Source organism: Mytilus edulis, chromosome 14, assembly GCF_963676685.1.
Source record: "Mytilus edulis chromosome 14, xbMytEdul2.2, whole genome shotgun sequence".
In the NCBI taxonomy this organism is placed as follows: domain Eukaryota; kingdom Metazoa; phylum Mollusca; class Bivalvia; order Mytilida; family Mytilidae; genus Mytilus; species Mytilus edulis.
Window position 1 is genome coordinate 28,640,823 of NC_092357.1, and position 72,089 is coordinate 28,712,911.

General features: G+C 32.5%; 3 protein-coding genes across 3 annotated transcripts; all 3 read left to right on the plus strand.

The window, feature by feature from the left end:
* Window positions 1-8,676: 8,676 nt before the first annotated feature.
* LOC139503249 (uncharacterized) lies at window positions 8,677-23,463 on the plus strand. The gene is made up of 4 exons (XM_071293009.1): window positions 8,677-8,761; window positions 10,168-10,514; window positions 19,960-20,347; window positions 21,888-23,463. The coding sequence occupies exons 1-4, from the start codon at window positions 8,677-8,679 to the stop codon at window positions 22,253-22,255; spliced, it is 1,188 nt and encodes a 395-aa protein (XP_071149110.1). The 3' UTR covers window positions 22,256-23,463.
* Window positions 23,464-28,027: 4,564 nt separating this feature from the next.
* LOC139502796 (uncharacterized) lies at window positions 28,028-35,628 on the plus strand. The gene is made up of 3 exons (XM_071292378.1): window positions 28,028-28,546; window positions 30,646-30,750; window positions 34,904-35,628. Exons 1-3 carry the CDS (start codon window positions 28,273-28,275, stop codon window positions 35,260-35,262), a joined length of 738 nt encoding a protein of 245 aa, XP_071148479.1. The 5' UTR covers window positions 28,028-28,272; the 3' UTR covers window positions 35,263-35,628.
* Window positions 35,629-62,135: 26,507 nt separating this feature from the next.
* Window positions 62,136-67,993, plus strand: LOC139503558 (uncharacterized). Its single transcript, XM_071293359.1, has 3 exons — window positions 62,136-62,376; window positions 65,311-65,421; window positions 67,552-67,993. Exons 1-3 carry the CDS (start codon window positions 62,175-62,177, stop codon window positions 67,908-67,910), a joined length of 672 nt encoding a protein of 223 aa, XP_071149460.1. The 5' UTR covers window positions 62,136-62,174; the 3' UTR covers window positions 67,911-67,993.
* Window positions 67,994-72,089: the final 4,096 nt, after the last annotated feature.

Genomic DNA, 72,089 nt, shown 5'->3' on the forward strand with positions numbered 1-72,089 from the left:
TATTTTGTACTTCTTAAAAAAGGGGGATACTGATTGCGTAAGTCAAAATAAAGCACGTGTTCGACTTGTTAAACTGTTTTCTTTGTAACTGGATTAATTTATTAATTTATTTAATCTAAATGATCATAATCATTTGCTGAAACTTAGTTGATTACTTCGACAAATGGATCGTCTATCCTCAGATAGTATTCTCCTGTTTGGTTTGTTGATCTACCTGTACAAGCTCAGGTACAAGTAATTAGCGATCTTAATCCGGATATCCCTCAGGCGTTAGAACTGTATTTGATTATAACATAAAAAGCCTAAGGGTTATGCAATTACATGCATTTGATTATAATTGATAAAAAAAATGGCGTCGGGCTACAAAAAACGATGAAGTTTTGAACGATGGCGGAAGACAATTTAACGATGGCGCAAGACAATTTAACGATGGCGCGAGTCATTTGACGATGGCGCAAGACATTTGAACGATGGCGGGGCTCCATCGTTAAACAGGCCATGGAGATTCCTGGCCGGTCATATGACACCTGCCAGTACAGTCCTTCCATACACCGAATATACTAGACCTATTGCTTAGAGTATCTGAGATATGGACTTGATCACCAAAACTTAACCTTGTTTACTGATTCATAAAATGAGGTCGAGGTCAAGTGAAAACTGTCTAACGGCTATGAGGAACTTACAAGGTATGCACATACCAAATATAGTTATCCTACTACTTATAATAAGAGAGAACTTAACATTACAAAATTTTTTAACTTTTTATTCAAGAAGTCACTGAACCATGAAAATGAGGTCAAGGACATTAGACATGTGACTGACGGAAACTTCGTATCATGAGGCCTCCATATACAAAGTATAAAGCATCCAGGTCTTCTACCTTCTAAAATATAAAGCTTTTAAAAAGTAAGCTAACACCGCCGCCGCCGCCGGATCACTATCCCTATGTCGAGCTTACTGCAACTAAAGCCGCAGGCTCGACAAAAATTAAGCATATGCTCTTTTAACTGTTCTTGAACATGACTCCAATTTCAGAGTTCAGATGATCAAGTTCTTTGAAGAAGGAGAAAGGGCAAACCAATGGTACTACTGCTATATCATCTCAGAAATTATCTAAATTATTACCATCAGTATTACAAGGCTATGAAGGATGCATTCACATCTCTTAGATGTTATGGATACGTTTGACAAATTCTGTATATAAAAAAAAGAAGTTCCTTTTGTGGCATAACTTTATTCATATAGATTATTTCTCCAACATATCTTTATATATTGCTTTCTTTAGTTCAAATTGGAATTCAAATAAGCATCTGGTACCATCTCCTCTCAGTTCCATGCCTCTGGTCGAAATGTGTACTTCAGAATTATTCCTGACTGTCAGATGTATAGCAGAACTTTCACACAACTTCTTGATAAAACTGCTGTCTTTCTCCCTTTTCGACACTGCAAACAAAAAATCGAACAGGCAATTAAAGAGGGGCCGGGTTGCAACCACATGTTCCCCGTACAAACGGATCGGAACTAAGAGATCTTTCCAGGATCTGGCACTGGATTTATACATCAGATGCGTCACAAAATATAAACATGTTATTAAATATACTAAAATATGAAATAAAAAAAAATATAAATCGAAAATGTTGAATTATCATTTATGTCTACGAAACCACAAGATCCTACTTAATTGACCATGTTTTCAAATCATATCAAATGTTTTCATTGGTCTTCACTTGTTAGAAAAATGTACTGAATTTATTGTTAGCTAAATTATCAATATTAGGTTATTGCATATTCTTCAGAGCTGTATCTTGAACTAATGAATTGAAATAGAGGGGATGGGTATACGTACTAAACATTTGTCTGTATTTACAACATATCTAACAAACATGTGAGAAAAGTTAGGTTTAGAATACGAAATATCTCTCTCATTTTGTAAACAGATATTGTAGGATTGTTAAGGTATTTTGGTGTTTTTAAAAGACCCTCTTTTTTTGTAATACAGCACAAAAAAACATTTAGAACTAATAAACGTTAGTCCAATAATGTAAGGCTTCAGAGTTTCATATCATTTACATTCAACATGTTTATCGGATTTTTTTTTACTATCAATGTTGAACCATTAATTTTTACCGGATTTTTTAAAACTACTAATGTTGAACCGTAGAACCGTTCAACATTGAAAGTAAACAAAAATCGATAAAAAAAATGTTGAATGTAAATGATATGAACCTCCGGTCTTATATTAAAGGACAATATATAAGATTTCTGAGGTTCATATTTACATTCAACGGTTTTATCGGATTTTTTTTTACTATGAACCGTTCAATAACAATAGTAAAAAAAATCCAATATAAAAACGTTTAATATTAGTGATATGAACCTCCAAAGTCTTATATAATAGCACTACGGTAAATAGAATAATTGAAATTCAGTTAATTGAGTGTGAGAGGCTATTTTAATCCACTTTATGAGTGTGTATTATATAATGTTACAATGTAACAAACCTATCAAACACACCGTGAAAAATAACATTATCTCCCCTGGAAATGCTTAACAACACGACACAAAAAACTGCTACCTTTTTTTGCCCTATATCACATAATTATGAAAACACATTACATAGATAGGGAATACTGTGCTTGTCTACACGTTTGAATGTGTAGGTGGCACACTCAGAACGATCGTCTCTAGAATTTTTTTTGAAATTCGTCCCGGCCTTTCCGGGTTCACGTAGCAACACGTTTCTTTCCTTCCCAGCTATTCCTGATTATAAATTAATCCAAAACATGCATTTATCCAAATGCAACAAATATTAAACAACTCGCCTATACCAATGGTGATTGTCTAATTCCTAGCTGATTCCTTTAATCGTACCTTTCTTGACGACACCCATCGTTGTAGCGTCTACCATTGGAGGTAGCGAAATTACATGATTTGACAGGAGAGCGAAATAAACAAGGGGAGCAATTTTATCGAACCGCATTCCGGACTGGTCTCATGTGTTCAAGGAGAGTAAGCGTTGCCTTCTTTATGTAGGACATCCGTCATTTTGTTCCTCTATATGTAACATTTAAGAGCCGTATTTAATGATTTCTATTCTTTTTTAAACGATATGAATATAATGCTTACGATTTTTATCTATGGCTATACTTTGAAATTAAATTCTTTCAGTTTTTGAGGATTTTTTAAAAGGAAAATTTTTTGTCTTAGAGATAATGAATATTTTTGTGTTGATATACTTTGAATATTCTAATTTATTTGGTATATATTTTGTATACTATTGACATATAATTTGTCAAAGTTAACTTCAATTTGTCCGGTTTTACTTGTTTTAGTAGATTTTATGATACAAATCGTGTATAATGTGTTGAAAACTTATGTTTGGTCAAAATGTTTTAAATGTCATTATGCAATCATAACTCCGGTGTTTGACAAAGTTTCTGGTTTCCTGTGTTCCGATTATTTATAATTCAAATCTTATTTTTGAATCAAATATATAACGTCATTCGATTTTATCAGTTTCCTTTTTTCATCATGTTTATAAAATTGTGTACGCCGGACGCGCATTTAGACTACACAAAAATAATCAGTGACACTCAAATATTTTTGTTAAAGGCCAAATAAAGTACTAAGAACCCAAACTTGCTGAATAGTTTACCAAATACAGCTAATAAGACTAAAACAAAGCAACATTAGTGCACCTTTCTTCAAATCTCGTAAATCTAGGCAGCAAACACAAACTGGAGGAGTCGCATGAACTCTAGAAGTACCACGAACAGTTGGGTCGGCAGGTTAATCATAATCTGTTGTTCATGAATAACCCGTCATGCATATCAACACTCAGTCAAAAATGGTCACAATCGGGAATAGGACACAATAGGGAGCATACGTATTGGACAACTTGTCTAGTATCTAAAGATCTAAGACTGCGAAAACATTTCACTAGAGAGGTTAGACAGAGACATATAGTATCGATCAAACAAGTCGTGATTTCGACCGTAAAACTTATGGAGTGTCTATTTCTGTCGTTTTATCTTATAACTTTATTGGAACTATAACATATCTGCAGATACTGTTGAAAATCTCACGAGTGGTGCCTCGAAGAACTTAATAAGTCATTAGTTTGTTTTGGGGTAGAAGGGCACCCCTGTCAAAACATATGTGTTTGTGGGTGCACGACCATAAAGTATCAATTAAGATAAGTGATCGTCAAACGATTGGGAATATGTTTAATGGATTTTAATGTGTAGTTAACAACTGGAAAGTGTCAATCATCACGTTAATCATAGATTCAACAAAATAAGCACAAGATATGACCGTGTCTTGATATTTACTTCACAAAACTAATACATTTCTAGATAAGTTACAAAAATCAGTTCTATCTTTGATCATACGTCAAGACAATTGCATATGTTGATTGATTGATTGATTGGTTAATGGTTGTTTGCATTACATTTACATGTTATTACAAATGCATAATTTATAGTCCAAAATGCTTGATCCAAAAGATTCTTGTATTTCTATATTCATGTCAATCCTTGAGGTACATATCTTTTGAACAAATAAGCAAATCTGAACAATATATGATACACAAGTTAGCATTAAAAGTTACTATTATAGTAATGGTCATATCTTGCTCCAAGTATAAAATTCTTCTTCCTGCTCATGTAAGTACAAATTCTGTAATATTTTGTGTATGGGGTTGTCCGAATAGAGGAAAAGAGTGTTAATACAAGTGGAACATATATGTGGTCATCTGTGACACAGATATTGCATAACGATCAAACAATTCGTGTTTGCGTTTGATACTTATCGTTCGGAAAACTTACTTCCTCCCAACTGAAATGTTTCCTGATCAAAAAGTAAAATAGAAGGTGCACAATGGCACATGTCATGAAGAATTAGAGAAAGTTTGAAAGACTTACATTAACCTAAATTCTCTATCATCTAGCAGACTTGGTTGCATTTTCTTTTAAGGTGGTACCAAACTTCACAAAAAATAATTTGGATCGTTTAATTTTCATAAAACTTTGACCCTTTGACAAAAATATAAAAATTTCAAAAAATTTGAACCAACCATTTTATCAGGAATATTACACTGGTTATTCAGCAGTTTTACAAACACTAATTTTTATCATTGAGAAGCTTTATATTCCGTGAACAACACAAGGTAATTAAAACGTTTATCTGATTTTACAGAGTTATCTCCCTGTAGTGTTAGGAACCACATTAAATCATGTTCTTTTTGATTTTTTTTTTCGATCACTGTTTTACCCAAGTTTGAATAATTTAGTTACCGGATAACGCCTTAAACTGTTCATGGGTTTCGAAAAACCAATTGATGTGACGATAATATGCGCGTAGTACTTTCTTGACCAGGTACGCTTGAATAAGAGAGGCGAAAGATACATAAGGGCAAAAAAGAACGAAAAACGACCAAAAGACAATTGCAAACAACAGTAAACAAAATACAACATTAAAAACCAAGCGACACAAACTCCACTGATCTTACGAGCACCTGACGAGTAAGCAGACTCTGCTCCATTTGTAGCACCTTCGTGTTGCTTAAATGAGTACAACAGCTAAGAGAAGTTTAATTATGTAGGTTGAATTCGATGAAAAGAGAACCGGATTTAGGTTACGACTTTTAGGAAAAAAGTAAAAAAATTAACAGTATTCCTTAACATCACTTTCCGCTATAAAGATGATGACCCCTTACTAAATAATTCAAAATATGTTGAACGCATCTATCCCATCAAAATTGAAATAAAGGATACAACAGAAAAAGTTACGTCTGCCTTATATCTTGACCTACATCTAGAAATTGACAATGAATGTCGGTTGACAAAAAACTTTACGACAAAAGAGATGATTTCAGTTTTTCAATTGTGAGTTTTACATTTCTATGTAGCATCAATACAGCAACACCTGTATACGGAGTATATATCTCCCAGTTGATGCGATATTCCAATGCATGTTTTTTTAATCATGGTTCCCTTGATAGAGAGTATTTGTTGACAAGGAAGCTATTATCTAAGATTTCCAAGTGGTGAAATTTAAATCATCCTGTCGATATTTTTTTCATAAAATGGTTGACTTTTATGGAATATCTATTTCATAGATGACGACAGATATGTTCCAAATATCGTAACTTCAATCCCATCCCCTTTCCTTAAATGTGACATACCGAATGAGAATGATCAACGGATTTGTACTAACATTATATATATATAATTAGCAGCATGACAGGTGCCAAATGTGAAGCGAAATCTGCTTACCCTTCCGAATCACCTGAGATCACCCCCAGTTTTTGGTGGGGTTCGTGTTACTTAGTCTTTAGCTTTTATTATGATGTGATCTGTGTACTGGTGTTTGTTTTTTGTTCTTTTTTATGTTTAGCCATTGCATTATCAATTTATTTTCGATTTATGAGTGTGAATGTTCACTTGGTATCATTTTTCTCTCTTTCGAAACATATTTGTTGTCATCTGCAGTACAGTTATTCTATAACCGATATTCATTAGTTTTAATACGAAATACATAAACGTAAGACTATAAGTTATCTACGTTCATATCCGTAGATATGGATATTTTAACACCCTGAAGTACCCCAGTACACCATGAGGCGTAGCCGAAGGGTGTACAGGGTACTGAAGGGTGTTAAAAAATCCATATCTACGGATATGAACGTAGATAACGAATTTATCCCCGGTCTTAGTCCGAATCGGGCGAGTTTTATGAAAAATCGGGTACAAAGTGTAACGTGAAAACAACGTTTTTTTCATTATCTAAATTTTTTTTATTGAAATTTAGAAATTTTACACATTTTTTACGGGGTGTAGGGTACTACCTTTGGTAGAACCCTACAGGTAGTCAAATATAAGACGTTTTTAATACGGAGACAGAGAAACTGGATTGAGTCAAATTTGGCGCTCAATGTTGTCAGAGTTACGCCATAGATGGTGTGACGTCAACGTGGGTAATTTGCATAGCTAGGTCAGTAGTCCCATTCCTTGAAAATGTGGCAGTCAAGTGATGCATTTAATGAAATGAGTGTAAATGATCGGCAAAATAGGACAAAATCGTTAATGAATTAAATATTTAATTACAAACATCATGGATACTCTTCAGAATTCAATATTTCACAAGGAGCGATCATGGAACTAAGGAAAACTTGCGTGAAGTTCCCCGGGATAATGGTTAGCAACGTCCGGGGATATGGGTTAGCAACACCCAGGGGCTATGGGTTTTGTAACGACGTGCGTTAACCAATCAAAATCCTAGATATATACTAAGCCGGGGATAATTTTTTTTTATCTAGTTGAAGATGAAAATATGGATAGAAGAACAAATGAGCTATCTGAATTCAATATGTCTATATCTGAAACTCTCAAAACCATAGTTCGTAAGAACTTAGAGAGAGGTAAGCTGTAAAAGTATTGTGGTTAACAAGAGCCATCTAAGTGTCACAATCGTGTGTTTATTTTCTTTGAATCCTGACATTTTATTTTCATCAAAAATCGAGAAGAGAAAGCTTGACTACATCATTGAGATGGTTCCACATTATTTAATACAAGTGTAGCAAATGATCTTAAAATGCGACCTTTGGTGCTGGGTCAACTTGTGAAACCCACAAACTGACTAATTGTTTTCTATTCTTCTTTAACTTGATTGGAAGCCCATTCCTAGTTTTATACAAGACAACTAATGACCCGAGTAAGCAACATGCATTTACAACAGATTAACCCGATGGATTTGATTTAACTAGTAGTTTGGGGTCCCTGGAGTTTCTCCGGTAACGTTTTCTTCGACTCTGTAGCACTACAACGGGTAAGGGTTAATTCCTCTGAACATGGCTGAACCCGGTGTCATAATAAAAAAAGGATTTCCAATGATGATGTTCTTTGGCGTTAAAAGAGACTGGTATTCATCCTTCCCTAGGCATTGAAGTAGAAATACAAATCCATACTAAACTGGATTCCCTATTTATGCTCCTGCATATGAAACGAGATGTACCACTTTAGAAAGAAATTTACAATCGAACTGATAATGTCTGTGGATATATTAATAGCATAGTAAATACTTGAGGTTCATTTTCAAAAGGAATCAAACGTAAGGACATGTATCATTTGAAACAAACTTTCTATTTTTAAAATTTAGATGCGAACTTTGGAAGAAAAATAGATTACCTTGAAGGACGGATAACTGAATTGGAATAGTCGATCTATGTGTCATCGGAACAAAACAACGTTACAAGGTTCTCTCAGAAAGGTAAGATCAGGACTTGTGTGAATAATAATGACATGTTTGGCATTTGTCTGTGAGAGGATAATTCAACAGACATAAACATATGGTTACACTATTAGACAAAGAGATAGACGATAAATCCCAAAGCAATTCTTCAAAGAAAAAACAGAAATAACATGACCAAACAGTTTTCAAAACACTACATATATATACAGAAAACTAAACAATACCAAAGTTACCAAAGACGGACTTCAACAATTAAGAAAAACTCCTACCGTATAGGCTGCTATGAATGCTCAAACAGAATGTGATATAATTGGATCGATAAAACAAACAGCCTCAATTAATACTAAGCAAAATACGCAAAACAAATATAAAAGACAGCAGTCATTGAATTACATAATCCTTAGTTGAAACAGGCATATAAAACTTATGGCAGGATTACAGATATTTGTAAGCCATCTACTCTCCTCATTCTTGGGACAGTTGTGTACAACATCAGAAAGGACATGTCACAGTTAGCAAATTAGCATACAATTAACAGTATAACATTCATCTTGAGAGTTTTTGTTTGAATGACGTTTATTTGACATGATATTATTGCACAAATATCATTTAGGGAATTTTTATTTCATTTTGATATTTTTCACAACTATACTGCATTAATTCTTATGTTATGGATAATAATATGAACAACTGTACTGTAGTTTTTTTTATTTGATTTTAATTTTTTCACAGCGCCAAATAGAAAGTGTTTGCACATAAGTTCGGTTTTATGTGGGAGGTAATTTGTTACATCCGTTTATGTGGACATCTATGAGTGTGCACATGATATAGATGTATCGATAATTTTATCACACTGTTGTTTACGAAGCACCTCAAATTAGAATTACAAATGTATTATTTACGTAGGATAAGAAACCATTCGGTTTTTTTTGTAACTTTATAGCATTCCATATTTCGTTTTGTTATAATTTGAGATGCGTCGGATAGAAATCGACCTTATGCAAATAAATGTCAATACTTTTGTTAACCTTTTATGGTTGAAGAAATCTCTATGCAAAGTCTGTAACTGTTTGTAAATTGGGTTGAAATAAGAACCCTACAAAACAGACCATAATTTTTTTTTTCCGTATTTGAATGTTCCAATATTAATCAAAGTCTCATGCATGAACTTGCATAAGGTCGATTTCTATATGACATAGCTCATTATTGTCAAAATAGAACCAATATTAGTACTGATAATAATTACAAAAAATGAAGCGTACTCTTGCAAAAATAAATAACAAAAACGATAAAATGACAACTGAAACGTTCTCAGAATTATTACCTTATAATGATATTGGACACCTTCTATTCTGTTTACTGGTCCTTATTGTTTTTTGGGCTTTCCTAACTTAAGCGGAGACTGTTCAATAGCTTTATTTGGTTTCTTTTGTAAAGTGCATTCTGAGGTTCAGGTAGATGCAATGCTAGGCCCAGTTGAACTTAATAACTATCGTGATTTGTTGATATTCGCAATATCTTTAATTTTCGTGTATACTTAATGTTTGGTGGCATTCACATGTCAAACTTAACGTCTGTGAAATCGTTGTCCACAAAAAAACTGCAACTCCTATGTCAAGCTTGCAATTCAGAACATACCCTTGAATCTCAGAGATACTTAGCCGAATAATTATCGAGTGTATTTATTGAAGTAATCCGTGATGATGTATACAAATGATAGCTATTGTATACAAATGATAGCTATTGTAAGCCTAATAACAGATTAAATTTAACCCTACTGCTCAATCATACATTGAATATAAATGATTATGCAATGGCTTAAAAGGGTATACACGTTTCAAAGTTTCCATATATTTCCGTAAATTGGTTTTAACTTGTTAAATATTAAAAACTTAATGTTATTTATCTCTTTTTCAGTCGGTTTTACATCATGTGGTGGAGAAATTGCATCTGAGAGCAGAATTAAGTTTACATCTCTGAGATCATCTCATGGTATTAATGTGACATCTTCGTATGACGAAGGACGGTTTTCTTCTAATAAATCAGGATTTTATTTAGTGCTGTCTAATATTCTCTCAAATAGCCAGGATGGCTATTTCATTCGGAAGAATGGTAAAGAAATAGCAAGAGCTTGGACACATTATAGTGACTCGCTTGTCACTCCAAGATACACTGCCCCACTGGCCGCCTTCATGCAATTGTCTTTCAATTATGTTATTACAATAGAAGGCAAAAGTGTTGATTTTTCAAGCTGCCTTACAATAGTACAACTTTAAAACAGCAGAAATTGGAATACATTGTAGAATATCAGTATCTGAAAGTTGAGATATAACTAACATTTGTTAATCAGAGCAATCATAAGCAGAAAATTTCAGGTTGATTATTCTTAAAATTAAAAATTAAAAAAAAATCAAATTTTGTGCGTCTTAAGTGTTTTTCTAGAATAACCTCTATAAGGAATGTTATTCCCTTAACATTTCCGCACAAAAACACCAAGGAGTGTATATGGAATCATATATATGCAGATGTCATTTTGTCTGCTTTATTTAGATCGGAGATTGATTCCTGTAGATTTCATGTGGACAAAACAGGTGACGAAAATTCTAGATATTAAGGAAAAGACATGCAATATTAAAAAATGGTTGTCACTTATTTTGGATAACCGATTTAACTACCAGATTAGATTGAAGTTATCATTAATTATAAGTGTCTTTTCAATATATATATATATTCATATATACAATTTTGAATATTCCAAATTATTTGATATATAATTTGTATTACATGAACATAAAATTTGTCAAAGTTAGCATCTTTTTCATTTTAAAAATTGTCGGGCTTTCCTGTTTTTGTAGATTTAATTCTACAAATAGTAAATTGTGACTGAATATAATGATGTTTGTTCATGAAAAGATTTAAGTTTCCTTATGTTATCATAAATCTGATGTTTGACAAAGGTTTCACTTTCCTGTTCTCTGATATTTTATATTAAAAATCTCATTTTTTGCACAGAAAAGAAAACTTTTATCATTCCATTTTGTAAGTTTCCTCATACAATCATGTTTATGAAGTTTCGAATAAACTCATCAACGATACCAAGGTTTAAATTGTGTAAAAAGTTTAAAAGGTCAAATCATTAAGGACCCAAAACTTCGATAGGTTCTGCGAATTACAGCTAAGAAGAGTTAAATAAAGCAACAGCAGTGCACCGATGTTCAAGTCTAGTAAATCTTATAAATAAGACGATTCTTGGTAACAAACAAAAAACAACTGAATGAGTCGCACGAACTCTAAAAGTAGCAAAAACGGTTGCAAAGCTCTGATTCCTTTCACGAATTTAGCTATACTTTTTGGACCTTTTGGATTATAGCTCTTCATCTTTTATATAAGCTTTGGATTTCAAATATTTTGGCCACGAGCATCACTGAAGAGACATGTATTGTCGAAATGCGCATCTGGTGCAACAAAATTGGTACCGTTGATTTTATTACTACCACTGGGTCGATGCCTCTGCTGGTGGACTATTAGTCCCCGAGGGTATCACCAGCCCAGTAGCCAGTACTTCGGTACTGGCATGAAAATACGGATTTTTTGTGTTATTAAAATTTGCTGTTACACAATATTAAAAATTATTATAAATTAAGGAATGTATCTCCCTCATGCAAAGCTCTGATTCCTTTCACGAATTTGGCTATACTTTTTGGACCTTTTGGATTATAGCTCTTCATCTTTTATATAAGCTTTGGATTTCAAATATTTTGGCCACTAGCATCACTGAAGAGACATGTATTGTCGAAATGCGCATCTGGTGCAACAAAATTGGTACCGTTGATTTTATTACTACCACTGGGTCGATGCCTCTGCTGGTGTACTATTAGTCCCCGAGGGTATCACCAGCCCAGTAGCCAGTACTTCGGTACTGGCATGAAAATACGGATTTTTTGTGTTATTAAAATTTGCTGTTACCCAATATTAAAAATTATTATAAATTAAGGAATGTATCTCCCTCATGCAAAGCTCTGATTCCTTTCACGAATTTGGCTGTACTTTTTGGACCTTTTGGATTATAGCTCTTCATCTTTTATATAAGCTTTGGATTTCAAATATTTTGGCCACGAGCATCACTGAAGAGACATGTATTGTCGAAATGCGCATCTGGTGCAACAAAATTGGTACCGTTGATTTTATTGCATCGACGGGTCAATCATATCCTGTTGTGCATGATGCATAAATAGCCCACTATACGAATTTTAAAAAAATGTGTCACAAATCCAGAAAAGGACACAAAAGGGACCAAATAAATTATAGATTAGTCATAAATTTGTTGGACAAGTTTTTGTGTAGAAGTTTATTCCTGCCAATACATCAGTTTAGTGTGCACGAGTGTAAAATATCAATCGCGATCTGTAATCGCCGTACGATTGAAAAGTTGTTAAGTGCTTGAAAATGGGAAGTTAACAATAGGAAAAATCAAGTATCACGTTAATCACAGATTCAACAAAACTAGCATGCGATAGTACATTATCTTGAAATAAAATTCACGAAAAACTAAGACATTTTTAATCAGTTAGAAAATGTCCATCTTTGATTATTCCATGAGAAAATTGCATATTTTGATTGGTCGATAGAATACCTGATCGATGTCATCCTAACATCTATTTGCAAATGCAGAATTCATATTCAGATGCAAAACATGTTAAAGGGTCTAACGTCTTAAAATCATAAGGACATCATTTCTGTCAATGGATTTAACCCTATGGTATCGTATTTCTATATTCGTTTTCAATCTAAGACATATATATATATTATACACATCTGAACAATTCATTATACACAAGTTAGTATTAAGATTTCATATAAAAGCATTGGTATATTTGAGCTGAACGTTTGTCCTATAATAAACATAGATATAGGAAGATGTGGTGTAAGTGCCAATGAGACAACTCTCCATCTAAATAACAATTTATATAAGTAAACCATTAGAGGTCAATGTCCGGCCTTCAACACGGTGCCTTGGCTTACACCGAACAATAAGATATAAAGGGCCCCAACATTACTAGACAGTGTAAAACCAGACGAGAACACCAACGGTCTAATCTATATAAAAAACGAGAAACGAGAAACAGACAGTTTTTTTTCAAGATAAATTTAATCTTAGATCGAGTACAATTGAGTAACCTAATACTACCAACAAAAAACGGTTGAATTTCAGGTACTACGACTGTGTAAAATAATTCTGCTCCAAGTTTGACATTCGTCGTACTGCCCGTGTAGTTACAAAGTTGGTGATAAGTATCTGCTGGTAGTGTCAGATTCAATAAACGAATTGCGGTAACTACAATTATAACATATTCGTGGTAATCTCATACATTACATAACGGTCAATCAATTCGTAATAACGTTATTTTTTTACGCAGTGATGACTACTGAAATGTTATACAGATCAAAAATTAAAGTAGAAGGTGCACATTGGCATATGTTATGAAGAATCCGAAAAAGTTTGATCGAAATACATTAACCTTAAATTAAAGTTTATTCTTTCATCCTGTAATTGTGTTGCATTTTCATTCAAATCTTTTTCTTTTATGATTTTTTTTATAATACAACGACGATGTTATTGTAATGATATGACAATAATGACTTATTTTTATTAATTTACCTCGTGTGTCTTCCGCCATCTCGGATTGTTTAAAGCATTAAACACCTGTCCAGTTCTCTAATAAAGTATGCAAATATCGAGAGAGGAATTTAATTCATTTGTCTGAATTTTGATCTGAATGAAAACAATTTAGTGATTAATCATATTCTTTCCAACTATTATCACAAATACGGAAGATTTTTTTTCAACTCTGCCATAAAAGGAGAGATCACTCAGATAATATAGGTTTTATACTGGAATGTGCAACGAATTTATTCATTTTTTCCCGTGAACCTCATGTTTCTTTTATACTTTGAAAGGCCATTATGAGAGTTATCGTCCATAATTCCATCTAAACATGCTTCACATTCTATAGTTTTTTATATATGAAAAGAAGATGTGGTATGATTTCCAATGAGACAACTCTTCACAAGAGAAACAATGACTCAGAAATTTATAATCTAAATTTTTGCAGATTATTATAAAGAATATCTAGATTATTTTTAAATCTCCTTTCTTACTTTAGGATTGTCGAAAAATACGAAAAGTTTTAACAAGACTAAAACGCTACCAAACTTTAAAAAAAATACAACAGTAAACATAACACAACATTGAAAATTAAAGACTGAGCAAAACAAGACATAACAAAGTTAAATGGTGATCTCAGTGATCCTGAAGGGTGATCAGAATTTGCCCAACTTGTGTCACCTACAAGTTGAGTTTACTATGTACATAAAAACCTTGTGATAGGATTGATTTGGTAGGTTACATTTGAGGAAAAAAGAACGGGGTTATATGTAGAACATATACTGTAAATAAAACCTGATATACATGATATTCAATTTCAATTAGAAGTAAATTAGACATGACAAATTCATTTCTTTAAGAAGGTAGAAGTCGAATAAGGGAAATTACTCTCACAACCATTAGAACGTTTGTGTCAAATATTTGTCATTGAAAAATTCTAAGATTCAATGTTATTATTTCAAAGTTGTTTCAAGTGAATGTTTAAAATACATTAATGAATCTCCATCTGTACATTGAACAAACACATGACTGATTTAAAGAGTTATTTCCCTGAACAAAAGTCTACCACTTTAAATGCAGATGGTTTAAATGATCCTAATATTCAATCTCTTGGTTCCTGTGAAACCGATAAATGTTATTATTCAACACTATTTGAAGCATATTTCATTATCAACAATTGGTTGAATGTCTAAACTGAAAGGCGACACGTTTCTGCATCACTCGAACTAGTGTTAACAATGTTGTCCCCATTATGTTTGTTTGTGGATTCACATGGGCGAGTGATGTATCGATAGCTGAGAGGCTTACCTTATTCACCCTACCGATATATGTTCTTGTTAGTTTTATCAGATCCCTCAGCTTTATTTTTTCACTTTGCTTCTTTATAATTGATTAATGATAACATAATTATATGTTAACATATGATAATTGTCTTGGTTATTTGTCATATAATATGGTACATGGAGCGGGTTTTTTCCAAGTTTACTTAAGAATGTACAATGTACCTACTTATATGTGAAATATTGGATTTGAAATTGATACTATACATAAAAAGAGCATTAGGTAAAAAACAATTAAGCTAATACCAAATATAGTTTATGAAGCTTTTCGTGATTTTGTTTTAAATGGCAGGACAAATGCTGATTCTGTCTCTAATCTGATGAAAAGAAATCTTGAATATGCTTCAATTCGGGTAAATGATCTTTATGAACTATTGAAGTCTTATATGAAAAGAAAAATAGGTGATAAGGGCCAAAAAAACTTTACTCTGCATCGTAGTATATTTTTTTTACAATAATTCCGAAATCACAACTGTGTACATCATTTAGGTACTGTTTATGGTTTGTTCTTATGCTGTCTAGTTGAAGTTAACCAAAACTAAGATTTAAGGTAGAAAATGAATAAAAAGTAGGTGCTGTTGATTGCATACCTGGGAAATTTCTCTGGAAACATTGATAGCGCTCACCTTGATATATGTGCATATTTAACAACGGACACAGATGGATTTATGACAAAATTGTGTTTTGGTGATGGTTATGTGTTTGTAGATCTTACTTTACTGAACATTATTGCTACGTACAGTTTTCTTTATTGCTGTTTACCGTTTTATCTCTATCTTTAATAGTATTCATGATAATAACCAAAAACGGCAGAATTTCTTTAAAAATTACAAATTGGGGGCAGCAACCCAACTACCAGTTGTCCAATTCATATGAACATTTCAAGGCAGATAGATATTGACTTGATAAACAATTTGACTGTTTTCAGATTTGCTCTAAAAGATTTGGTTTCAGAGTTATAAGCCAAAATCTACATTTTATCCCTATGTTCTATTTTTAGACATGGCGGCCATCTTGGTTGGTTGGCTAGGTCAACGGATACATTTTTTAAACTAGATACCCTAATAATAATTATGGCTAAGATTGGTAATGTTTGACCAAGTAGTTTCAGAGAAGATGATTTTTGTAAAAGATTACAAAAATGTATGAAAAATTTGAAAAAAAATAAAATATAAAGGGCAATAACTCCTTCAGGGGTCAACTGACCATTTTGGTCATGTTGACTTCTTTCTGTATCTTACTTTGTTGAACATTATTGCTGTTTACAGCTTATCTCTATCTATTATAATATTCAAGATAGTAACCAAAAACGGCAAAATTTCCTTAAAATTACCAATTCATGGGCAGCAACCCAACAACCGGTTGTCTGATTTATCTGAAAATTTTAGAGTAGATAGATCTTGACTTGATAAACAATTGTACCCCTCTGTCAGATTTGTTTTAAATTATTTGCTTTCAGAGTTATAAGCCAAAATCTACACTTTACCCATATGTTCTATTTTTAGCCATGGCGGCCATCTTGGTTGGTTGGCTGGATCACCGGACACAATTTTTAAACTAGATATTCCAATGATGATTGTGGATAAGTTTTGTCAAATTTGGCCCTGTAGTTTCAGAGGAGAAGATTTGTAAAAGTTAACGACAACGACGACGGACGACGACGCCGGACGCCGGACGCCAAGTGATGAGAAAAGCTCACTTGGTCCTTTGGACCAGATGAGCTAATAACATGACGGTAAAACAAGTAAACTTTTACAACACGCTACATAGTACTTGTGATCGGCTAACAGTTAGAAGAATCTAAATGCTGGGAATAATCAGACCTCAATGAAAGTTTTTGGAATTTAATGTCTTCATCATTTGAAAATTAAGCACAAATCCTCCTATTAGGTTGTTTAAGTATTATACCCTCATAAAATATATGAGAGGAATTTATCCCATATAATGCCAACAACTAGTTTCAGAAGAAATTTATTTATTTCTGATGCCAACATCCTTTGAGTTAATCAATATTGAAACTAAGAGACATAATCACCACCCTCAAAATGTTTTGGAGTTTGTTTGCTAAGCCTCTAACATATGGGAAGGTAGCTTTTACTGAAAGTTTCGTTAGATCTACCAGGTCATGTAAATAGACAATAAATAGCTGGAATGCTATAACTATACATTATCACTTTATGCATGTAATACTCAGAAGACGTATTTATAATAATCTTAAGGAGTACACAACAATCAATATAATATACCACAGTTGAACGAAGCACCGCAACGCAGGTGCGATCAGTTTAAAAAAAATCTAAATTATATAATTAGTTTTCCCTTTTTCGAATGATTAAAATAAGATTAAAAGGACTGGACTGGAGTTTGTTTGGTATTATGTTGTTTGAAGAAAATGTATTTGTATATAAACATATGCGTTTGATGAAGAAATTTTATCTGTAACATATCAAATAACCATACTTTAATATGATTTTTTTTTGATTTTTTCATACGTTAACTTGTGATTTCCATATGCATGCATTACCATACGTTCATAGGGTGACTGGTATTTTGGAGTGAAGTTTATTTATAACAATGAAGGTAATGTCAAAAACATACATCGCTAATTTATGTATAATTTATGTCAAAAACTGTAATGCCTACCCATGTTAAAACTACAATAAAGTATAGCTGGCATCAATTATTTCGATTCTGATTAGGACAATTACGGTAATTTCTATGTTCGCTGTGTATAAGTGCACCGTAGTTGTTTTGGCTCTTCCATCAACCTTCCTGTCGATTTTTATCCAACTAGTTCAAACCAGTTTAATTTCGCAAAGTTGTATTTCTAAAATTCAAAATTGAAACAGAAATGAACAAATTAATTTATTAACTAAAACAATATTTGTGTCACAATATAACAGAAAAGTTATATTACAACAGTCTTTTCCTTTGAGGTCAATTTCTGACACGCACATTTCAAGGCAGTTGTCAATGGCGGTGGACGCACAAGGAGAATCGGGTAGGTCTTTATTTACTAAATTAATCGTAAATATTCCGCCGGTTAATATTGTAGCATTGGTAAATATGTTCATATCTGATAGAGGATTCCTTGATAAAGTTGTGCTGACATTCGAGACTTGGCAGGAGGGGCCCTTTGACAGAGATCCATTTATACGTGCGGTGGCTACACCTTGTAAAGTTGATCAAAGCCAAAGGGCACACCTTTGTGTGCATCAGACGATTTCAAATGTTGTATTAAATGATGATTAAAACTAATACTGGGCGACAATCTTGTTGCATTTGTAAAATGGATTGGAAACCTTGGTGGTATATTGGTAATTACGCCTATTTTTTTTTATAGGAGAATGGGGTTCGATTCCCTGCTAGGGTCAATCCATTTTATCAGAAATATGAAACAATTTTGTCATTTCAGTACAACAGTAATAATAACCTATACTTTATTCTATATTTTATCGTCGGAACATATGTTTCAATGAAATTATTATATACAATGACATGCCTTTTTAACGGGAGAGATGAAACGTGTTTTTCAGAGGGAGGGGTTTTGAAATTAGAACAGCCAACATGAACGTTGTGGTATCTAGGTCAAATATGTCAATTACGAATTGTAACACATTGTTGCCATTGTAAAAGTATTAGTAACAAAATGTGTATCATTTTATTGTTTGAAAGTGTTTTAATTTAAGGAAATACATTAAATGCATACCAATTTGACGAAATTCATTTTTCTGCCGTAGTCAATATACGCATGTGCAAACTAATTTTATTGGATAATAAAGTATGGTTTCTTTACAAAGCTAAAGAAGCACGTCATATTAGAATTAAAGATTTAGCATTCTTGATGAAAAGTAGAAGATCTAGAAAAATCGAAAAAAACACTTATTTTAAAGATTTTTTACACATATGTTTCTTTCTATAGCTACATATGATGTATTTTGAACATGAACATTGGAGACTATATATTGGTAAGAGTCTGATTCGGCAAAAATTGTTATCATCGAAAAGGGCCAAAATTAAGTTAACATAGTAACACGGCTTATCATTTTATACGCTTGTTAGTCATCTACATAAAACCAATGAGCTCGAGTATGTCGCATAACAAAAATTTAAAAGGCTAAATCAAATTCTTAGTTGAATTGCACTGTGGACCAAAATGTCCTTAATGACATTCTCATAAAATAAGAATAGATATGTTAACCATTTTTTCAATGAGTACAAAGTCATTTCATCACAACTGTATCTTTATCATTAATTGTACAAAATATGTTAAAGTGTAAAGATTTACTATAAATATTTATTAGATAAAGTTATCTAATCCGTTAACTTAGTTATAAACAATATAACTGCACACATACTAGTATTTAACTGGCAACTTATCTGGGATTTTTATGTTTCTTACTTAGAGAAAACTTATTAAAATGTGGAACTTTTGGAAAATATTAGCCATTTCATTGACTTGCTATGCTGGATACACGTTCTTGATTTACTGTAGTACTGGCAGACCTAATAGTGGAAGTCAGTACTTAACTACGCGTCATTATGTACCACTGATGGACTCCCTTTACGAAGAAAAGCAAGCACGGTATCAATTGGAACAAAGTGTTGCAATGCTTCAAACGAAAATAGATGCGATGAATAACAATGGTGGACATCAGGCGATAAACATTACAACATATATTCAACAATATATTTCCCGTTTAGAAAAGCAGAAAAGAGCTAAAAGCTGTCCAGACCAAGGACACCGAGATAGCTAAATTAAGTACTATAGTGACAGATTTAGAACTAAATTACACAAGGTTGTTGCACGATTCTTTAGTGACTCAGGCAAATTACCACATACAGAAACTGGAAGTAGAAAGATTAAAGGAAATTAAGAATTTAGATGTGGTTAATGATTTGCGGGAAATTAAAGACGACATTAACATGTTAAAAGCAAGTAATCGAGCCAGAAGTGAGGATATTCTTGCTTTTTTTCAATTTACAGGATCAGCAGTTGACACTAAGATAAAAGATTTGAATGACAAGTTGTCTCGGCTAGAAATGTCTCAGAATTTGATATTTCTGCAAGTTAACTCAAATGTTAAGAAGGGTAAGTTTTAAGATTTTTACATAGATCAGATTGAGTAAAATTGAGAATAGAAATAGGATATGTATCAAGGAGACAACAACCCGACCAAATAGCAGTCGACAGCTGAAGTTTACCAATGACTCTTCACTGCAGCGGGAACCTCTCGAACCCTGAGGCGTGCTTCAGCTGCTCCCCTAATTAAAAATGTATACCAGTTCAGTGATTATGGTCATCATACTAAACTCCGAAAAATATATATATATGACTTACAAAGTCCAGAACCTCCTGATCTGGTACAGGCGCAAAACACTGGTAATGTGTGTATCGACAGAAAAAGATGAGTGTAAAGTGTCGTTATAATTATTAACAGACTTTCTAAACATGCTTTTAACTTACAAACCAAAACGAGGTACATAACTTCAAATGCTTAATGTTCTCGCCAATTAAGTATACGTCATTCTTTGTATCTCAACAGTTGTAGTAGCATTTATTTCTTTATGCAATTTTGCAAAGACGAATTAAACTTTGTTACATGAAGTGATTTTAGGCGTTTGCTTGTAAATAATTGGGGAAAGATTTTTTCGAGTTCATTTTCATTTGGTCTTATTGTACGTACAAAATTTTAATCGTGGAATCATCTTGTCATAATATCAATGTCGATTCTTGAATAAAACCCTCTTGAAAATTTGTTTCTTCAAACGATTTTGTTACTGAAGCAGCAAATTCTGTTGGTCTTTAATGGCCAAAAATTAAATGTGTTTATATTGCTAAAACTGTTTTAAACCAGACATACCCAAATCAATTAAAACTAGGTCAATTGATTTTTGTCAAAAGTCATGACAAACGATTCATGCCACATATTCTAGACCTATTGAAACAACATGAAAAAAATCAAAAGCTATTCTTTCTTAAGATAAAACCCCCATTGACGATAATTATAGGTCAAACAGATCAACAAAAACAAAATACAAAAATTCCGGAAATAATATATGCTTATCTTTAATTAGAGGGAAAACACGATTGGGCAAAAGACGTTGATTTGTTTTATTGATATACTCATCATAGATTATATGAATTAGATTTTGTACGCCTGACATTTTTATCCTCTACAAAAATACTAATTATCGACACTCAAATATGCAAAAGGAAAACAGTCCCCAAATAATTCAAAATTGAAGAGCAGTGGAGGCATGGTGTCATAAAAAAGACGTATTCTTTCTGAATGATAAACATTAAGTGATTTTCGATGAAGGTAGAAGATTTTGATGTTAAAGTAAATTTGAACCGTAAACATAGTAAACACATGATTTATATAAAATACTGTAAATATCAAAAATTTAATCGAAGCATGCGTCATACCAAATTATCGTGATACAGACACTATGATACACCGATGCACATTATTAATACAATTCACATTGTCTTGTAAAATATCTTATTCGTAAACACATATTAACGGATCGTGCATGTTTTGACAAATACGATATATCAGCGACTATTCACTTGTGATCAATTTATTTAGTTCTCTAAAAAACCGACTATTTTATCATTTACATTTCAGTTGGATTTACTGCGACAAATGGACATGTCATTGTAGGTTCTTTTATAGTATTTCGAGATATATCAACAAGCTACGGACTTACAATGTGTTCTGAATATTCTGGTGGAATTTTCCGTGCAAGTATTCCTGGTTATTATCTTATCACGGTTAATATCTTAGCTAATGCAGATGCAGGTTTTAGTATTTGCTACAACACGAATGCTATTGTTTTTGCTGTTGTTAATTGGAACGGCAAAGATAAGGGATTTCACTCGGCAACAGCATCAGCTTTTGTAAAGGTGTCCGTTGGAGATACAGTTAGTGTTGTAGGATTCCGTATCGACCAATTGGAAAGTAGTACAAGCTCCATGACAATTGTAAAGATCTAGTTATTATGTTTGTGTGTGTGTGTGTGTGTGTGTGTGTCTGCGTCTGTGTACAAAATACAGATTACATTATTAATTGTTCTCTTTTACATTGAAAAAATAACATTTAATTCATTCTAAATTGAACAAATTAGATCTATGCTCGTTAAATATCCCGGAGATATGCTGTTTTTATGCAGATAGTTTGATACATTGATTGAATAATTAATCTGTTGATGTTTACGTAACAATTAATAAAAAAAGAATAATTTATATTCAGATGGTGAACATGTTAAAGGGTCATAAGTTTTGAATGCAAACATTACATGCCATTATTATTCTTCAGTTCGTAAACGTCATATTATATGATACATATATATTCCTTTAAAACTGAGCTATATTATTTTTCATAAAAATCTGAACAGTTCAATAAACGCAAGTTAGTAATAAGAGTTCCTATCAGAGCATAAGTCATATTTGACCTAAACTTTTTTTATGATGAAAATGTTTTACATTGAAATAAGATATGGAATAAAAATAACAAATAAATAGTTCCCCCAAGACTTAACTTAATCTTATATTAATTATTCTATTTACTTTTAATGTGGTACTTAACACTTCAGGGAGATAACTCTGTAAATTCAACTAAACGTTTTAATTACGTTGTGTTGTTAATGGCATAATAAGCTTCTCAATGATCAAAATTAAGATTTGTCAAACTGCTATGTAACCAGTGTAATTTTTCTAATAAATTGGTTGGTTCAAATACTTTGTGAAAATTTTATTAAAATTAAACGAGTCAAACTAATTTAAGTAAAGGTGTTGGGTACACCCTTAAGTTCCAAAAAAAATTAGGGAATTACACTTGTACTCCGACTGTGTAAAACATCTTGCTCCAAGTATCACATTTATCGTACTGCTCATGTAATTAGTATATTCTTGGGGTATCCGACACATGAAAACAGTATGAATTGTATATATAAATTCTTAACCCTGTATGTGAGCAGAGATGAACACTGAAATGTTTATTCAGATTAAAAGTAAGGTAAAAGGTGCACAAAGGCATGTGTCATGAAAACCCGAACAAATTTGATCAAAATACGTTAATCTTTCATCATGATTAGTTTTCAAATAAATCCTTTCTATTATGATTCTTTTTTCCGCCGTTTTGGATTGAGAAAGGCGAAATCAATCAGTCTTTGTGCAAATATTGATTCAAAAAAATATTTTTATCGAATTAAGACAATTTAGTGTTTTACGATATTTTTTAGACATGATTATTAAATAAAAATTAATACACTTTTATTAAGACCTCCTTTCTAGCTTTAGAATTTATGAAAGTATGAGTTTCATAAAATCGAAGAAACTCCTAAAACACATACAACAGTATACATCAGACATAACAGATAATTAAAGACTGAGCACAAGAAACCACTGACTGAAAATCCGGTAGTGATCTCAGAGTAATCACAGTCTTCTAAATAAACTTGTGTCACATCTAAGTTGTGTTACTCATCTAATTACCAACCTTGTGATAGGTTTTATTATGTAGGTCAACTTCGAATAGCCTTGGGTTTAAAGATTCGACGATTGGAACCTATACAGTGTTATCAGAGAAATGAGTACTGTACACAATACCTGCGATACCCGATTTCAATACGAAATACATTAACGTTAGACAAGTACATTTTTTTTTATTGCAGATGTTTTAAATGTCCATTTGTTTGATGTGTATTATCATTTGACTTGGAATTCAGTATTTTTGTGATTGTACTTTTTAAAGGCAATTTTGTGGTGCATGTGAAACCTACAGGCTGACTATTTTTTTCATTTTTTTCTACAAGACTTTTTGAAGCATATTACAAATATCATAAACTACAAAGAATCGTCTTTGAAATACCCTTTTACCCATCGTTTCGAGTTAAATATCTCAACTAATGTAATTAATCACAATTGATGACACTCATGCATATTCATGCATTAAATACTGCATAAACTGCGTTGTGCACCCATCCAAAACAAGACAGTCTATGCAGACACTACATTGTGTCTGGTTCATTATCACGGATTGATTAAACAAAACGGTATTAATGTGTCTGAAACCCAAAGGCGACATGTGTTTGTATCATTATAACTTTATATATGTTACAGTGAATTTGTGAAATCATGGATTTTGGAAAATCCCTGGAAAAATAAGTGGTTTTGTAAAAATCAGTATGTGCACAAAGCAAACCTACCAAAAGCAAGAGAATAGCGCTTTGACTCCTGTTTTTATTTACAAAATTCACCACAAAGCCTCCAACACTGAGCAAAAGTTTTTGGCTACTCCCTTTTCACTAGTACTTGTTTGGGTGAATTTAGTTCGGGATGTGAGTTTTTAATAAGTTTAAGATAATACGATAATATGAATATATGGTGTGATTGCCAATAAAACAAGTCTCCACTAGACACCAAATGAAGGGTAACAACTATATGTCACCGTTAGCAATTCATCCACTGGCAAATCCATTATTGGATAGCAACTATGAAAGGTCTTTTAATGACAAATGTAAAACAACTGGGACATGCAAATACAGAAAGTGGCTAGATTACACATGTTTTTAAAGCCAACTCTAGCATCGGACAGTGGTTTGACAGCACAGGTATGGAATAAAATAACACATAATTTGAAATGTGCTTCACTCATTAAATCTACATTTATATAAAGCACAGTTTACTGCAAACAAAAATGCTTAAGAGAAAAGTATAGATCTCTGAGTAATCACTATTACTGAAAGATAGTTGAAAGCCATTTAGCTTCACTATTTTCGTATGCTTAATTACAACTTTGACTGATAAGTTCTTTAACCATGCAAGAAATAGTAAAGTGCTCTAAACGATAAGTGTTAAAACCGTAGTTATTCTTACGTTTGATGTTGTATACCACAACCGTTCTTGGTTTGACTACAAAGAGTAAGTTTTTTGCGAGTCATAAAGAAGATTCCTACCATGTATTTGATACATTAATCATACACCAAAAAATATCAAATGTAAATTAAGAAAAAATAAGAAAGAACTCCGTGGAAAATTCAAAAGTCCATAAACAAATCATCAGCTTCGCAACATCCATTTTTTTATTTGCTTTAGACTTTAGACTTCTTGATTTAGGATATGATTGTCTATTTTAGTTGCGATATTTTCGTAGAAAAATCTTCTGTCTTTCTGTTCCTAAATGACCACTTTAGTATGAAGTCGTGTTATCTCAGCTTCCCTGGTACATTGGTATGCAGATGACTATCAAATATAATTTGCTTTGCAGTGAGATTTTTCAGACGGAACATATATGGTTGAATGTATATTGACATGTTTTTCGGTGGTTGTCCACCATTGTCATTCGATGCATCTATTTGTGTTTGAAGTGTTTCAACAATTTGCTCAAACTGATGTTGTGCCTGCTTTTCCTCGGCCAATGAAATCATTAGTTTCAAATATTGACTTGTGGTTATATAGTGATTCTCACTATTTGGACCGACAATACTACTATACAGCAGAAATGTAAAATCAGCCATGGGTAAAGCACTGATAAGGCTAATAATTTAGCTGCCCAAAGGTTTAGCATTTTCTTATCTTCCTCAGAATGTCAAATACAAATGATAACTGGACAAACATGATACAGCTAAAGACTATACCAGGGCGTTGTTAAATAAACCCCAAAAAAAAACTATAACTGGACACGTTATCTGAATATTCCAAAACTTATTTTACGTCTCCTCCTGACAGAATTGTTTTTCTACCGACATACAGCGATCTCGATGTTATATTGTAAATACAGGTGTTTCTCAAACCACTCCTCTTTTAGGGTGATATATAAAATTTATAGAAATTTAATTTTGTTGACATACTCTTTCCCAGTTATGATCTTTTTTGTTCGTCTCGTAGAGACATAACTTGGGAATGTCACCAGTAAATTTATATATGTATACAAGTGACATTCAAATCTGTGGGAGTCCTAAAGTCAAGGCAAGGGCAATACAAAATTTAAGTGAATGTTTAAACTCTTAGAAGTTCGGGGCATATCAACGTTGAAAATATGCCACACAGCCATTCGTTTTGATCTTTTAAAAATATAGTGGTGCATATAAACTTTATATTCTAGGATATATTTTTTTTTCAAAACTTCATAGTAAAAGTGGTACAACTTTAGCCATAAAAGTTGTTCCTATGGGAAATTGCATTGTCGATATTTACAGAAATGCAACCTATAATATGACTTCCTGCATGACTATAAATACAGTATATAAATAGTACAGTTTACAGAAGGAATTCTTAATATATAATTATATTAATATTACACACAGTGAAATGTAAATATTTTTCGTTGTGTCCGTACGATAATTAGTTATCAAAGGTACCAGGATTTCAATTTAAAACTCCAGACGCGCGTTTCGTCAACATAAGACTCATCACTGACGCTCAGATCAAAACAGTTAAAAAGCCAAACAAATACAAAGTTGAAGAGCATTGACCCAACATTCCAAAACATTATGCCAAATACGGCTGAGGTAATCTAATATGATTTACTCTAAAAGATTTTGATCATTATGTTCTGATTTATCCGTAGGATAATATGATTATAGATTTTGAAACATTCAAACTAAGAGTATTATCAAAAAAGAAGTGATTTCGAATATATACATGATATAACTGTTGCGACATTTTAATACAATTTAATGAATGAACGTAATAAATTTTGAATTTTGATCTGGCGTAGAAGCATTTTATACGGTTATAACAGTTATATCATGTATATATATTAGAAATCACTCCTTTTTTGATAATACTCTTAGTTTGAATGTTTCAAAATCTATAATCATTTTATCCTACGGATAAATCAGAACATAATGATCAAAATCTTTTAGAGAAAATCTAAGAGAAAAACACATTGCAATTCAGCCGATAAAATCAGTGTCCACTAGATATATTTAGGCTAGGAATACTTTTTACTTTTAGCAGATCTGAAATTGAGATCGTAACTTTCATTATTATACTGTACTAGATGCATATTTTAAAACTAAATATCTCTCGATGAGGATTGAGGATTAAAAATTTGAACATCCAAGCGTTTCAAACAAAACTGCCAAAAGATATCCCATTTTTTATTTAGCTGAAGCTAGTCAAGAAATCAGAGCTTTGAATGAGGAAAATATTTATTTTCGCGTTAAATAATTTCGAAAGTTTTTTTTTACAGCAAATTCTTTTTTTGATAATCACTAAAAGTATCTTCATGCCACTACCGAAATACTAGCTACACTGTGTGATTCAATTAACATCATTCGTCGTTGCAAAATTATTATCAAACGTCATAGTTTGCTTCACATCCTATTTTAAGAATAAGCTCAATTATCTCATTTTGCAATTCATTCTTTTATTAATTATATCTGTTGTCTAAAATTCTAGTATTACCCCATTCATTATAAAAGTACAGATTTTATTCTCTTTTACAATCCAAACTAGTTTTGTAATTAAGTAAATTGATAGTTACCAATATTTATTTTACGTCATCAAGTGTTTTTTCTCCATCATCAATTAAGGAGGAAATGTGTTTTTGAATATTTGTAACTCAATTGACCATGTTTTCTTTATTTGTTGCTTCATTATCTCAGTCATTCCTCATGTTATCGTTTCTCTTTAAACATTAGGGTACTGTCTCAGGTGAAATGAATAGTACAGACAAACGTTTCTGCATTCAATTTAAAACAATTAGTTAATTAGTAGTTTATATTGTTGCTAATTTAATGAAGAAGTCTAATCCTTGTTTTGGATGATGTTGATTAACTAACACGCGTTCTTGTTTAATAAAGAATCATTATCGTAATGTTTGTACCATTATTATACCAATAATGAATCATTTACCGTTATCACTTTTTCACACAAAAGTAGTGTACCTTCACTTGATATAAAGGAAAAGAATTCAACTTATCTTTATTTCATCGTATTACGGTACATTTCTCCGAACATCAATTATTTGAAAACATAGGACTGGTGCTTTTGATAAGGGAAATATGTTTTTAATGTTGTGTCTTGTATCGGTAGTTACCATGGTATTAACCATACCATATACAGTACTTGCTAGACCTTGTTCTAGTAAAGACTGTTTGGAAGTTCGAATGCCGTTACAGTCCGATAACTTAAAGGCTCCGTTGATAGCCGAACTAGACGTGTCAACTATGAACCAGCAACTGAAGGAATACATCGATGACAGCATTAATTATACATTCACTCACAATGTCGAGAAGGAAGACCTCAAATGGAAAAATAATATAACTGGATATTTCGGTAAGATTGTATTTCTATATTGTATATCCATTAACATTTCCCTAGTTAAGATTGCTGACAGAAAAACGCTGGTTTCAAATTCTCGAAAGCATATTTTAAAACAGTTTAAAATTAAGCTACTGTGAAATCAAATTAGATATTATTTATATACTGACATCATATATGTAAATTATATAAGAGTGATACAAAATTTTTGATAATACGAATCTGATTTGATATTTTATAAAAGAGTTGGAAAACATACCAGAGGCACACTCAAACTTATAAATCGAAAATATATTGGCAAATCGACAAACAATACATACGTGTACGCAGACATACTCCCCGTTATAATACATTACGATAAACGAACATCTTATTAGAAAAACAAAGTAAAATAAGATGTTTATATAGAGTTATCATGGTTATGGCCAAATAAGATTGAAAATCAAAGAGAGTGATCTGTCATTTAGTATAAAGCTGTTATTAGTGACAGACATAGAAAATGATGAATGTATTAAAAAATCAAAATGTGCTTCTCATAATAATCTGTATTTTATACAAGCAATTATAAGTCAGAGAAACAATCGCACATCAGCTAACTGACCACTGCACATCAGTAAGGACCATATCACTTTCGCAGAGACCTTCGTACATGATCATCGCCTTCAGCGTCCCTTCGCACATTCGAGTTCTAAATATACATGATAGATATAAACTCAATATAGTATATTTTGTATGAAACCCATTTAGACTATTTGTCGGTTGCTGAAGTTAAAACCTGCTGTTGTTGAATTTTTTAACATTGTCTTTGGGAGGGAAAAATGTCACTTTATAAAAAAATCATTCTGTTCAAAACAAAAAACAGATACCGTTTAAGACAGCCTTATATCTTGACTTACATATAGAAATTGACAATGCTAGTTGGCTAAAAACGAAACTGTACGACAACAGAGATGACTTCAGCTTCCCAATTGGAAAAAAATGTTCATTTCTATGTAACAATATTCCGGCAGCGTCGGCATACAGAGGGCTTTTATTTACTTTATAGAAGGTTGCTCCTCACAAGGTATCGTTTAAATTAAGAGCTCCAAGTGGTAAAATAGAAATCATTCCTTCGTTTCACAGATGATAACGGATATGTTCTTAATGTCATAAATACAATCCAGTCCAATTTCCCCCCAAATCAACTACCTTGTTAGACTTACTACCGGGTATATACGGAAAAAAACACACCATGGGTGCCATATGTTGAGCAGGATCTGTTTACCCGTCCGGAGCAGCTGAACTCATCAACTAATGGCCGTTAATTACCCTTTGGTATGTTTTGCCTATCGTTGGAGTAGATGTTAATTTCTAAAACAATGTCGACTTTTAGTTGTAAGCCGACAGAGGAATGTGTTTATCGATCTATGATTTGATTGGTGTCAAGTTTCAACGATTCAATCATTATGTTTACCAATGCAAATTATAACAATGAAAGGACACCATTTATATGCTAATTCAAAGAAAAATGCTTGCAATTTCTATCGTTATGAGATAAATTAAACAGATTTCAAAAAAAGAAGCGACGTTTTTTTAATCATAATTTGCTGGTTTGCTAAATGTAAATTGAGCAATGTGATTACGAAAGGAAATACAAAACGATAGGTGGACGAAAGCGATGTATTTATAAAAAGAAGATGTGTTATGATTGTCAATGATACAACTTTAAGGTCACCGGACAACTTTCAACAATGCACGGAACCAATGCAGCATAATTAGCTACAAAGCCCCTAAATGACATATGCAAAACAATTCAAACTGAAAAACTTTTAACTTGATTGAAGGCGCCAACCCTCTTCTAAGATGGAACAGTGATGTAACAGTACAGCCTCAGAACAAACTATAAAAATCAGGTGAAAAAGTCCTTACTCATCAAATGGATGGATGCAAATACAAGTACAAAAAAAATGTGCATCTACATGATTTAGTAAACGTTGACGAAGGATAATGTATCCCAACAACAAAAAACAAACCGTACAGATCTGAATGCACGCAGATCCTGAGAGCTAGTTCTAATCATATAACAATATGCATATTATACAATTACGTTTATACTTTAATTTATCTTATTTCAGAATCAGTGATTGATTTAAAAATGTTAAACTTGGAACGAAGAATAATAGAGCAATCAAAAGCATCTGAAAATCTGCCAGAGGTAGTTCGTGAACATACACAGAAAGGTAAGCTGTACCATCAATGCAATTTCCTAACAACTCACTATTAATTGATTAATAAATAATTCATGGAAGTCATAGATTTTTTGGACCTTTACACATGGCCTGAGCCGTAATATTCGAAGGAGTAGGGGCATTAAGACCTGGTTTTGGCCCTTGAAAATTAAATGCTTGATAACTTTTTCAAATTGGCAAATAATGTTTAGACATGCATAGTGTCAAAACATATAAATAAAAAAAACATTATGATTCGTATGTGATGACGTTACAATTACGTCATGATATGTACTACTTTCTATTTTCATATCTGTTGTGGAAACATCGTGCGCAGCCAAGAAAAAAAAATTTAACAAAAATTATTATAATTTTTGACAATATGTCACCAAATTTAAATTGTTTCTTGGGTGAGCACATACTTTTTCAATCTAAAAAATACAATTTGATGAAAAACAAGGAAAATCACGATATTTTAAAAAATATGCAAATTAAGGTACCAGTCTTGTATTTTAACAGTGCATTTTTTTCTGAATTTTTTTCTGAACTCAATTTATTATGTTTGATTATAGGTTTATGTTGAATTGAAACATATATATAGACTTTTAAAAAATCTTGCATCTTTTGGTGGGGATCAATCCAGAAAAGTGGAAGGATATCATGTTTACTGGAAGTGGTGCGGCCTAGTAAAAACAGCAAACAGAAGTAGAAAAAAAATGTTTTGACTTCAGGATTACGTAACTTTTTATTCCACTTTTTTTTCGATTAAATCACAATTTTACACTGGTACATACATGATATGAATATGATTTTTTTCTATGTAGCATTTTTATTTTTTTATTTTCAAAGATCAGCTGTTTTACATGAAAGCCTATGAAGCATTCAATTAAAAGACTGCAACCTTAAGTCAGGATTTGTTGCCATGGTAACTTGTTCAATGTCAAAAATTGTTTTGTTTTTCTGAATACCTTTTACCTTAGATACTTCTCAGTAATTTGAAAATATGTACGATAACTTTTAAATTTGCGGTAATTTTTGGTCCAAATAAGGGCCTTATTGTCCCTATCCTTTTATCCTGAGCGTTAGTGAATATCACGGCCCAGGCCATGTGTAAATGTCTAACAAAACTACGGCTTCCATGGATAATTTCGATTCTTATTAGACAAGCACGGTAATTTTATAACTGAATGTAAGGTTAGATTGCCGTGGTAATGCTGTTATAATGTACCCTTTTCAAGACAAAAGCTACACATTTCAAATCAATCTAAGTCTTGCTTAAATTTTTACTTCAAAACTTGAAGGGAAATATGTGTTTAATCCTCATTATTCATAACCCAAAAATGTTTTTCGTTTCCATGTATTTACTGTCAAATTCACAGCTGACATGTCGTAACTAATGAGTGAGTCGTTATGCTGACTTGCTGATACCGACAATTTTTCAAATTATGCAATAGAAAAGAAAAGGAACAACAACTGCCTCAAAACCCGATGTTAATGAGATATTTCTAGTATCCGATATTAGGTCGTATGCGTCACGGAAAACGTTCAGCTTGACATGTTTCTTTCGTATGATCTAATTTTTTTAAATGACGTTAATAAGTCAAGTTTATATACGAGATTTCATGGAATTTATATTCTTTCATTTTGTACATTTTTAAAGCTCTTGTGCATTATTTATTTTTATCATGCATTAATAGGAATAACGATTCTTTTGTTTCTTTCTAAATTTCAATTTGAACGCAACGAAATCAACATATCATTTGCAAATAATTTACGAAACATGTGAATTTACGTGAGAGGTAAATAGTAACAGCAGTATGTTATCTCTGAGTCTGTGATAGTTATAGATATATCGAGAATATTATCACACTGCTGTTTATTAAGGGAAAGACGCAGGCATAATAGTCACTGTTAGAATTATATATAAATGTGTCCTTTGAATGTTTCATTGTCTTTTATATGTAACAAAATATTCATAGTAGTCGTCCAACCTCTACTCTACGAATAATTTGAACAAACAAAACCAAAAAAAAAATGGAGATAAACAAAAAGGGAAATTGTGTTGTTTACTATGTCAAACGACTCTTTATTGTTTGTGAATGACGATTTGTATAATTACACATATGTACATCTTACAACTAGTATACAAAGAGAGACAACTTAAGATGAAACATGTTCAGCAAGATAAGACCTAGAAATATTTCAACGTTATCGAAATAGTGACGTTCCCCGTAATGGTATTTTTTCATCTTGTTGTTTTTTGCATTGTTATATCAACACATTACTATTAGATAGTAGGTAGAAAATAATAAACCAAAATGTTCAGTAATATGTTTGATCAACAAATTAGTCACAATACCAAAATGCTGTTTCAATATACTTATTTGAATTGCTGAGTCATTAGTTAATGATTTGCAACCAATTTTTGGGTAACAATAGTTGAAAAAACAACTATTTATATCTCAAAAAGGCAAGTTAAACATGATCTACAAATAAATCAAGATAGCCGAAACTGTCATTAAATTATTAGTTTGAGTTATTGTCGATGATATTTAAGAATTGAATGCTTCTTTTTGTAAATTCATTGGGGTGTAAAAGCGTTGACCGAAGTACATTTTGTATGAAGATCTTCATTCTAAAAATGTGCGCACGGCAACGCTTTTACAACCCTATGAAGTTACAAAAAGAAGCATTCAATACTTATAATTACATTTTTTTAGCTATGATCAAGAAAAAACGAATTTTATATTGTTTTTATTTAATTCCCCTGTGTACTTTATTGTGGGACCACGTGTTATCATGAATGAAAAGTTTTATTGAGTGATACAATTGCTTACCGAATAACACGTGATGTGCTGTTAGCTAATCAGAATAAAGTATTATCATGAAACATACATCTAATGTAATTATTTACTCATATTTATGGGAAACAATATCCACCAAAAAACCAATTAGCATAAATAAGGAAAAAGTAAAAGAGAATGATTTGAAGAAATATTATTCCGTTCGAAATGTTTGTTACTTTCTCAAAAGAGTATAAAAGTAAAAAAAATGTGTTTTTCCCATTAAAATGCAAAGCTCACTAAAATATATCCAAAACAAAGTCATAAAGGTGTATAATTCTTTACATGATTGAGAGACCATTTCAATTATAAATTTGTCATTCCAAGTACAAATCGAATCTTGTACGTTTGTCTATTTGTCTGTTTGTCTTTTTTAGCCATGGCGTTGTCAGTTTATTTTCGAATCATAAGTTTGAATGGCCCTTAGATATCGTTCTCCTCTCCTTTCAAATATTTGTTAAAAGGAATGGTTTATTTAATCACATAAGAATGAACAAAATTAGTTGCTATGTGATGGTGTTCGAAAATGCGCTAATTTAACAATTGCTTGGTGTTAAGCATGTAAAGTATTACTGTAATGTGATTAGTAGTATGCCAATTAAAAGTGTCAACATCTAATTCACTGCATGTAAATGACTGTACTATTTGGCAAAACAAGGTTTTGATAGTACTTTATACATTTGAATGATACAAGATACATCTAAGTACCGAATGTCAATAATAATTTTGAGTGAACAAAACCCGCACTAAATGTTTATGTAAGTTGTAGCCAGAAAAAAAAATCTTATAAGCAAGTCATATACAAAATTTCATCGCAGCAGCCGTGTACTTTAAAGATAATCAAACAATATTTAGCATAGGTTTACGTTGAAAGATAAATGCTGGGAACATTTGCAATTACCCCTGTGACAGTTTTACAAACTAAGATGCATCTGTGATTTAAGTAAAACGCGTAAAACAAAGAACGTTTTTTAAACGAAGTATAAAGATACATTCTATCGCAATCCAACAAAACCCCATTATGGAAATTGTAACTGGTTATATTCCTGTTTATCAATAACCAATATATAACTTTTACACGTATATATACCTACCAATGATACGGAATAACTACAAACATATATTGAAAGTTGGATGTCACCATAATGCTCGATTCTAACTCTATGCACATGCTGTAAGGTTACATGTAATGCAAAAAGCACATTACCAAAAGTTATCATCATTGATTTTATACCTTTATATAATACTATATTGGATATCGCTGTAGACTTTTTTCAGGATACCTATTGCAGTTTAAATATTGAAATTGTTTTCTATTTCAGCTGGATTCACAGCGTGTGAAGGACAAATGAGATCTGACGGAAGAATACAGTTTACATCTGTTAAATCATCACATGGTATTTCTATGATATCTTCGTATCGCGATGGAAAGTTTATTGCTCCTAAAGCAGGATTTTATCTTGTGTTATCGAATATCCTTTCAAACAGTCAACAGGGGTTTTTCATACGAAAGAATGGTACGGAAATAGCTATGGCTTGGTCCCACCATCGTGATTTGAATACAATTTCATTATACAACGCTCCTTTATTAGCGTTTACGGAATTGTCAGTTAATGATGTGATCACTATTGAAGGACAAAGTTTAGATCATTCAAGCTGCCTTACAATAGTTCAGCTTTGACATATCTATATTAAGAGCTTAGAATGAAAATCTAATGATACGCAACATATCTAGAGTAGAACATTCATGAGTGAATATGACATAATATCAATAACAAACACTGTACAATGTCAACTAGATATTCAAATCTTTTAATTTTTCGCATCCGATTCACAATGTGTTTGATGAGTGTAAAATACGTTAGTTAATAGTATAGGTGGATACAGTCTTTTCAATTGTTTGTGAATTTTGGCCAGAGAATAAATATCCCTTTATGTAAAATCATGCACAGTCATCCATTTATTATTACAATACAAGCCGTAGAGCAGTAACGAGTAATTTTAGTCTGCACATTGTATATCATTCAATAAAGTATTCCAGAATGTTTATCTGTTTGTTCTTTTGTTTTTCATGTTTGACTGTGTGATTTATCCATTTTTATATCAAAAATCTCACCTTGGTCTTTGTGCATATTCAACAAAGCACACTCTCCAACATTATAGACGGTAATTGAATCCTTGGCAAACATTTCTGTTTTGCTGATCTTGTACTGCTGATTATTTAGCCAGATTATTTCACAACACAAAAGGGAAAAACAGGAAAAAATCCTCATTTAGGGGCAACCACTCCCATACAGTCTTCTTACTATAACATACAAGTTTATCTCGTTTGTAGATCTTGACTTGCTGATTGTGTTTGTGATTTGAAAAGTCTTTTTATCTATTATATTTTTTATCATAAAAGGAAAAATGCAAAACAATGGCGAAAATCGTCATTAATGGGCAATAACTCCAACAAAGAGTCATCAGACTACTTACTCTATAATGTTTTAATTACAATACTTGACTTGCTGATCAGTAACGGCCTGTACTCTCAGATCTGTACTCAGTGTCGTTTTTCTTGTAGGGATGTACACGTTCCAACCCACGTCAAATCTGTGATTTTGTAAGATGTAATTTTATGTGTATCTATCTAAAAGGTTTTAAATACTTTTTCAACTGATTTTTATAGTTCTTTCTTATGTTGTACTGTAACACCACTGTCCCAGGTTAATGGAGGGCTAAAAGGATTAACCCCGCCACATTCTGTATATATATGCCTATCCACAGTCAGGAGCCTGTAATTCAATGGTTGCAATTTGTTGCTGTGTTCAAATGGTGATATATATTTGTTTTTCGTTATTTTTTTATACATAAATTGGGCCATTAGTTTGAATTGTTTCACATTGTCATTTCGGGGTTATTTATAGCTGACTATGCGGTTTGGGCTTAGCACATTGTCTAAGACCGAACGGTAACCTTTAGTTGTGAAATTCTGAGTCATTTGCTCTGTTGTGGAGTTTTCTTATAGGCAATCATACTGCATATTCTTTATATATATTAGGTAAATTATCAAAAATTAGGGGTACATCAGTGAAAATCATATTACTATCTTAATCACAATAACAACAATTAACTATTTTAACAAAGAAACCGAAATGGCATACAGAAATTCGATTGACACAGGACATAGGCAAAGAAAGACAAAATTAACATAATTGCTAAATGTATCAATACTCAGCCACGTCAAAAATATATTACCAAAAATGGAATAAACATATTCGAAATACACAAAGACAAACATTGATGATCCAAATTTCCGAAAGTATTTGCCGAATACAGATAACTTTATCTATTCCTTAAGAAAATCAATATTATTTGGAGAAATTCAATATTTTTACCAGTTTAATTACCAGCAGTTGATTATACATTTTTTTTCCGATAATTCGTGTCAACACAGAAGTTATAACTAATAATTAACTAGCTATTGCTGTGACGCAGTGATTGTAAATAAACTCGTCATAGATACCAGGATTAAAACTTGTTTACGCCAGATTAACGTTTAATCTACATAGGCTCATTAGTGAAATATAGTTCTATTACTGAGGTAGAAAATTCCTCTTATTTCGAAAAAATTAAAGTTTAATTAACAGTTGATTTATGATTATGACCATTTAAGTTTTGATTCATGTCAACACAGAAGTGTTGATTTAATATTGACATAACATTATTAATAAACAACTTGAATTATATTTTTTTAAATTGTCCGGTTTCTGTTTTTATAGATTAATGATATAAATCGTATATGGTGTACTTAAATAATGATTTATGTTCATGTAATATTGTCAGTTTCCTTATGTAATATCATTTCGGATGTTTAACAAAATTTCTTGTTTCCCGTTTTCGAGGAGTTATCATAAAAATCGTAAGAATTTTGCACCAAAAACAACAATTTTGTAGTCATTCAGTTTTGTCAATTTCCTTTCACAATCCTATTTGTGAGTTTCAAATAAAAACATCATGAATACCAGGACTATAATTGGGTAAACCAGAGGCGTTTTTTGTCTACAAAAGACTCATACGTAACATTCAAATCAACCAGTTTATAACATGTATTAGGCAAAAACGTTCTTACAGGTAAGAAGAGTAAATTAAATCATTATAAATAAGACAAATCTATGTTACACTGTAGTAAAACCAATTAGGGAGTCGCATGAACTGTAAGTGTAGCAAGAACGGTTGAGTTGATAGAGTAACCGAGTCCTATTATGTATGAATAACACGCCATGTAACTCGGCCAAAAAGTATTACAATTAAAAATAGGACACAATAAGTAACTTACATCTTAGACAACTATTCTAGTATCTAAAGATCTAATACTGCATAAGCATTTCGCTTGTGAGTTAGACAGAGACATATCGTGTCGGCCAAAAGGCGTCCCTGCCAATACCTCCTTTGTTTTTGTTTGCACGAACGTTTAGTATCAATTATTGTCTTTAAACACCATACAATTAGAAAGAATGTTAGTGCTTAGAAATGGAAAGTTTAAAATTTGAAAGTTCAAATCATTACGATAATCATAGATTCGAACAGAAACTACCACACGATAGGACACTACTTTAATGTAAACTTAACAGAACTAACGTATTGTAAATATATTTAAGAACTTTTATCTTTAATCCTATCACAAAAATAGGTTATATTTAGATTGATCGGTTGATTGGTTAATTGTTGTTTGCTCAAAATTAAATGGGAAACGCATAACTCATATTTTGATGGAGAATCCCAGGTCATTTTGTTTTTTGTTGTATTGCTGTCAAATTCAAGAATTAAATCAATCTAGGTAAAAAAAAGCTAGAATGTGCATTTCGAACAATATAGAGATATTATAGTACACTTTAATTATTTTAATAACTTTTTCAAATCAACTTGGATTTGCATCAAACTATGCAACTATCTTGGAGATATATTAAGCTTACTGAATCTTAGGTCATTTTGTTTTTGTTGTATTGCTGTCAAATTTAAGAATGAGATAAATCTAGGTCACAAAAGCTAGAATTTGCAGTTCGAACAAAATAGAGATAGTACACTTTACAATTTAATTGTTAAATTTGACAGCAATACAACAAAAAACAAAAATGACCTGGGATTCATTAAGCTTAATATATATTAAAGATAGCTGCATAGTTTAATGAAAATCCAAGTTGATTTGAAAAAGTTATTAAAATAATTAAAGTGTACTATAATATCTCTATATTGTTCGAAATGCAAATTCTAGCTTTTTTTTTACCTAGATTGATTTAATTCTTGAATTTGACAGCAATACAACAAAAAACAAAATGACCTGGGATTTAGTAAGCTTAATATATATCTAAGATAGCTGCAAAGTTTGATGAAAATCCAAGTTGTTTTGAAAAAATTATTAAAAAAATTAAAGTATACTATCTCTATTTTTTCTGAATTGCAAATCCTAGCTTTTTTTACCAAGATTACTGTAATTCTTAAATTTTACAGCAATACAACAAAAAACTAAATGACATGGGATTCAGTAAGCTTAATATATATCTAAGATAGCTGCATAGTTTGATGAAAATCCAAGATGATTTGAAAAAGTTATTAAAATAATTAAAGTGTACTATCTCTATTTTGTTCAAAATGCAAATTCTAGCTTTTTTTACCTAGATTGATTTAATTCTTGAATTTGACAGCAATACAACAAAAAACAAAATGACCTGGGATTCAGTAAGCTTAATATATATCTAAGATAGCTGCATAGTTTGATGAAAATCCAAGTTGATTTGAAAAAGTTATAAACAAAATTAAAGATGCCTATCTGATTTTATATAATAATTTTTATTTTTACCTATTGTAAAATTAAATTCTTTCATTTCACAGCAATAAATCAAACTACCTAATAAGCTTGAATTTTGTAAGATCAATATTTAATTTAGTTAGATGGGCTGATTTACACCAGTCAAAACTAAAATTGTTCATCATATTCTGTTTCTGTTTGAATGTTTCTTGTGTGTATTTTTGGGCTAATTGAAATAAAATGTTTACTACTTAAGCATTTGAAAAAAGTGTATGTCCCATGCATTAAGATAATGAAAAATCATCAGGTCCCACTACTTTGCACGTTGAAAAAAGTACATGTCCCCTTACAATTTGCACCGGTCCCCCTGCTTGATAAATAATGCACCGTCCCTAAATGCGTTAACGTAAAACATTCATTGATTGAAATGAAAATGGCAAACATAGATAGAAGAATAGATGAGCTATTACAGTCCAATACTTCGATAGCTGAAATCAAAAAGATGGTTCTTAAAAATTTAGAGAGAGGTACACTATAAAAAGGTATGGCAATTACCAACAGCGTCATATTTGTGTTTATTTTCCTTTCAATCAATCTGGACATTTATTTTTATCGTGAAAGTCGTATTTTAGTGACCACCACGCGATTAATAATATCAGAAAACTGAATAATATTTTGTCACTAGGTCACGTTTCTCGTACTAAAAATTTCCAATACAATAGCATACGTATAGAACTAGACGTACCTATCTAAGCTGACTGAAATAAACAGTGTTTGTGTTGATGATACAATGTATAGATAAACAAGTTTCTTAAAAAGAATAATATAAGAACGTATGTTACGAATTATACAGTGTGGTTTTGTTTAACTGGAATGCTATAATGCTAAATATATCTAAGAAACAAATAAAATAATATAACAAGATACCGATGCAGTCACTACGGCATGTTAATTTTTGCCTTTTTTTTTACTTTTTTCCAACGGTGTGCCGAGTATCACGATTTGGTGCAACGCTTAAAATTTAAATACCGTCTTGATGTAAAATAAGTTTTCATCATAGAACATTGTAGTTTGATTATATATAATACATAGTTTGCCAGCATATGATATCTAATGAATTGTAAGTAAGTAGATAATATAAATATTAAAAATTCACATTATTTTAATTTTAGTTTCTTGTGTACAATTCTGAAATATTAGTATGGCGTTCATTATCCCTGAACTAGTATATATTTGTTTAGGGGCCAGTTGAAGGACACCACCGGGTGCGGGAATTTCTCGCTACATTGAAGACCTGTTGGTGACCTTCTGCTGTTGTTTTTTTTTCTATGGTCGGGTTGTTGTCTCTTTGGCACATTCCCCATTTCCATTCTCAATTTTACATAAATGTATATTCATTACATTTGAAACAGGAACGTGTGTACAAAAGACACTGTGCCCGCTCAAGGTTTCACATTTCTATGTTATGTGGACCCTTTAATCCTTGTCATACACAGGATTATGAATTTAATATGGGATGGACGAACATACAATATCAAATCCTTTATTTTAATTTAAGGTTAAGTAGGAAAAGAAAATGATCATTCTTAACAAGCAATTTTAGATCACCATACAGCAAACATTATAACCTTATAGTCAGCTTAAAAGTCAACGACTTAAGAAAAAGATTAAATGATTCAAACGAGAAATATCACAGCCTATACAATACATTTTGCCACAAAAATGACAGAAAAGAAGTAGCGTCTACCACTGAATAACCGGCTTCTGACATGGACAGGTACATAAATAATTTTTGCAGGTTTAAGATGTTCGTGAGCGCTCAAACCTCTCCTTACCTGCGACAGAGGTGTTACAGTACAACAAAAGAACACACAGTAAAGATCAGTTGCAAATAACCTATCTCTGTAGGAAGCATAAACAAACTTTTAAAACTACAAACCGAAACATTATAGACAGAAAGCACCGAGATTATTTCGCAGTTTCTAAAAGATAGTTCTGAGCTAATTATAACTAACTATAAATTATATTAATAAATTCCAAAACATGTAAGTTTTCAGATGTATTGTTTAAGTTAAGCGTGATATATTTCCTTAAAATAATGTAACTCAAGTGCGTTAATAAAGTACACAGGAAGACTTTGCCTAGGACCCATGCATTATTTTAACTGCATCCGCTTACTTTCGAGCAGATAAAGTATATTGATATATATTAACACCATTCAATACTTAAAGTTCATTTAAAAAAGAATCACATTTAATGACATGAATTATTTGAAACATACACTTCTGACATCGGACTGGGACTTCTATTGAACTGAATTCTACTGTGTATTGGTATGCGTTTACTTTTCTATATTGGCTAGAGGTAAAGGGGGCGGTTCGAGATCTCAAAAAACATGTTTAACCCCGCCGCATTTGTTGCGACTGTCCCAATTCAGGAGCATCTGGCCTTTGTTAGTCTTATATGCTTTTAATTTTAGTTTCTTGTGTATTATTTGGAGTTTAGTTCGGCGTCCTTTATCACTGAACTAGTATATATATTTGTTTAGGGGCCAGCTTAAGGACGCATCTGGTGCGGGAGTTTTTCGCTGCATTAAAGACCTATTTGTGACCTTCTGCTGTAGTCTGTGCTATGGTTCCGTTAAAGTCTCTTTGACACACTCCCCATATCCATTCTTAATTTTCTTCTTTTTCTTTTAAAATTTAGATGCAATCTTTGAAAGAAAAATAGAATACCTTGAAGGACGGATAACTGAATTTGAAAAATCGCCCAATATGTTATCGGAACAAAACAACGTTACTAGATTATCCCAGAAATTTCAGGATTTGTATTATGCTGATAACTATGAGATGTTGGACACTTGTCAGTGAGATGATAACCCAACAGAAAAAAAATCATTTTAAGCCATGACGTTGTCAGTTTATTTTCGATTTATGAGTTGGACTGCCCCTCTTTCACTTTGTGCCTACTTCAGAATTCAGTTTTCACTGCATCAATATATTTTTATATTGTTAACAATCCAAAGTTATGTCTCTATGACATTAAACATAAAGATCATAGCTGGGAACCAGTACGTAAACAAAACGAAATATCTATGAATATCATATATCTCCCCAAAAGAGGCGTGGTACGAGAAAAAGCTGTATATACTGTTTTGTTGACTGGTCCTAATTATTGATTTGGTTTCCCTTATTTTTGTGATTTTACTTTTTACAAATGCGGAGACTTTTCAATTGCTTTATTTGGGTTGTTTTCTTTTGTAAAGTACATTATAAGGTTAAGGGGAATGCAACTCTAGGCCCACACTATTGAACCTTTGGTTTTTGTAGAAAATTAATTGAAAATCCTTTTTTTATTCTTTTGGTTCTTCTTTTGGTGTTGTCCGACTGATTTGTTGATATCTGCAATATTTCAGATTTTCTGTTATACTTAAGGCTTGGTTGCATTCACATTTCAAACTTTTATGTTAGTAAAATATGTTGTCCACAAAAGAAACTGCAACTCCTATGTCAAGCTTTCAATTCAGAACATACCCCTTGAATCGCGAGATTACTAAGCCTAATAATAATCAAGTGTTTTTGTTGAAGTTATCCATGTGGATGTACACAAATGTTAGTATACACATATGCTATTGTAAGCCTTATCACAATTTATATTCAACCCTACTTCTAAATCATGAATTGCATATAAACGATAATGCAGTGGCTTAAACAGGGTATACACGCTTCCTAGTCTACACATTTCCGTAAATTGGTTTAAACTTGTTAAATATTAAAAACTTAATGTTATTTATCTCTTTTTCAGTCGGTTTTACATCATGTGGTGGAGAAATTGCATCTGAGAACAGAATTAAGTTTACATCTCTGAAATCATCACATGGTATTAATGTGACATCTTCGTATGATGAAGGACAGTTTTCTCCTAATAAAGCAGGATTTTATTTATTGCTGTCTCTCAAATAGCCAGGACGGCTATTTCATTCGGAAGAATGGTAAAGAAATAGCAAGGGCTTGGACTCACTATAGTGACTCGCATGTCACTCCAAGATACACTGCCCCACTGGCAGCCTTTATGCAATTGTCTTTAAATGATGTTATTACAATAGAAGGCAACAGTGTTTATTTTTCAAGCTGCCTTACAATAATACAGCTTTAAAACAGCAGAAATTGGAATACATTGTAGACTATCAGTATCTGAAAGTTGAGATATAACTTACATTTGCTAATCAGAGCAATCATAAGCAGAAAATTCCAAGTTGATTATTCTTAAAATTAGAAATTAAAAACTTTTCAAATTTCGTGCGTCTTAAGTGTTTTTCTAGAATAACCTCCATAAGGAATGTTATTTCCCCAGCATCTCCGCACAAAAACACCAAGGAGTGTATATGGAATCATATATATGCAGATGTCATTTTGTCTGCTTTATTTAGATCGGAGATTGCATAATTCCTGTAGATTTCATTTGGACAAAAAAGATGTCGGGCTTTCCTGTTTTTGTAGATTTTAATGATAAAAATAGTAAGTTTTGACTGAATATAATGATGTTTGTTCATGAAATGATTTAAGTTTCCTTGTGTTATCAGAAATCTGATGTTTGACAAAGGTTTCACTTTCCTGTTTTCGGATATTTCATAATAAAAATCTCATTTTTTGCATAAAAAAGAAAACTTTTATCATTCCATTTTCCAGGTTTCCTCATACCATCATGTTTATGAAGTTTAGAATAAACTCATCTACGATACCAAGGTTTAAATTGTGTATGAAAGACGGGCAAATCATAAAAGTTTAAAAGGTCAATTCATTGAGGACCCAAAATTTCGATAGGTTCTAAAAAATACAGCTAAGAAGAGTTAAATAAAGCAACAGTAGTGCACCGTTGTTCAAGTCTAATAAATCTTATGAATAAGACGAATCTTGGTAACAAACAAAAAACAACTGAATGAGTCGCACGAACTCTAAAAGTAGCAGAAACGGTTGCATCGACGGGGCAATTATATCCTGTTGTGCATGGTGCATGAATAGCCCACTATACGAATTAACACTCTGTCAAAAATTGTGTCACAAATCCGGAAAAGGACTCAAAGGGACCAAATATATTATACATCAGTCATACATTTGTTATAAAATCGCCGTACGATTGAAAAGTTGTTAAATGCATGAAAATTGGAAGTTAATAATTGAAAAGTTTAATTATCACAAATATATGCATATTAAACCTTTACATTTAGATTTTCATTAATCTTATTTCAGAATCATTGATTGAGTTAAAAATGTCAAAACTTGAAAAAAGAATAAATTAGGAATCCAAAGCACAGATATTGATATCTGAAAATCTGACAGAGAAAGTTCGTAAACATTCACATAGAGGTCAGCTGTACCATCAAATGAATGCAATTCCTAATAACTGACTATCAAAGGGGCACTTGCTGTCAAATTTGTGTTCACCGATTTGACTCAAATTCTTATATTTGATTTATAACCATGTTAAACATTTATCCAAACTATCGAAAGTCTGAAATAAACAATAAACCAGGCATGAAACGATAATATGTAGCTTTTTTCGTGTGTATTTTAGTCTATATACTATCTAATTATCTATTGAATTGACCTTTTATGACCATAAAAGTCATGTAAAAATCAATTAAGATATACATAGATTAAGCAACTCGTGGCATTACATTTTTCTAGTTCTGTTTAATTTCATTTTATAGATTAAAAATGTTTTCCATTATTTTATCTGTATAAGACTTTTTTTCGTGGATCGAATCAGTCAATTGATTTACCTATGTCTCACTTTCAATGTTGACATTCTTTAACTTTCAATATATTTACACGCATGTGTTTGACTCTAAAGGACCCCACAACGATTATTGTAGACAATTCAAACAAAAATATCGATGGTCTAATTTATATAGAAAACAAAAAACGAGAAACACTTATAAAACACATCAACAAACAAAATCTTCTAAGCAACAGGCTCCTGACTATGGACAGGTCATACAAATGCAGCGCGTTTAAATTAGTATAATTGCTCCGAATACTCTCTAAAGCATGGAAGACCTAAGTTCTTTGAATGATCAGGTGATCTTCTTTCTGTATGGAAGATTTTTGTGTTTCCTCAATAAAGCTTTTTGGTCTTGTTAACACACTTTATTGAAAAAGATTATTATTCGAAATAGAATATAAAAGGAAACTTATGACTGAATTGACATAGCAAAGACAAGTTATACAATTCAAATTGTCGTTTAAAACTTTGAAGAAGAAAAAAACAACTATTTACGGATTGAAACAAATATATATTACCAGATATTTACCTTGTGAAAAATTGTATCAGGTCTCTATAAACAAATATTTTACATTTCAGTTAGATTTACTGTAAGATCTGGAAGAGCCATTTCAGGTGGTCTTGTAGTTGTAAACAAGCTACGGCCTTTCAATGGATTCTGCATATACTAGTGGAATTTTTCATGTGTCTATTCCAGGTTATTATTTGATTACTGTTAATATCGTAGCTACTAAAGACGGGGTTTTTGGATTAAGAATAACGCGAGTAAAATTAGTTCTGCTGTTGTTCATTGGACTGGCAATCACATTGGCTTTCATTCGGCCTGTGCATCAGCATTTGTTAAACTGTCCGTTGGAGATAAAGTTACAGTTGTAGGATTTCGTATCGCCCAAGTGGAAATTACAAGCTCCATGACAGTTGTTAAAATCTAGATTGTATGAGTGTATTTGTATACAAAATATTAAGTAAATCATCCCATTGTTTTATATATACTTATTTAAGATGTACACTTATTTGTATGTACATATTATCATGATTATGTAGAAAATATACTATGGTGATTATTGTGTTTTTCTTGAAATTGTTATTTGTTATGCAGATAATTTTGAAATATGAACGTTTGGCTCTTAACGGTAATCGATCTAATCAAGTAAATGATTTACAAACCGTTAACTTCAAGTAAGAATGACGTATGTACTTTAAACAACCAGATATTCCCTCTCCATAACTAGTGTCTTTATAAGGACTGGTTTTATAATAAATTATTCGATTAATATTTTTGAAGATTGTATTTGTTTTTAATCAATTTAATGAGATGTTAAGAAAAAGATTTATTTATTTAAACTTCACTATGAATAAACTTATCATAGATTACAGGTATTCATTTTGATGCCAAACGCGTGCTACATATACAAATATCAGTCACGCTCGTACATAAAATAATAAGGTTAATTAAAGTACGAAGAGCTTCGACACAAAAATGTATTACGTGTTTGCTTACTACTGTAATGTAATATATTATTACATGTAGGGCTGCAAGCTGTGAGTTTTCAGGAACTTAATAATATTTATAAAAATACATATTCAATAAAGAAATTTTGACACCTTGGTTGGTGATACGTACCCTCGAGGAGGAAATATCCACCAGTAGTTTCAATAAACTCATTATACTAACTAGGCTGACAATATTACACGCTGGATGCTCTGTACGTCTTCAAAAGACGCACGTATAAACAAAGCTCAAAACAACTTTATAAAATAAACAAAACTCAAAGGTGGAGAGTATTAAGGACCAATTATTTCGAAAGGTTCTGATAATACAGATAAGTAAATATTTCAGGGTAGGAAATCCTTATTTTTTTCGAAAAATACACGAACAATTAAGTTGTTAATTATAAATAAGAATTATAAGTAAAAAGGCTTTTGTTATTCCTTACTTTTCAACCATTTTTAAACATGTTTTTTTTAACATATGGAAACATTTACCTTTTTGTGAAAAAAATCATGACGTCTATCTCTATGCTACATATGTATGTGTGTTTACTTATAAACAATTGTATTCATTTAACCGAAAACAAAGTGGAAAAATATATGATTATGTCCGCGCATGTTAGAACAGCCAGCTATCCCATATCAATAACTGACTAATATGGTTTGTGTATGAATAATAGATGCTTCTAGTCACAAAGAGCTCACGTACGACAATGGACCATTTTGCATACTTGTATCATAAGATGCATGTGTAAACCATGCATAAAGACGTTTGCACTAGAGTTCAACTGGATTATACTTTTTCATAATATAATAGTAAAACTCAATGAAAAACATTATTAAAGAACTGGTCATTATCGGTTCCTTAGTCAATAACACTGTCCTATCACGATGATGACCAGTTTTTCAATAACATTTGTGTAATGCATGCTATGCATATGTATGGCGATGGATATGTCTATACATGGATTTAAGCGATACATTCAATATCAAGATAGTTTTTTTCTAAGGGATAGTGACGTTTGCATATTGTTAATTTTGGGGTTCTGTGGTCTTGCAAGGAGCAAAGGTGTATAGCCTCTTTACACAATCAACATTGTAATGTTGAAGAAATCTAACTATATTGTAGAGTACATATTATCTAAGATTCTTTCAGCCTGTTATAGTATTAAAACATTTAAATTCTTTACACTTAACACAAGTATTCCCCAGTCCAAACTGAAAGACAAATTGAATAGTTGGTCCTGGTTTATATCATAACATTTAATTATGGTCTACGTATATACAAGTGTAATGCCTTACATTTTATATTGGAGGATAATTCGTACTTTATACAAAATCAATTTGATAAAACAAATCCTTTTAAACCGATATTTTTAACATATAGAAATTGACAATTATGGTCGTTTTCAGACAAAAAACTTGACGACAAACGAGATGGTTGGGACTTCTTAGTATCCAATTTAGTATTCATTTCTATGTATAAACATTCAAGTAGCAGCTGTATACAGACTATATATCTCACAGTTACACGATATTCCAAGGCTTGTATTTCCTTTCATGCTTATCTTGGTAGATAGGTGCCGCTTACAAGGAAGCTATTAAACCTGGAGTTTCAAGTGAAGTTGCAATTGTTCCGCATTAATTTATGGACGCCATCACGATAATAATTGATCGTTGTCAGGGTTATGAAATATAACTTTTATGTTCCAATGGTCGTAAATACAAGACCGTCTCATATCCCTGAAATTAGACTACCGAATTAAGCTTACTACCTGGTTTGTACTCACATGAACAGCACGATGGGTAACACATGTGAAGCCGGATGCGCTTACCCTTCCAGAACAGAAAGTTTTGATGGGGTTGGTGTTGCTGAGTATTTGGTTTTTTATGTTCTGTTTTGTGTACTGTCGTTTGTCTGTAAGTTTTTTTTCTCTATCTTTTTGGGCTATTGTGTTGTCAGTTTATTTATGACTTATGAGTTTTAATATCCCTTTTGTATCCTTCTCATCTCTTTTAATCTTATCCTCCCTGAATGTTTTAACTAAAATAATTAGAAGACTTGGTATGATAAAAAAAAATCGAATGTTCACCGGAGACCGAAGAGTGTGATTTTAAACAATATACAACCACTGAATAACAGGCTCCAAATCAGTATATGTATATAGAGATCAAGGCGGTATTATTCTTTAACACTGGTTCTCCGGGAAAGCACACAACGTTCGAGTAAAACTGATGAGATATAAATTGCGCGCAATTTGTAAATAAAGAACATGAAAATTCTAATAGTATATTATATCCGCTGTATGAATTTCAGTATGTCAAATGCTACCGTTAATTTAGCATTCGCAATTATCTATGCAGTTAAGATGAAAACATGTCAACAACATTAAGGATGCCAACTCGGTGAAGATATACTTATCGAGTACTCGAGCAATTCTCGAGTACTCGATCAGAAAAATATCTATTATGTTATAGTTCCAACAATATTGGATCACTCAATTCTTAGAAACACGATGGACCAAATGTGTGGAAGAATAAGAAAAACAATAAGAAAAAAAAAGAAACGTAGAATAACAATATGTCACCCCAACTCCGTTGAGGGTGCCATAACTAGAATTGCCATTGCAAGTAATAGCGGATGTCTATGTGATAGCCTGTTGTTTTATGTATTTTGTATATTTTTAATAATTTATTCTTAGTAATTGATATTAGTACATATTTGAATAAAGTTATATTGTTAGCTTATTAATTACATTCTGTAATTAAGGATTAGTATTATGTGTTATTCTATTTTAACTTATTGACATGGACTATTGACGGACGAATTCTATTCTTATGGTTTGGTTAAGTCTCATTTCACTGTAGTTATTACTTTATTTTCACGGTTGATTTGAGCGCTTTCGGACATTACTTCTATTGGTCAGTACTTTTGGCGGTTTAATTCTTTTGATCTATATCTTATGGGAAGACATCTTGTGGTCAACACATATTTTACCTGTCTGCAAATAACAATCTATACAATAACAACTCTGTGATTTGGAGTTTCATAAATAAGGTCAGTCCTATATCTTTCTTTATTAACTTTGCAATAACTGTCCTATAGTTCATATTTTACACGTATGCATGTTGATATTGAATGTAGAGAACGAGAGTTAAATTTCATAACAAAACATAGTGTAAATGTATATTAAAACATAAGAAGAGTCGAATTTTACGATCATATAAAATAATACTTCAATAACCTATTAAATCTGGTATAATGATTTGAAGATAAAGTTTACATATAAATTGAATGATTGCGAGTGTCGAGTGGACCGAAAGAATGTTGTAATGTTTAAAGGTAAATCGAATTAAAGTAAATCGATATAAGAACTAAAAATAGATATCAAGGTTTAATATTGATTTTTTACTATAAACAATAAACATTGCTTAACAAAGATTTATAATAAACATTTTTGTTATACAGGAATATTTAAACCTTACTGTATTAAAGATGTAGTGTGTAATTTGGTTTATATGGAAATGTGCCACTTGCAAGATATGTGAGGTAAGCTAAGTGTATTTGTATTCTTGTTTCGCTTAGCTGTAGTTTTTAATATTTGCTTTGCTTTTATTGTTACTTTTTGTGATTAGTTGCTTTTTGATTTAACAAGCATGCAACTTACGTTTTGTGTAGTTTATATTATCAACACAAGTATTGCTCAATAGACTTTGGTATGAGACAGCATATGAGAACATGTACTATAATAACTTAAAGTCGAATTGGTATAATTGTAATTGAGACAAGTAATTGCTATGGTATCCACATTATATAATTTTGTGATCAGATACATATGTATGCAGCTAAATAAGTTTGCATGATAATGAATTACGAACATTAGTTTTAATTATTATTACTTAGTAAACAGATTTATCTTTCTGTAATTTATAAGTACATTTATATTTTACAGGGCTTTATTTACATTACCATATAGTATTGAACTTCGTTAGTCTGAAATAAAAGTTACAGAACCCTATTCAGAAGTTTAGTTATTATTTACTAAAAGCCTCAAGAAACCGGCTTTTACATTGGCGCCCAACGTATTTGGAAACTTTCATCAGCGACGAAGTAGAAACCAGGAATATATTCCGAATTTTGACAACAACAGTGAATCCGTACGGAAAAAACTTCATGCGCATTACCGGAAACTGATCAGTGACTTATATCAACATAACCGGTTCATGAACTAGGACGACAGAGAACACATTTTTCGTTGGATTCATCTTGATCAACAAATATTATTGCTGGATTTATTGAACATATTGATATTACAGTAAGTTCATATATACTTATACTTAATTGCCTGATAATATACATTGTATAGATATATTTGTGTAGCATTTATCGTATGCAAAGACTTTGAAATAATTGAAATTGGTGTTGGAAAAATTTGTCCAATTTTTATTTTGTAAAAATTACACGCCGATAAACGTTAATATTACTGACACTGAGTTAGCATAAAACTGGATTGAATACAAGCATAGCAGTTGACTGTCATTGAGATTTAATTCATGTTTAGACATCCACATTTGTACTTTGTACTTTGTTTATTTGTTTGTTGATACTTGACCCCCCCCCTAAAAGACCACACCCATAGGCATAAGGTCAAGGTCAACCGGAAGTACACTTGATAAAGCAGTCTAGACATACAACACATGTAAACAAACACATTTGTTTATGCATAGAGAGTGACATACATTTAAAATTGGTATTTTGCATTGAATATAAGACGCATTGATTGTGTTTGAAATATTTATGTCAAATTAAAGCAAAACCACACTTTTTTAATTTACGCATACACTTTGATAAGCGAATACAGTCCAACTTTGTTTGACACACACACATACACACATAGGGTTCTTTGATATTGATACATCCATATAGACTGTGTGAATTTTGGTTGTTGTGTATTAATAATATTTATTTTGTGTGCGACTTTGTTTATTATCATTGTCATTTGTGTTATATGTTGATTGTGTGTGCATAGTCTTATATAGTATATAGTTGTTTACATGTATTAGTGTTGTATGTTGTACCTTGTGTTGTGTTGACTGTAAAAATATTTGTTGGTGCATTTAAAATTTCAGATTTAATTTAAAATTTAAAATAGTTTAAAATTTAAAATTCAATTTTCAATTTAATTTAAAAATATCAGATAAATTTATCATACAAGTTAAACAGTTGAATAGTCATTTAATATAAAAAAGTTAAAATTTGTACGCATAGTAGTTAAACTTGTTTGAGAGTTAAGTTGCATGTTCCTTTATAACAGTTAGAACTTTAACAACTGCACCGCCTATCCCTATTCCTAAACCTTACCTATTGCATGGAATACACATACATCCATTTCAGCTTTCCCATATTTTTTTTTCTTTCTTTTCTTGATTCTCTTGGCTATATTTTTTTCTGGATAGGATAGTTCTTACGATTTTGATTCTGATTAAGTTGACACTTGAGACTTAGACTTACATTGACAATTTGATTTGATATTTAGTACAGAGTAAGTATTGTTGTTCCATAGATAGTGAACGTAAAAGATTCACATATCTATTCCACATTGTTTTAAGTAGAAGCAGATTATTATATTATTTGGTAGGTACATTTGAGAAATTGTTCATATATACATATAGTTTAGTTCGACACACTGATATAGCTGAGAAAGGAACCGATGAAAATGGCACTACTGACCAACCTACTACACCATTAGTTGAAAGTCCACCACCTGCACTTAAGGATATCATGGAAGCATTTGCCAAAACAGGAACCAAACCAAAGGCTGATACACCAGAGGACCTAACGAAATGGATGATAGATTACCTGAAATCTACTGGAGCCATCAAGTTAGAACATGTCAATCCAGACATTGTATTACCACCTCCACCTAAGCCACCACCAAGGGAGAAATCTAGCAAAGTAGTCATGACACACCCACCAAGGATTTCCAATTTTTCTGGAAATGAACCGAAGTCAGGAGACACCACTTATGAGTTATGGAAACAGGAAGTAAAGTTATTGATGAAGCAGTCATATGAGAAGGAAGCCATCTTGAATGCTGTTCGGAGATCACTCAGAGGGGAAGCTGGATATGCAGCTATGCGACTGGATTTAGATGCATCAGTTGAAGAAGTCATTCATAAGCTAGACTCTATTTATGGGAATGTTGACAAGAACGAGGAACTTTTAGCAGAGTTTTATGGATCACTCCAAAAAGAAGATGAGACTGTTACCAGCTGGAGTTGCCGTCTAGAATCACTCATGCGACAGGCAGTAGAGAGAGGTATTGTGGGAAGACAAGATGTTGATGGTATGTTTCACTCCATGTTGTGGACTGGTTTGAGAACATCACTCAAGGACATCTCAGGACACAAGTATGACACCATCAAGGAATTTGATTCACTGAGAGTTGCACTTCGTCAAATTGAGAATGATCACATACACAGAGAGGAATTAACCAAGTCGTCCAAGCCACAAACCAGTAAAGCAGCAATTGAACAATCAGATGCTGAGGATATCAAAGGAATGATCCAGCAGATGACAACTAAAATGGACCGTTATGAAAAGAAACAAGAAAAACAAGAACCTACACAGCAACAACAACCTCCATGGCAACAACAACAACAACCTCCTTGGCAACAACAATCTACATGGCAACAACAACAACAACCTCCTTGGCAACAACAATCTACATGGCAACAACATCAGCAACCCAGATGGCAACAACAGAGAGGTAGAGGCAGAGGTAGAGGACAACAACAGACACATGATGAACCACAATGTTGGAGATGTGGACAAACTGGACATTATAAAAGAGGTTGTGGTGTACGAATGGATCACAGCAGGAAGGATTTAAACGGCAAGAAGCGTATGTAGGGGGAGCGTCCATAGGCTTATGCAGAGGTAGTGTTCCCAAAACAAGTCATGTTAAATTACCACCAGGATTATTTGGCAAACCAACAGAAACTAAAGTTAGTATTGAGGGATTAGAAACACCAGCACTTCTTGATACTGGTTCCACCGTCTCAACTATCAGCGAATCTTTTTACAGGGAACATTTAACAATACCATTGAACAACATAACAACACTACTAGACATTGAATGTGCTGATGGCCAGAAACTATCATACTTAGGCTACATAGAAGCAGATCTACGAATACCAGGTTATAAACAGACACATTCATCTATCCTGTTAGTTACACCAGACAGTCGATACAATCAGCAAGTACCATTATTACTAGGAACTAACACTCTGTCATACTTCATGGAATCTCTCAGGAAGGACTTTGGAGAAAGATTTTTACAGACTAGTAAGCTGACTACACCCTGGTATCTCACATTTAGATGCATATTACAACAAGAACATGAACTAAAGAGAAACAACAACATCTTAGGTCTTATAAAGAATGCTGAAGTTAAAAAGATTATTGTACCACCGAACACGACCATCACATTGTCTGGATATGTTGACAAGGAAATACCATACCATACTACACCAGCTATGCTTCATCCTTGCAACTTAGCCAAAGATTCGGAAGACTTTGATGTTGAACCATCATTGATTACTTACCAACACCAACAGAATGGGACAGTAGCTGTTACCATAGAGAATTTGACAACTAGAACACTGAGTATACCACCGAAGGCAATAGTATGTGAATTACAACCAGTCCAACTAGAACCTTCACCAAGTTTACCATCTGAAGAGGAAATTACTGACATTATGGAGAAGATCAAGATAACACAGAGCACTTTAACAGATGAACAACTAGATACAGGAGTTAAACTTCTACGCTCATACATGGACATCTTCTCCAAGACTGATGAAGACGTAGAACGTACTGATATTGTCAAACATCGCATCGATATGACACATGATAGGCCTTTTAAGCAGCGATACAGAAGAATTCCTCCATCAGAATATGAAGAAGTAAGAGATCATCTTCGACAACTTACACATGCAGGGATCATTAGACCATCTAAGAGTCCATTCTCCTCCAATGTAGTTCTTGCTAGAAAGAAGGACAACACTCTACCTGAAGTTGGCACCCAAGAAATGTTCGTTCTTTCAACGCAAGGTAAAGTTCCTGGGACACATTGTTTCAGCAGAGGGAGTGGAAGTAGATCCAGAAAAAACCGAGAAAGTCATGGCTTGGCCTACACCTACATCACCTGAAGATGTTCGCCGTTTCTTGGGATTGGCTGGGTACTACAGACGTTTCATTAAGAACTTCAGCAAGATTAGCAGACCATTGACTGAGTTGATGCCAATTCAATCAGGTAGGAAAGGACAGAAGAAGAAGAAACAACCACAGAAGGAATGGCATTGGGGAGAACAACAGGACCAAGCCTTCAGTAAACTGAAAGAACTCCTTACGTCAGCTCCGATACTGAGTTATTCTGACAACAGTTTACAGTACGTACTTCACACCGATGCTTCTGGATTTGGACTTGGTGCTGTACTCTACCAGGAACAACATGGAGAAAAACACGTCATCTGTTATGCCAGTAGAGGACTAACCAAAGCTGAGAGGAATTATCCGGCCCAAAAGATGGAGTTCCTTGCATTAAAGTGGGCGATAACAGACAAGTTTAAAGATTACCTGTATGGACCAGCACATTTTACAGTGATGACCGACAACAATCCTTTGACGTATGTCCTCACCACTGCCAAACTGGATGCCACAGGACACAGATGGTTGGCTGATCTTGCAACTTACAACTTTGATATCAAGTATCGTCCAGGGAGAAACAACTCTGATGCTGATTCCTTAAGCAGACTTCCCAGGGATATCATAGAGATCAACACTGACACTATCAGAACCATCTGTAATTCCGTAACATCAGTACATTATGCCGAGTGTTTAGCAGTCAATCCAGATATACTACAAGATGACATAGATCTGAATGGAACATCAACATCAGATATCATAGACTGGAAGAGAGCTCAAAGACAAGACACAGTTGTTAGTCACTGGATTGATATGATACAGAAAGACCAGAAACCAGAGAAAGGAGACGCCATATTCAAGAGGCAGTACAATCACCTGAAGGTCATAGATGGAGTATTATATCGTCAAGTTACTATCAACGATGAAGTTACACAACAGCTAGTACTTCCAGCAGCTCATGTTTCTACAACACTCCAGGCATTACACAACGACATGGGACACCCTGGCAAAGACCGTACTTTGTCATTAGTGAGAGACAGATTCTACTGGCCTGGTATAGCCAAGGATGTTACAGAGTGGATAGCGCATTGTGGAAGGTGCATTAGGAGAAAGACACTTCCAAACCAGAGAGCTCCGCTAGTAAGTATTGAGACAACAACACCACTACAGCAAGTTTGTATGGACTACCTTACGTTAGAACCATCTAAAGGAGGTCAACAACACATCCTGGTCATAACAGATCACTTAACCAGATTCACTCAAGCCATTCCCACAAAGAACCAAACGGCAAAGACAACAGCTGAAGCCTTTTATCAACACTTTATAGTACATTATGGAACACCAGATCGTATACATTCAGACCAGGGGGCTAACTTCGAATCCAAGGTCATAAAGGAGTTATGCAGTCTAACAGGAATGACCAAGTCACGTACCACCAGTTATCATCCGATGGGCAACGGAATGTGCGAAAGGTTCAACCGAACACTACTTAACATGCTAGGAACACTTCAACCAGACAAGAAGAGAAACTGGAAAGCTTATGTAGGACCACTTGTCCATGCCTACAACTGTACTAAGCATGAATCTACAGGATTCGCACCATACTACCTCATGTTTGGAAGAGATCCTAGACTTCCAGTGGATGTAGCATTTGGCATACGGAAAGATACAGGATCTAATTACATCAAGGACCTTAGGGAACGGTTGGAAGTCGCTCACAACTTGGCTACAGAAACATCTAAGAAAGCACAACTGAGACAGAAGAAGAACTATGACACCAAAGTAAAGGGAGGTATCATCAAGATAGGAGATTTAGTCTTGGTAAAAATAGTGGCATTTGAAGGCAAACACAAGCTGTCAGACAAGTGGGAACAAGACCCTTACGTTGTACTTGAACAACCGAATCTGGAGATACCAGTCTTCACAGTGAGGAAGGAGAGTGGAGAAGGACGTAAAAGGAATCTCCACAGAAACTTGCTGTTGCCAGTGGGTCATCTGGTAGAACCAACTAGACCAGTACCAAAACTCAGAAAACCATCTAAGAAAGAACCACCGAAACCAGCACCTAGAGTATTGAGGAAACCGACCATTGATTATCCGGAGTCATCTGATGAGGATATAATAGATGTATTGTTGGAATCATTTGTTGAGGATGACAGTGATTCAACCATCACTTCAGATACCATTCAACCAGTGGTGAATCCAACAAGCGACATGGAAATAGAAGATGAATCTGAATCTGAAGGGGACGCCCATTCTCATGACACCAATGGGACAGATTCAGATATCGGCGACAGAAGGCCTTCACCAGAGGTGACAAGTGACAATCAGGAGGATAGTTCTGACAGTTCGTCATCGTCGTCACCTGTTAGTATTCGTCGGTCGACCAGAGCAAGGAAAGCACCTGCGTGGATGACGTCAGGGAAATACGAGCTTTCGAAGAGTGCAAGTCATACCACCACTACAGATTGGTTTCAGAGGGTTCAATGCCTTACATCTTTAGCGGACACTCATCTATTTCATGGAAAACAGGCAGAAGCAGCACAGGCTATTGTTGAAGTCATTACAACAGCAACCACAGACAGGAAATGACGGGACGTCATTTCACGGCTGAGGGAGTATGTGATAGCCTGTTATTTTATGTATTTTGTATATTTTTATATTCTTAGTAATTGATATTAGTACATATTTGAATAAAGTTATATTGTTAGCTTATTAATTACATTCTGTATTTAAGGATTAGTATTATGTGTTATTCTATTTTAACTTATTGACATGGACTATTGACGGACGAATTCTATTCTTATGGTTTGGTTAAGTCTCATTTCACTGTAGTTATTACTTTATTTTCACGGTTGATTTGAGCGCTTTCGGACATTTCTTCTATTGGTCAGTACTTTTGGCGGTTTAATTATTGTGTTCTATATCTTATGGGAAGACATCTTGTGGTCAACACATATTTTACCTGTCTGCAAATAACAATCTATACAATAACAACTCTGTGATTTGGAGTTTCATAAATAAGGTCAGTCCTATATCTTTCTTTATTAACTTTGCAACAACTGTCCTATAGTTCATATTTTACACGTATGCATGTTGAGATTGAATGTAGAGAACGAGAGTTAAATTTCATAACAAAACATATCGTAAATGTATATTAAAACATAAGAAGAGTCGAATTTTACGATCATATAAAATAATACTTCAATAACCTATAAAATCTGGTATAATGATTTGAAGATAAAGTTTACATATAAATTGAATGATTGCGAGTGTCGAGTGGACCGAAAGAATGTTGTAATGTTTAAAGGTAAATCGAATTAAAGTAAATCGATATAAGAACTAAAAATAGATATCAAGGTTTAATATTGATTTTTTACTATAAACAATAAACATTGCTTAACACAGATTTATAATAAACATTTTTGTTATACAGGTATATTTAAACCTTACTGTATTAAAGATGTAGTGTGTAATATGGTTTATATGGAAATGTGCCACTTGCACGATATGTGAGGTAAGCTAAGTGTATTTGTATTCTTGTTTCGCTTAGCTGTAGTTTTTAATATTTGCTTTGCTTTTATTGTTACTTTTTGTGATTAGTTGCTTTTTGATTTAACAAGCATGCAGATTACGTTTTGTGTAGTTTATATTATCAACACAAGTATTGCTCAATAGACTTTGGTATGAGACAGCATATGAGAACATGTACTATAATAACTTAAAGTCGAATTGGTATAATTGTAATTGAGACAAGTAATTGCTATGGTATCCACATTATATATTTTTGTGATCAGATACATATGTATGCAGCTAAATAAGTTTGCATGATAATGAATTACGAACATTAGTTTTAATTATTATTACTTAGTAAACAGATTTATCTTTCTGTAATTTATAAGTACATTTATATTTTACAGGGCTTTATTTACGTTCCCATATAGTATTGAACTTCGTTAGTCTGAAATAAAAGTTACAGAACCCTATTCAGAAGTTTAGTTATTATTTACTAAAAGCCTCAAGAAACCGGCTTTTACATCACCCTTCCCCCTATTGCCACAAAGCGGCAGCCATTTCAAACTTGTTTAACAGTAAATGCACAAATATGCATGGCTATTCGTCTTTTTGTAAATTTTCAGTATATTCAGAGCATTTTAAAATATTTCACATTTTTACCATGTCCATGGCAACGGCAGCCATTTTGAAAATTTCAAAGTCAAAAGTCTCATCTCTACTTGTCAGTTACCAATAATATCAAATTTCATTAAGTTAAAATCATTTTGATATTTTTTGATATTTTTGCAGTTTCCATGGCAACCGTGGCCATTTTGGAAATTCCAACTTCAAAAGTCATATGTAGACTTGATAGTCAACAATCATATCAAGTTTCATCAATTTTGAAGCATTCTGAAATTTTTGCTCCTGTATCCATGGTAACATAGTAGTTCCAATGATTGTCAAAATCATTCAAAACCTGTATATAGTGGACAACTGTATTGCATACAAATTTGATGATTTTAAGTTCAAGTATACCAAAGTTATTTACCAAACCCGGAAGTTTTTGGAGCATTTAGACCTTTTAGCATTGTTTCCATAAAAACGGCAGACATTTTGGAAATTCCAACGCCAAATTCCGCATCTACCAAAGTTGCTCATCGTTATGCTAAAGTTTCAAAAAAATTGGAGCATTTTCATATTTTTGAAATTTTTGGTGTAGTTTCCATGGCAACATAGTAGTTCCAATGATTGCCAAAATCATCCCAAAGCAGTACAATGTATAAAGTGGGCACCTACATTGTATCAAAATCTAAAGATTCTAAGCTTAAGCATTCTCAAACAATTCATCTAACTCCAAAATTATTTTTTTTCACCATGTTTCTGTTTCCATGGTGATGGCAACCATTTTTTAGTTCCAAAGTTGTACTGCATCTTGAAAGTCAATGTTCCTTGTTATAGTGCACCATCATTCAGATTGGTTCCTTTGGCTCTGAGAAAGCGGGCGGACAAAATTAGGTGGAAGAAAAATAATAATTATAATAATAATACGGAAAAAGAAACAGAGGAAAAGCAATATGTCACCCGACATTGTCGATCGGGTGACATAATAATAAGAAACTAGATTTGTAACTGCTAGCAATAACGGATGGCACCCTCGTCCCCCCATTGCCAGGATAAAGGCAGCCATTTTGAAATTTCCAAAGTCAAAGAGCGTATCTACAAATGGAAATAATGATTTTTGTAAAGTTTTATTAAGTTTGGAGCATTTTGAAATTTTTGACATTTTAGTCATTTCCATGGTTACGGCGGCCATTTTGAAATTTCTGACTCCAAAATGCATTTCTACCCATGTCAGTTATCATTTCTGTAAAGTTTCATCTAGTTTGCAGCATTTTTAATTTTTTGAAATTTTTGATATTTCTACTGTTTCCATGGTTACAGTAGATAATTCCAAAATTCTAAAAGCAGGCATCCCATTGCCAGATGTCATGTTATATATCAATACAGTTTCATAGATCTCTATGCAATATTCTTAAAGAAAATGCAGCTCTTATGTATTTGTCCATAGGCTCAATGTTAAACATTTGCCCTGTTTCCATGACAATGGTGGCCATTTTGGATTTTCTAAATATTGTCTTGACATCTAGGCATACCAAGGAACATTTCCATAAAGTTTCATCCAGCTAGGTCTTATAATGAAAGATTTAGAATTTTGAAAATTTTTCACTTTTTTGCAGTTTCCATGGAAACGGCGGCCATTTAAAAAAATTCCAGTGTCAGATGCACAACTTCACATGGGGGTTCTCATTATGTTATAGTTCCAACATTATTGGATCACTCAATTCTTAGAAACACGATGGACAAAATGTGTGGAAGAATAATAAAAATAAGAAAAAGAATCGAACAATAACAATATGTCACCCCAACTTCGTTGAGGGTGCCATAATCATTATAAATAAGACAAATCTATGTTACACTGTAGTAAAACCAATTAGGGAGTCGCATGAACTCTAAATGTAGCAAGAACGGTGGAGTTGATAGGGTAACCGAGTCCTATTATGTATGAATAACACGCCATGTAACTCGGTCAAAAAGTATTACAATTAAAAATAGATAACAATAAGTAACTTACATCTTAGACAACTATTCTAGTATCTAAAGATCTAATACTGCATAAGCATTTCGCTAGTGAGTTAGACAGAGACATATTGTGTCGGCCAACAGGCGTCACTGCCAATACCTCCTTTGGTTTGTTTTTTTTGCACTAACTTTTTAGTATCAATTATGTACTTTAAACGCCATACAATTAGAAAGAATGTTAGTGCTTATAAATTGGAAGTTTAAAATTTGAAAGTTCAAATCATTACGTTAATCATAGATTCGAAAAGAAACTACCACACGATAGGACACTACTTTAATGTTAACTTAACACAACCAATGTATTGTAAATCTATTTAAGAACTTTTACGTTTAATCCTATCACAAAAATAGGTTATATTTAGATTGATCGGTTGATTGGTTAGTTGTTGTTTGCTCAAAATTAAATGGGAAACGCATAACTCATATTCTGATGGAGAATACGTTAACGGGGTTAAAGTCTAAAATTCCTACAGGAACATTCATAGTCATAATTCAGTTTGTACCGCCAAGCGAAAATCATTTCTGTCAAGGGGTTTTACTCAATGGTACCAGATTTCTATATCCATGTCTATCCTTGAGGGACACATTTTTGTCGGAAATATTATAAAAACCGGCACCATAATTAAAAAGATCTCCAATCTTAGCTTCAGAACATGTAACTATATATATAAAAAAATAAAAGAAGTCCAACACTGCAATTTCGAAAGGTTGTTCTTATGTTCGGCAAAAATAAATACATAAGACAATATGAGTTCAACTGATATTTTCAGGAAATTTGTATTACCGAAACGACGACATAAATCATGTTTGCTAGAGAAACTTACTTCAACAACAGTGAATAGAAATGTGTAACAGTTTGACTCCATGGACATGCATTATTAATTGAATGTTGCTTGCTAAACATCAAATGAGGATTTTTATGAAATTGGTGTACCTACATTAATTAATTTGGTAAAATTGGCCATACTCTTCAAACCAGTGTACTTGAAAAAACATAACGCAGTGCACTCTAAATATAAACTTATATCAGTAAAACTATGAATATTGTTAGACAAAGGGGAAATTGAACACTTGTCCATCTTCCGATGCACTTAATAATATGGATAACTCTTTTAAAACACTATTTGAATTACAGGGCCATTGTGTACAGCACTGGAATTGAAACTGCAAGATATTATAGATGGATTCTAGAATACAAATGAATGAATATGACGATACCATTACATATAAAGACGAGCACACATATGCACCAATCAAGACTGTTCAGAAGGACCATGCTGTTGTAATATCGTGGAAACAATGGTCCATTATTTTCATCTTGATACTCGTAGTATCCTTGGTGTATTCTTCTATAGGACTAGCTGTGACTTATTTTACGTCACGTAAGTTAAACTACATACATTTTGTTTTGGACGGTTTCTACATTTTGGAAGGATTAATGTATATGTGATAGCCCTTTACATTTAAATGCCAAAATGAATAAATGACCATTGTCTACTTTTATATTGTATTTTTAATGATACATTTCACACTATAATGTACTATTGGTAATTTTATTGTGAGTACCTATAAACTGAAATAAAGTCCGGTCATTTGTTAAATTTCCATTCTTTATGATATCGTTAGCCAATCAAACAGTTAAGCGAACACTTTTATAAATATTACTCAGAACGCGTTGTAATTTGAAACGGGGCATCATTCTCTTAAATTCAGCCTCTTTAATTTTATAGAACTTGCGGTACATTCACTTCGTTTTACAGACGCTGTGACAAAGATAACTACAATGAAGATCATTTATAGAATTTCGCTCTTCTGTATCTATAAATGCGTTAACGTAAAACATTAGTTAATTATTATTTTATTACACATTCATTGATTGAAATGAAAATGGCAAAGATAGATAGAAGCTATCACAGTCCAATACTTCGATAGCTGAAATCAAAAAGATGGTTCTTGAAAATTCAGAGAGAGGTACACTATAAAAAGTATTGCAATTTACAACAGCGTCATATTTGTGTTAATTTTCCTTTCAATCAATCCGGACATTTGTTTTTATCGTGAAAGTCGTCTTTTAGTGACCACCACGCGATTAATAATAAAATTTAAAAACAAAATGATTTATATCAGAAAACTAAATAATATTTTGTCCGTAGGTCACGTTTCTCGTACTAAAAATTTCCAATACAATAGCATACGTATATAACTAGACGTACTTATCTAAGCTGACTGAAATAAACAGTGTTTGTGTTGATGATACAATGTATAAAAGAACGTATGTTACGAATTACATATATACAGTGTGGTTTTGTTTAACTGGAATGCTATAATGCTAAATGTATCCACATACATTGTTGTTAAAAAGAAAAGACAAAAAACAGGCCAAATCTGTCATTAAGCTTGAAGAATATTGACTTATATTAATATAATCTTGTTTTTTATATATCTAAGAAACAAATAAAATAATATAACAAGATACCGACGCAGTCACTACGGCATGTTAATGTTTGCCTTTTTGTTACTTTTTTCAACGGTGTGCCGAATATCACAATTTAGTGCAACGCTTTAAATTTACATACCGTCTTAATTTAAAATAAGTTTTCATCATAGAACTATGTAGTTTGATTATATAGAATACATAGTTTGCTAGCATATGATATCTAATTGATTGTAAGTAAGTAGATAATATAAATATTAAAAATACACATAAATGTATATTCATTACATATGAAACAGGAACATGTGTACGAAAGACACTATGCCCGCTCAAGGTTTCACATTTCTATGTTAAGTGGACCCTTTAATCCTTGTCATACACAGGATTATGAATTTAATATGGGATGGAGTCACTACGGCATATTTTAAATACCGTCTTTATTTACAATAAGTTTCCATCATAGAATTGTGTAGTTTGATTATATAGAATACATAACTCGCTAGCATATGATATCTAATGGATTGTAAGTAAGTAGGTAATATAAATATTAAAAATACACATAAATGTATATTAAAAACATATGAAACAGGAACATGTGTACAAAAGACACTGTCCACTCAAGGTTTCACGTTTCTATGTTAAGTGAATCATTTAATCCTTGTCATACACAGGATTATGAATTTAATATAGGATGGGCGAACATACAATATCAAATCCTTTATTTTAATTTAAGGTTTAGTAGGAAAAGAAAATAATCATTCTTAACAAGCAATTTTAGATCATAATACAGAATATATTATAACCGTATAGTCAGCTTTAAAAGTCAATGACTTAAAAAATATGAAATGATTCAAACGAAAAAATTTCAGGCTAATTTATACAATACATTTTGCCCAAAAAATTACAGAAAAGAACTAGCGTCTACCATTGAATAATTGGCTCCTGACCAGGACAGGTTCATCAATAATTTTGGCAGGGTTAAACATGTTCTTGAGCACTCTGAACCTCTTTTACCTGAGGCAGAGTTGTTACGATACAACAAAAGAACACACAGTCAAAATCAGTTGCAAATAACCTAACTCAATAAATCGGTACGAAGCATACACAAACTTATAAAACTACTAACATAAAACATTATAGACAGAAAGCAACTAGATTATTTTGCAGTTTCAAAAAGATAGTTCTGAGCCAATTATAACTAATTAGAAAGTATGCTAACAAATTCTCAAACATATAAGTTTTCAGATATATTGTTTAAGTTAAGCGTGATATATTTCCTTAAAACAAGGTAACTCAATTGCGTTAATAAAGTACAGAGGAAGACTTTACCTAGAACCCATGCATCATTATAATTACATCCGCTTACTTTCGAGCAGATAAAGTATATTGATATATATATTTTCCACATTCGATACTTAAAGTTCTTTTTAAAAAGAATTACATTTAATGACATGATTTATTAGAAACATACACTTCTGACATCGGACTGGGACTTCTCTTGAACTAAATTGTCCTTTGGGTATTGTTATGCGTTTACTTTTCTATATTGGCTAGATGTATACGGGGAGTTTTGAGATCTCGAAAAACATGTTTAACCCCGCCACATTTTTGCGCCTGTCCCAAGTCAGGAGCATCTAGCCTTTGTTAGTCTTGTATGTTTTTTTTATTTTAGTTTCTTGTGTATAATTTGGAGTTTAGTATAGCGTCCATTATCACTGAACTAGTATATATATTTGTTTAGGGGACAGCTTAAGACTCATCCGGTTCGGGAATTTCTCGGGAAAGACCCATTGGTGACCTTCTGCTGTTGTCTGTGATATGGTTGGGTTTTTGTCTCTTTGACAGACTCCCCATTTTCATTCTTACTTTTTTTTTAATTTAGATGCGATCTTTGAAAGAAAAATAGAATACCTTGAAGGACGGATAACTGAATTGGAAAAAACGCCCAATATGGCATCGGAACAAAACAACGTTACTGGATTATACCAGAAAGGTAATTTCAGAATTTGTCATATGTTAATAATTATGAGATGTTAAACACTTGTCAGTGAGTTATTAACCAAACAGAAAAAGTAGCTGGTTACCATAAGATACAAAAAAGACAGACAACAAAAACCAAATAAATTCTTAAAAGAAAAACAAAAATTATCAGGACTAAACGGTTTACTAAACACTACGCATATACAAAAAAAAACACAAGAACGTCACAAAAGACTTGGTATGATCTCAGGTTGTTGCTAAGGGTATGGAGATCCTTCACTGCTAGTAACATCCGTTGTATGATATTCTGAATGCAAAGGACTGTGCGGCATGTTTTCAACAATTACTTGCCCCTACCTTCATAAATTTTAAACTTATTCCATAATTCTGTAATACCATACCTTCAAATGGTGAAGTTGAAATCATCCCTTTGTAAATTTTACGGACGCAATCACGAGTTGGTTGACCGTTATTGAATAACCTTTTCACATATAATATTGGATATGTTCCTTACGTCGTAACTACAATCCCCTTCCCTATCATGAATGTGACCTACCGAATTAGACTATTTACTGAATTTGTTATATAATGAGCAACACGACGGGTGTCACATGTGGAGCATTACCTCCTTACCCTACCGGAGCACCTGAGATCACCCCTAGTTTTTAGTGGGGTTCGTGTTGCTTATTCTGTAGTTTTCTTTTTTGTGTCATGTGTACTATTGTTTTGTCTGTTTGTCTTTTTCATTTTTAGCCATGACGTTTTCAGTTTATTTTCGATTTATGAGTTTAACTGTTCCTCTTTCACTTTGTGCCTACTTCAGAAATCAATTTCACTGCATCATTTTTATACTGTTAACATTCCAAAGTTATGTCTCTATGATATCAAACATCTCTTGAAACCAGTATGTGAAAAAAAAAGAAAAATCTATGAATATCATATATCTCCCCAAAAGAGGCGTTACAATAGAAACAGCTGTATATACAGTTTTGTTTATTGGTCCTAATTATTGTTTTGGTTTCCCTTACAAATGCGAAGACTTTTCAATTGCTTTATTTTGGGTTGTTTTCTTTTGTAAAATACATTATAAGGTTAAGTGGAATGCAACTCTAGGCCCACAATATTGAACATTTGGTTTTCATACAAAATTAATTGAAAATCCTTGTTTTATTTCCTTGACTTTGTTGGTCTTTTTCTAACTTTTGTGTTTTCATTCTTCTTTTGGTGTTGTCCGACTGATTTGTTGATATCTGCAATATTTCAGATTTTCTTTTATACTAAAGGCTTGTTCGCAGTCACATTTCAAACTTTTATGTTAGTAAAATATGTTGTCCACAAAAACTGCAACTCCTACAGCATTTGGATGGTGTAAACTTCCCAAAAAAACGTGTATGTTATAATGGTGTATGGCATATGGTGCAATGGTGTAAGGTGTATGCTGATATGGTGTATGATGTAAGAGGAATGGTGTAATGGTGTATGAGGAATGGAGCGATTGTGTAACGTGCGATCGGGAATGGTGTGAATGAACGGTGTACAACATTTCATTGGTTGAAAACGAAATTCTTTTTATTTTAATTTTTCGGATTGTAAACATAAACAATAATAACAATCTTAATATTTGAAATTTAATTGCGTTATTGGTAATTCCGGATCGTGTAGATAGAATGGAGAATGGTGTATGGTGTAATGTGTAACGTGTATGGTGCAAAGGTGTAACGTGTATAGTGTAATGGTACAAGGTGTATGGTGTAATGGTGTATGGTGTATGGTGTAATGGTGTATGGTGTATGGTGTAATGGTGTGTGGTGTTAGTGGGAAGTTTACACCATCCAAGGACTGTATGTCAAGCTTTCAATTCAGAACATACCCCTTGAATCGCGAGATTACTAAGCCTAATAATAATCAAGTGTATTTGTTGAAGTTATCCATGTGGATGTACACACATGTTAGTATACACATATGCTATTGTAAGCCTTATCATAATTTATATTCAACCCTACTTCTAAATCATAAATTGCATATAAACGATAATGCAGTGGTTTAAAAAGGGTATACACGTTTCCAATTCTACATATATTTGCGTAAATTGGTTTAAACTTGTTAAATATTAAAAACTTAATGTTATTTATCTTTTTTTCAGTCGGTTTTACATCATGTGGTGGAGAAATTGCATCTGAGAGCAGAATTAAGTTTACATCTCTGAGATCATCTCATGGTATAAATGTCACATCTTCGTATGATGAAGGACAGTTTTCTCCTAATAAATCAGGATTTTATTTAGTGCTGTCTAACATTCTCTCAAATAGCCAGGACGGCTATTTTATTCGGAAGAATGGTAAAGAAATAGCAAGGGCTTGGACTCACTATAGTGACTCGCATGTCACTCCAAGATACACTGCCCCACTGGCAGCCTTTATGCAATTGTCTTTAAATGATTTTATTACAATAGAAGGCAAAAGTGTTGATTTTTCAAGCTGCCTTACAATAATACAGCTTTAAAACAGCAGAAATTGGAAAACATTGTAGACTATCAGTATCTAAAAGTTGAGATATAACTAACATTTGTTAATCAGAGCAATCATAAGCAGAAAATTTCAAGTTGATTATTCTTAAAATTAGAAATTAAAAACTTTTCACATTTCGTGCGTCTTAAGTGTTTTTCTACAATAACCTCCATAAGAAATGTAATTTCCCCACCATCTCCGCACAAAAACACCAAGGAGTGTATATGGAATCATATATATGCAGATGTCATTTTGTCTGCTTTATTTAGATCGGAGATTGCATGATTCCTGTAGATTTCATTTGGACAAAAAAGATGACGAAAATTCTAGATATTAAGGTAAAGACATGAAATATTAAAAATGGTTGTCACTTATTTTGGATAACCGATTTTACCACCAGATTAGATTGAAGACTACAAATGAAAAACCGGATTTTAAAGTCATCATTAATTAAAGGTGTCTTTTCAATATATATATATATTGATATATACAATTTTGAATATTCCAAATTATTTGATATAAAATTTGTATTACATTGACATACAATTTGTCAAGGTTAACATCTATTACATTTTAAAAATTTTCGGGCTTTCCTCATTTTTGTTCCTGTTTTTGTAGATTTTAATGATAAAAATAGTAAATTTTGACTGAATATAGTGATGTTTGTTCATGAAATGATTTAAGTTTCCTTATGTTATCAGAAATCCGATGTTTGACAAAAGTTTCATTTTCCTGTTTTTGGATATTTTATAATAAAAATCTCATGTTTTGCATAAAAAAGAAAACTTTTATCATTCCATTTTGTAAGTTTCCTCATACCATCATGTTTATAAAGTTTCGAATAAACTCATCAACGATACAAAGGTTTAAATTGTGTATGAAAGCGCGCAAATCACAAAAATTTAAAAGGTCAATTCATTGAGGACCCAAAATTTCGATAGTTCTAAAAAATACAGCTTAGAATAGTTAAGTAAAGCAACAGTAGTGCACCGATGTTCAAGTCTAATAAATCTTATAAATAAGACGAATCTTGGTAAAAAACAAAAAACAACTGAATGAGACGCACGAACTCTAAAAGTAGCAAAAACGGTTGCATCGACGGGGCAACTATATCCTGTTGTGCATGGTGCATGAATAGCCCACTATACGAATCAACACTTTGTCAAAAATTGTGTCACTAATCCGGAAAAGGACACAAAAGGGACCAAATATATTATACATCAGTCATACATTTGTTGGACAAGTTTTGGTGTAGAAGTGCATTCCTGCCAATACATCAGTTTAGTGTGCACGAGTGTAAAATATCAATTGCGATTTGTAATCGCCGTACGATTGAGAAGTTGTTAATTGCTTCAAAATTGGAAAGTTTAAGTATCACGTTAATCACAGACTCAACAAAACTAGCATGCGATAGGACCTATCTTGAAATAAACTTCACCAAATTACTAATGCATTTTAAATCAATTAAAACATGTCCATGTTTGTTCATACCATAAGGAAATTGCATATTTTGATTGATCGATTGAATACTTGATCAATGTTAACTTAACATCTAATTGCAAATGCATAATTCATATTCAGATGCAGATCATGCTATAGCATGATGTATAGGGTCTTATGTCTTAAATTCATAAGGACATCATTTCTGTCAATGGATTTACCCCTACATTTGTTGTATGATATCGTATTTCTATATTCATATTAAATCTGAGATATATATTTTTTTATACAAATCTGAACAATTCATAATACACAACTTAGTAATAAGAGTGCATATGAAAGCAGTGGTCATACATGTTCTATGATAAAAATGTACTAATTGAATACGTAACAAAAGTACATAATCACTTCCACAAGACTAACCTTAATCTTCGATGGAGTAAAATTGTGTAACTTTAAACTACCAACAACAAAAAAACGGTGAAATTAAGTTCTCGAACTGTTTAAAACAATTCTGCTCCAAGAATGACATCCAGTGTACTACTCATGTAAGTACAAATTTGGTAATAAGTATCTTCAGGGGGTGTCCGATTCAGGAAAAGAGTATTGAGTTTTGGCTACTATAATTGGAACATATCCGTGGTAATCTGTGACGCAGATATTACATAACGGTCAACTAATTCGTAATAACTATAAAAAGAAAAAGAAGATGTGGTATGATTGCCAATGACACAACTCTCCACAAGAGACCAAAATGACACAGAAATTAACAACCATAGGTCACCGAATGGCCTTCAAAAATGTACCACATAGTCAGCTATAAAAGGCCCCGAAATGACAATGTAGAACAATTCAAACGAGAAAACGAACGGCCTAATTTATGTAACGTCATGTTTACGCAGAAATGACTGCTGACATGTTTAAACAGATAACAAAAGTAAAGTAGAAGGTGTACACTGGCATATGTCATAAAAAAATCGGAAAAGTTTAATCAAGATATATTATAAACCTTTATTCTCTTTCATTCTGTTATTTTGTTACATTTTCATTCAAATCCCCTTCTTTTAAGATTTTTGTTAATAATAAAACGACGATTTAATTGTACTGATATGAATTTATTCATTTTGTCCCGTGACCCAATTGTTTCTTTTATACTTTGAAATCCCATTATGATAGATATCGTCTCATATGCTACCTTAACATGCTTAACTTTCTATAGTTTTCTATATATAAAAAAAGAAGATAAGGTATGATTGCCAATGAAACAACTCTTCACAATAGAAAAAATGACACAGAAATATATAATCTACATTTATGCAAATGAATATAAAGAATATATAGATTCTTATTAATACCTTCTTTCTTACTTTAGGATTATTGACAAATATGACAAGTTTTAAAAATACGAAGGAACTACCAAAAGACGAACAACAATAAACTTAGCACTACATAGAAAAATTAAAGACTGAGCAACACTTACCACACCAAAACAGGTATTGATCTTAGGTGATCCTGAAGGGTACTCAGAATCTGGTACACTTGTGTCACCTGTCGTTGTGTTACTCAAGTAATTACAAACCTTGTGATAAGTCTGATTTGGTAGGCACATTCGAGAAAATGTTATTTTGGTTTCGACAATTGGAACATATAAAGTGTACACAGTTGATGCATTACACATGTTACACGCTTTCACGTTCATACGATTCATACTGCATACGTTGTGGTGTGCTCCCACAAAAAAAAACTGTTCAATCCGAGTTTTGAGCAAGTAGGACTTCAATCGAAATTACATGTATTTCTTGGTCATTATCAAGAATTGGTTGAATGATAGGATACGTCTATGTCTAAAACTCAAATGCGACACGTTTCTGTAGCATTAGAACTTCATAAACCACAAAAGTTGTAACTGCCGCTTTAAAAATGTTGTCCTCACTGTGACTGTTTATCTGTTTTTAATAACATTAGCAATACGACGGATGCTAAATGGGGAACAGGATAAGCTTACCTTTCCGGAGTACCATAGATCATCCAAGTTTCAGTTTTCTATGATGTATAAAAAAGAAGATGTGGTATGATTGCCAATGAGACAGCTATCCACAAAATACCAAAATGACACAGACATTAACAACTATAGGTCACCGAACGGCCTTCAACAATGAGCAAAACCCATACCGCATAGTCAGCTATAAAAGGCCCCGATAAGACAATGTAAAACAATTCAAACGAGAAAACTAACGGCCTTCTTTATGTAAAAAAAAATGAACGGAAAACAAATATGTAACCGATAAACAAACGACAACCACTCAATTACAGGCTCCTGACTTTGGACAGGCACATACATAAATATTGTGGCGGGATAAAAAATGTTAGCGGGATCCCAACCCTCCCCCTACCTAGGACAGTGGTATAACAATACAACTTAAGGACGAACTATAAAAATCAATTGAAAAAGGCTTAACTCATCAGATGGACAAAAATACAAGTGGCCGTGGCCCGATACTTATACATCCCGACGTATTATGTGTATTGTGCACTATTATTTATCTTTTGTCTTTTTCTTTTTTAGCCATGGCATTGTCGGATTATTCTTTATCTTTGAGTTTGATTGTTCCTCTTTTCAAACGCATAAAATAGCATAGGGTGACGTACATGGTACTGGTACTACTATGAAGTTCTTTTAATATCGAATGACGGTGGTTACTAGAACACATTTTTACCTGTCAAAAACTTTAAA

Bases quoted from the DNA above. Each gene is read 5' to 3' on its own strand.
- LOC139503249 (XM_071293009.1), top strand. From the start codon at position 8,677: ATGGCAGGATTACAGATATTTGTAAGCCATCTACTCTCCTCATTCTTG. The intron at 8,762-10,167 runs GTTAGCAAATTA...TCTCTTTTTCAG, and splicing joins ATCAGAAAGGACATGTCACA to TCGGTTTTACATCATGTGGT. The intron at 20,348-21,887 runs GTAAGTTTTAAG...TTTACATTTCAG, and splicing joins TAACTCAAATGTTAAGAAGG to TTGGATTTACTGCGACAAAT.
- LOC139502796 (XM_071292378.1), top strand. From the start codon at position 28,273: ATGTTTTTAATGTTGTGTCTTGTATCGGTAGTTACCATGGTATTAACC. The intron at 28,547-30,645 runs GTAAGATTGTAT...ATCTTATTTCAG, and splicing joins TAATATAACTGGATATTTCG to AATCAGTGATTGATTTAAAA. The intron at 30,751-34,903 runs GTAAGCTGTACC...TTTCTATTTCAG, and splicing joins TCGTGAACATACACAGAAAG to CTGGATTCACAGCGTGTGAA.
- LOC139503558 (XM_071293359.1), top strand. From the start codon at position 62,175: ATGGATTCTAGAATACAAATGAATGAATATGACGATACCATTACATAT. The intron at 62,377-65,310 runs GTAAGTTAAACT...TTTTTAATTTAG, and splicing joins TGTGACTTATTTTACGTCAC to ATGCGATCTTTGAAAGAAAA. The intron at 65,422-67,551 runs GTAATTTCAGAA...TCTTTTTTTCAG, and splicing joins TACTGGATTATACCAGAAAG to TCGGTTTTACATCATGTGGT.